General features: G+C 49.8%; 3 protein-coding genes across 4 annotated transcripts in view; all 3 read left to right on the top strand.

Annotated features, from left to right (window-relative positions):
* Positions 1-1,527, top strand: part of mblac1 (metallo-beta-lactamase domain containing 1) — a 4,141-nt gene extending 2,614 nt beyond the window's left edge. For both annotated transcript variants that reach the window (XM_038786869.1, XM_038786871.1), the window contains exon 2: positions 91-1,527. In XM_038786869.1, coding sequence (XP_038642797.1) covers positions 152-808 — 657 coding nt within the window. In that variant the 5' untranslated portion in view covers positions 91-151 and the 3' untranslated portion in view covers positions 809-1,527. The remainder of the gene's footprint in view (positions 1-90) is intronic.
* A 10,137-nt stretch (positions 1,528-11,664) lies between these two features.
* Positions 11,665-29,976, top strand: tm4sf21b (transmembrane 4 L six family member 21b). The gene is made up of 5 exons (XM_038786998.1): positions 11,665-11,939; positions 23,236-23,301; positions 24,621-24,778; positions 26,741-26,942; positions 29,696-29,976. The coding sequence occupies exons 1-5, from the start codon at positions 11,760-11,762 to the stop codon at positions 29,705-29,707; spliced, it is 618 nt and encodes a 205-aa protein (XP_038642926.1). The 5' UTR covers positions 11,665-11,759; the 3' UTR covers positions 29,708-29,976.
* Positions 29,977-35,584: 5,608 nt separating this feature from the next.
* LOC119958323 (transmembrane protein 272-like) lies at positions 35,585-59,049 on the top strand. Its single transcript, XM_038786762.1, has 4 exons — positions 35,585-35,703; positions 44,264-44,314; positions 49,221-49,379; positions 58,676-59,049. Exons 1-4 carry the CDS (start codon positions 35,679-35,681, stop codon positions 59,047-59,049), a joined length of 609 nt encoding a protein of 202 aa, XP_038642690.1. The 5' UTR covers positions 35,585-35,678.
* Positions 59,050-71,482: the final 12,433 nt, after the last annotated feature.

The following is a 71,482-nucleotide window of genomic DNA, read 5'->3' as shown; positions in this document are numbered from 1 at the left end:
TATAGAAACGATTAAATTATATTTCAGAGTATGTTCAACTCGGAGCAGCAAATCTATTTGTTTTTGTTTCCTTTGGTCTTTCCAATTAAGAACTGGACGTTGTTTGGAGATTTCTCCCGGTACATTGGCCATCCCAAGCTGCTGATTGGCGATGAACGGCGCTCCCAGAATCCGGACAGAGCCTGTCGGCTCATCCACAATCCTGGGAAAGCAGTACTCGGTCTTTGTGATCAAAGAGGGCTACGCTTACACCGACACAGACGGCAACATGAAGGCGGACGGCACAGTAACGCTGCTGAAGGGGAGACGGGCGGTCCTGGTGGACACGGGCAACCCCTGGGACAAGGGGGCCATCCTGTTGGGACTGGAGGCTCACGGCCTGGCGCCGGCGGACGTCTCGTTTGTGGTGTGCACCCACGGGCACTCGGACCATGTCGGCAACCTGAACCTCTTCCCCCGGGCCACCGTCATCGTGTCGTACGACGTCTGCCGGGGGGACGTCTACCTCAGCCACGACTTCCAGGCTGGCCTCCCCTTCGCGATCGACGATTGCATCGAGGTCTTTGCCACCCCGGGCCACTGCGGGAGCGACGTGAGTGTCCTGGTGAGGGGCACGGACGAGGGCACCGTGGTGGTGGCTGGAGACTTGTTCGAGAGGGAAGACGATGATGGGAGCTGGCAGCTCCTGAGCGAAAACCCCGAACTCCAGGCCAAGAACCGCAATAAAGTGCTGAACCTGGCTGATGTCATTATTCCTGGGCACGGGGCACCCTTCAGAGTAATAAAGGGAAGTGCGTCGGTTTTATGAAGCAATCCACCTTTGTCCCTTTATTCCACTGCCTGTTTTATCGTTTCTCCCAAAGCTGCTGACTCACGCTTGGCTGCTGCTGCCCAGACGATGGTGACCCTCGTTTAGGTGGCCATTTTCTGGTGTAGGTGCCAACCGTCACCCCGTTCCCTCCGACTCAGAAGATGAGAACTAGAAGCGGGAGTAGGCCCACGAGCCTGCTCTGCCATTCAATGAGATCATGGCTGATCTTTCTGTGGGCTCAGCTCCACTTACCCGCCCGCTCACCATAACCCTCGATTCCTTTACAGATCAAAAATCTAGATCTTTGCCTTAAAAAGATTCAATGAGGTAGCCCCGACTGCTTCACTGGGCACTGAATTCCACAGAATCACATCTCTTTGGGAAGTTCCTCCTTAACTCAGTCCTAAATCTGCTCCCCCTTATTTTGAGGTTATGCCCCCTAGTTCTAGTTTCACCTGCCAGTGGAAACAACCTTCCGGCTTCTATCTTTTCTATTCCCTTCATAATTTTTATATGTTTCTCCAAGGTTCCCCCCTCATTCTTCTAAGTTCCAATGAGTACAGTCCCAGTCTACTCGGTCTCTCGTCATAAGCCAGGCCTCTCAACTCCGGAATCAACCTAGTGAATCTCCTCTGCACACCCTCCAGTGACAGTACATCCTTTCTCAAGTAAGGAGACCAAAACTGTACACAGTAGTCCAGGTGTGGCCTCAACAGCACCCTATACAGCTGCAACATGACCTCCCTGTTTTTAAACTCCACCCCTCTCGCACTGAAGGACAAAATTCCATTTTCTTTCAATTACCTGCTGCATCTGCAAACCAACTTTTTTGCGATTCACGCACAAGGACACCCAGGTCCCTCTGCATAGCAGCATGCTGCGATTTTTGTACCAAGATCGTGGGCTCGGGTTCCTCGGCTCAAAAGTCCATGCCGACAGTCCCCAGTGCGGCACTGAGGGCGTGCCGCACTGTTGGAGGTGCCGTCTTTTTCAAATGAGGTGTTAAACCGAGGCCTCTCAGGTGAGCGTAAAAGATCCGATCGCTGCTGTTTCCGTGATGAGTGGGGGGGGGGGGGGCTATCCCTGGCTGTGATCGTGCCAGTGAGGGGACAGAGGAGATTTACAGAGGATGTCCCAGGACCTGGAGAATTGTAGCGATGAGGAAAATTTGGACATGGCAGGGTTGCTTCTTCAGAACAGAGGAGACTGAGGGGAGATTTAATTGTGCTTTATAACATCATGTGGAACCTGTGTGGAGCAAATAAGCAGGGCCTGTTTCCATTAGCAGAGAGGCCATTAAACTATAGTGGTAGATATTTACACTAAGAGCCAGAGGGGAGTTGAAGGGGCACGTTTTCACCCAGAGGGTCTGGAGAAGAATCAGCACAGAAAGAGGCCATTCGGCCCATCGAGTGTGCGCCATCCATCAAGTTCCAATCGATTCTACTCCCGTTTTCCAGCACTTGGGCCGTCGCCTTGTTTGCTGTGGGAGTTTAAATCGCTCATCTAAATGCTTCTTAAATGTTGTTCCCGCCTCTCCCACCCTTTCAGGCAGCGGGTTCCAGATTCCCAGCATCCTCTGGGGGAAAAGGTTTTTCCTCAAATCCCCTCTAAATCTCCTGCCCCTGACCTTAAATCTCTGCCCCCTGGTTATTGACCCTCTACTAAGGGGGAAAGTTCCACCCTATCCATGTCCCTCATAATATTGTCCACCTCGATCAGGTCCCCCCTCGGCCTTCTCTGCTCCAAGGAAAACAACCCCGGCCTAACCAGCCTCTCCCCATAGCTGAGACGCTCCAGCCCAGGCAGCATCCTGGTGAATCTCCTCTGCTCCCTCTCTCATCCAGTTGAAGAGGCAGAAAGCCTCATCGCATTGATGAAAATTTGGATATGAGCTTGAAAGGCCTGCCGGCCAACAGACCAAAATGAGACCTGCCTGGAAATCTCTCCTTCAGTCGGCACATGAACAATGGGCTGAATGGCCTCATTCTGTGCCATACATATCTGTCGACTGTTTATAAAAACAAAATCCCCGGGGATTGATGAATGGAGATGACATTATTTCGTAGCCGTGTGTCAGCTTGCACCGAGCACACACCATTGGGTGGGGGGGAGTGCTGTCAACCTCATTGTGTAATTTGGCCAGGTGAGATCTTTGCAGCAGCAAACTTTAACCTGAATCGGGGAGATTAATGTGTGCACGTCGATACGAGGCCGTCTCTCTCAACAAGTAGGGTTCGGCTGCTGAACATGACGAGTTCTCAGAAGAAACCTCAATGTGCAAATCACGGGCAATTGAATGATCGAGATTCAGTGACCAGAGTGCAATTAGCTGTTACCAGTCCTGGAACACACAGATTTCTGGCTACGACACTTTGATGTATCAACGCTGAGCCTCCCCCATTTGTTTACCCACTGGTTTGTTTTCAACTTCCTCCTGCTGGGAATCGGTGAAAGATCTCGGTGGATTTTGACTGGTCGCGCGGAGCAGTCCTGGGCTGAAGCCTGCTGAGACATCGGAGTCAAAATTCAACTTCAAGTTCCAATTTCATCATTGATCTTTCTTAACCTGCACCTTCACATTGAAAGGGAGGGGATCGGGACCATCTAACTGCACGGTGACTGGACAAGACGCAAATTTCTTTGTTCACCAGTCTACCTCAAGCAGATACAGGGAGGCGAGACCCATACGAGATGGAGTACAAGCTTCTCGATCAACTACAGTGCATCATTCGTATCCTGTTATACAGATAATAGTTTGTTAGCATTTACCGATCACACATTAACATGATTTCAACTTTAATAGTGACTCAATCGATAAACATACGTTGACTGGTTTAGCACAGAGCTAAAGAGCTGGTTTTTAAAGCAGACCAAGGCAGGCCAGCAGCACGGTTCAATTCCCGTACCAGCCTCCCCGAACAGGCGCCGGAATGTGGCGACTAGGGGCTTTTCACAGTAACTTCATTTGAAGCCTACTCGTGACAATAAGCGATTTTCGTTTCATTATACCTTCATGTTCACACTATAATAATCTTCATTGTCACAAGTAGGCTTACATTAACACTCCAATGAAATTACTGTGACACTCCGGTGCCTGTTCAGGGTACACAGAGGGAGAATTCAGAATGTCCAATTCACTTAATAAGCACGTCTTTTGGGACTTGTGGGAGGAAACCGGAGCACCCGGAGGAAACCCACGCAGACACGGAGAGAACGCGCAGACTCCGCACAGTCAGTGACCCAAGCCGGGAATCAAACCTGGGTCCCTGGCGCTGTGATGCAACAGTGCGAACCACTGTGCTACATGCTGTCCCCAACTGGGAAGTAAAATGATTTTTAGAAATACCTAGTCAGCAAAAAGTATAATCAATGTTCTGGAGGATGAGTGAACTGTTGAACTCTTAAGGTCATGTCTGCAGATGTTTCAAAGAATGTCCCCATCTGAACTGTACCTAGAGAAACATCATATGAAATATTTGCATTGAGGAAACATTTAACGGATTGCAACAATCAAGTAACCAAAGCAAGGCTAGTGGCTAGTCATGACGTAAAGACTCAATAACTGTGAAAAAGCATATGAGAAACTGGATTGTGGCAGGGAAATATTAATAAATCTTAAGTGACTAATATCTGAATAACTAATCACCTGTTGAGTGATTGATACCTTTTTGAACAAATCAAGAAGTCTCAGCTGAGAGTTAGAACCAATGAAAATAAACATGGGACTAAACTATAGATAAGGATTTCATTAAGAATGTCAATGCTTATGTAGTTACATTGTATATCTTGTGTTGCCCTATTATGTATTCTCATGTATTTTCTTGAATTTTGTTTAATTCCCTTTTCTTCCATGTACCGAATGATCTGTTGAGCTGCTCGCAGAAAAATACTCTTCACTGTACCTCGGTACACGTGACAATAAACAAATCCAATCCAATCCAATCCAAAGAATAAGATCGTATGGTTAATTTTAGCGCAGAATTCTAGCTTTTTCAGGATTCTTGAAGCATCTGTTAAATTACTATTTTTCAAAGTAATTTTTACATTTTTCTTGTATTTATGCTTCATGACTTTTTAGCTCTGTCTTGACAAGTTTATGTATTATTTTGATTAAATTCCCTCAAATTATCTATATCCCAGGGAACCATCCAAAATATAATTAGCTATCTATATAGTAAATGGTTAGAAGCAATGGTGACCTCCCTTTTACAGCTCCTTAATAACAGCTTTAGTAGACACACTGCCTGTATGTATTGTGAGCCAGGGATTTTAATAACATCACTGCCACAAATATGAAATATAATAGAAACAATTTTGACATTCATAGCAGAATACAGGCAGCAGTGTATAAGGATGAGATTCCGAGTTTGCAGGGAAGGTAGAACATGGGATGCCAGACCGGAAGGTGTTGCAACATTCCAGTCCAGGGGCAACAAAGGTATGGGCGCTTGAACCATTAATTACTGCAGCTTGGCACAGCAGATAAATCAATTGCATCAGCAACGTTGATAATGACTGCAATGTTCTTTTGCAGTTATCAGGTACTTAGCGAGGCATATATAAAATGTATTAATAGCTCACTGTCATTTGGAAAAACATTATTTCATAACCGGCTTATGATGTGTAATTACCTGATATGATGCAGTGACCATGGATGAGAACAAGGAGAAGCCTCAGAATCACAAGCGGTACAGTGCAGAAGAGTCCCTTGGGCCCATCGAATCTGCACCAACACGTGAAAAACACCTGACCTGCCTACCTAATCCCATTGGCCAGCACTTGGCCCATTGCCATGAACGTTATGATGCGCCAAGTGCTCATCCAGGTACTTTCTAAAGGATGTGAGGCAACCCGCCTCTACCACCCTCCCAGTGCATTCCGGACCGTCACCACCCTCTGGGTAAAAAGATGTTTCCTCCAATCACCCCTGAACCTCACCTTGAACTTGTGTCCCCTCATGACTGACCCTTCAACTAAAGGGAACAGCTGCTCCCTATCCACCCTGTCCGTGCCCCTCATAATCTTGTCCACCTCGATCAGGTCGCCCCTCAGTCTCTGCTCCAGAGAAAACAACCCAAGCCTATCCAACCTCTTCATAACTGAAATGTTCCATCCCAGGCAACATCCTGGTGAATCTCCTCTGCACCCCCTCCAGTCCAATCACATCCTTCCTATAATGTGGTGACCAGAACTGCACCCAGTGCTCCAGCTGGGGCCTCACCAAAGTTCTATTCAACTCCAACAGGACCTCCCTGCTTTTGTAATCTGTGCCTCGATTGATAAAGGCAAGTGTCCCGTATGCCTTTTTCGCCACCCTAGACTCAAGCTAGGGATCATAAATATAGGATAGTCACTTGTGGGTCCAGTCAGGAATTCAGGAGAAACATCTTGACCCAGAGAGTGGTGAGAATGTGGAAGCTGGATAAACTCATGAGGAAGAATGAAGCAGAAGGATATGCTGATGGTGTGAGGTGGGAGAAGGCCGGTGAGCATGCATTACTCGGGCCAAATGGTCTGTCTCCATGTTGTAAGTTCTATGTAACTCTGAAGAACAGTTATGAAGGTCTCGGAGGGTGGTGCGCCTGTATTCACTGGAGTTCAGAAGAATGCGAGGGTTGTGAAGAAAGGAGGATTTTCAGAAAATTGGATTATAAATGTATTGGGCAATTGGGAGTGCGATTGACTGCAGTGGTCCTGTTTTTTTTTAAGGATTCTGTTTTGCATGTCCCGGGAGCTTTTATCAGCCAGAAGGTGTTAATTGACAGGGGAATGTGTTTGTCAGTCTGGGCTAATGCACTGTGGTTTGACTGGGGAACAGTCCCCTGGGGAGTTAATGTGCTTTCAGTCCCTGGAAAGTCTATTTGTTTTTCAGCTTGTGGAGATGATGCCAGTGCTGGGTGGATCTAAGGGAGAGAGAGAGAGACAGTTTTTTGAAAAGTGTATTGGGGAGAAGAGTTGAGGTCTAATATGGCAACCCTTGTTTTTTTTTCTTTTGACCACAAGTAAAGGCAGTTTTCTCCCCCGGTAGGATAGTTTAGAAAAGAGTGATAATATTTCAAAGCAGAGCACTCTTGCCTGAAGACGAGGACGAGGCTGGAACAACCCAGTTGAAGCAGCGATTTAAAGATATTCAGCCAGAGTCTGAAAAGGTTCCAATTGAAGCCAAATCTGTTTTATAAAATATTACTCAAAGCCGTCCTGATTTTTAAATGGATTGAGAGCTGTGTGTTGATTTTCTTGTTCTAAGGGGGTATTGAGTAGTAGTATTAAGGGGTAATTGTAAGCTGTTCTTTTTAGCTGTTAAGTTCAAGGGTTTAATATTGTATTCATAATAAAGTTTTAAAATACCAAATCCCTATTTCTTTGTGCGATCACTCCTGGGGCGAAAAAGGACACAGTCCCAGTGGAATTCTTTACCACAGAAGGCCATGGAGACCAAGCCACCGAACGTTTTGTCAGACACAAGTTCAAAGCCACCCCGCAAAGGCCTCCAACACAACTCCTCCGGAAAGGCTCGGGAAGAATGAGGAAACAGTGGAGATATTTTATGAATAAGCAATGTTTTCTCTGATTGGAGCTGGAGGTTAGAGGTTACTGGCATGTCAATAGCCTTGAGGAATGCTACCAAGGGGGGGGTCTCGCAGCCACCTTTTTCAGGGCCTCCAGTTTAATACTGTTATGAAGTATCTGAAGCCAGGTGCCACCAGCATCGACTAAATCTGTAGTTGACACAAAGCCAAGCTTGGAATGTTTACAGCACAGAATGGACCCCCATTCACCCTCTCTCTGTGCAAGCTCTCTGTGAGAATAGATTAGGTGGAACCTATTTGCCCCGTGGCCTTGCATTTGTTTATCCTCCGGCAATCAAACCTCGATTCTGCAAACCTTGATTGGACATGACACCACCACACTCTCAGACGATGCAGTCCCAATCCTAATCCTAAGGCAGCACGATAGCACAAGTGACTAGCACTGTGGCTTCACAGCGTCAGGGTCCCAGGTTCGATTCCCCGCTGGGTCACTTTCCATGCGGAGTCTGCACGATCTCCCCCGTGTCTGCGTAGGTTACCTCCGGGTGCTCCGGTTTCCTCCCACAGTCCAAAGACGTGCAGGTTAGGCTAAATTGCCCTTAGTGTCAAAAAAATTTCAGAGGGGTTATTGGGTTACGGGGAGAGGGTGGAAGTGAGGGCTTAAGTGGGTCGGTGCAGACTCGATGGGCCGAATGGCCTCCTTCTGCACTGTATGTTCTATGTTCTAACCCCTCACCGGGCGAAATAAAGTTTGTCCTCTTGTGTCCTTGGATTCTTTTGGCTAATCGTCTCCACCGCCCCCCACCCCCAGCCCCCACCCTCATGCTTCTCTGTGGGTAAGACTCCCAGAGCTGAGCTGGATAAGCAAGTGAATATGTTTGGGTTCCTTTCTGAGTCACAAACACCGAGGAAATCGTGCCATGTGCAACACTCAGCACTTCTCGTCATCTCGGAACTGAAAGGACAAGTCAGCCACTGAAGCAGAAAGAGATTGAATCAAATGATTGGGGGCAACAGAGGATTCCGAGGAGTGGATTATATGAATCGGGCACCTTCTAACGGGAAAAGAGAAGTTTAAGAGGTGGGTTGAGTGTCGATTTTAGGATTCTGGTAAAACTCGCTCATGTTGACTGTGATAAGCTTAAGAGTTAGGAGCTGGAGTAGTCCTTTCGGTCCATCGAGTTTGCGCTGATCCTCCGAAAGAGCAACCTACCTCGGCCCATTCCCTATAACTCCACCTATTCTGCACATCCCTGGATACTAAGGGGCAATTTAGCGTGGCCAGTCCACCCTAACCTGCACATCTTTGGACTGTGGGAGGAAACCAGAGCACTCTGAGGAAACCCACGCACACACGGGGAGAACGTACAGACTCCGCACAGCCACCCAAGGCCGGAATCGAACCCAGGTCCCTGGAGCTGTGAGGCAGCAGTGCCAACCCACTGTGCCTCTTTGCCACCCACACCCAAGTAGCTTTTAAATGTCATGAGGGTCCCTGCCTCTAGCACCCATTAAGGCAGTGAGTTCTCAGATGCCCGTTTAGCTCAGGCGGCTGGACGACTGGCTCGCGATGCTGAGCGAGGCCAGCTGCGTGGGTTCGATTCCCGTGCCGGCTGAGGTTATTCATGAAGGCCCCGCCTTCTCAACCTTGCCTGAGGCGCGGTGACCCTCAGGTTAAATCACCACCAGTCATGTCTCCACCCTCAAAGGGGAAAGCAGCCTCTGGTCATCTGGGACTAGGACATCTTTACCTAATCTCTCAGGTGCCAACCTACCCTCTTTGTGGAAACATCTTTCCTCGAACTCCCTTCTAATCTTTCCTGCTTCAAATCTTTGTCCCTGCCTCCAGTTATTGATCTGCCCGCAGTGCGAAGTAGATCCTTCCTACCCACTCTGCGTGGGAGCAACAGGCGACCTGTTCCTGGAATTACTGTGCAAACAGACAAAAGTCTGCCTTCGTACATGAAGAGTTGCGGGGAGAGAAATAGAACTCTGTCTCGACCCCTGACAATTTATTCGGAGACATTTTGGTGGGAGGAATATGCATGGCAGATAAACCAAATGGTACAATCTTAAAGAGGGGTGTGGGGCTGAGAGAAGTGGGCAGTGTATGGACAGAAGGCTCTAAAGAGGGCAGGACACATGTCTGTTACAAAGCAGACAGGACCTTGGGCTTTATGAATAGAGGCATGGGAGGGAAGGACAAAGGGAAGGACGTTATGTTTAACCTTCATACAACGCTGGTTAACTGCAGTGTTATGAATTGTACTGGGCGTCACATTCTAGGGGAGAGGTCAAGGGGTTGGAGAGGGTGCGGAGGAGATTCACCAGGAAGGCACCAAGGATGAGGGACTTTGGATACATGGGAGAGAGACTGGGAGAAGGTGGGATTATTCTCCTTCAAGCAGAAAGGGTCGAGGGGAGATTTAATGGAGGCGATCAAAACCATGAGGGGATTTTGATCGAGTACATACGGGGAAACTGTTTCGACTGTCGATAAATAGAGGCACATCTGGAAAAAGAAAGAGGGTGACCTAAGGACTTCATTTATTCATGAGATGTGGGCCTTGTTGGCAGTGCCAGCGTTTAGCGCCCATTTTAAAATGCCCTTCAATTGAGTGGCATTTCAGAGGGCACGTAGGCCAGACCCAGTCAGGATGGCATTGGCGAACAGACGATAACGGTTTCATCGTGAGGCTTTTAATTCCAGACTTTTATTGAATTCAAATGTCACCACCTGCCGTAGTGGGATTCGGACCCGGGTGCCAGAGCATTATCCTGGGTCACTGGTCAATAACACTGCCCAAAGTGAGCTGCTGTGATCTGGAAGAAATTGACTGAAAGAGTGAGGGAAGCAGATTCAATAGGAACTTTCCAAATGCGAAATGGATAAATATTTAAAAGGAAAATTATACCAGGGCTAAGCGGAATGAATAGAGGGGAGTAGGGACTAACTGGATAACTCAAAGAGCCAACGCAGACATAATAGACCGAGTGGCCTCCTCTTGTGCTACACTATTCCCTTGTCTCGGCTGATGTGTGAAGAATGACTATCTGTGGGAGTGTGACAGACAGGAGATAATTGGAGAACGACCTCAAACTTCCAGCCCGCCCTCATGAAAACAGAGGAAATGCTGGGAAAAACTCAACAGGTCTGGCAGTACCTATGGAGAAAGAGCGAGAGATAAACAGGGTCAACGTTTCCAGTCAAGGATGGCTTCTTCAGAACTGACTCACGCAAGACCTCGGGAATCAGTCATCACAACCATTCTGTTGCTGTGAAACGGCCGCACCGTTGACCAGAGCGTCGCGAGGGTCCGTGACAGGCGTGGTCGAGGGCACACCATTTCCTGCCACCAGGAAATCGAGCCCGCGCTCTAGACTATAAACTTAGCAGAGTCAAGGGAGATTGGGGTGGCACAGTGGGTTAGCACTGCTGCCTCACGGGGCCAAGGACCCGGACTCGATTCCGGCCTCGGGTGACTGCGCAGTTTGCACGTTCTCCCTGTGTCTGTGGGTTTCTTCCGGGTGCTCCGGTTTCCTCCCACGGTCCAAAGATGTGCAGGTTAGGGGTGGATTGGCCGTGCTAAAATTGCCCCTTAGTGTCCAAAGATGTGCAGGTTAGGTGGATTGGCCATGCTAAAATTATCCCTTAGTGTCCAAAGATGTGCAGGTTAGGTGGCTTGGCCGTGCTAAAATTGCCCCTTAGTGTCCAAAGATGTGCAGGTTAGGTGGCTTGGCCGTGCTAAAATTGCCCCTTAGTGTCCAAAGATGTGCAGGTTAGGTGGCTTGGCCGTGCTAAAATTGCCCCTTAGTGTCCAAAGATGTGCAGGTTAGGGATGGATTGGTCGTGCTAAATTTACCCCTTAGTGTCCAAAGATTACATGGGGTTACGGGGATAGGGCGGGGTAGTGGGCCTAGGTAGGGTGCTCTTTCCGAGGGCCGGTGCAGACTCGATGGGCTGAATGGCCTCCTTCTGCACTGCAGGGATTCTGTGACTCACTGCGTGGGGATCTCCCAAAACTGGGTCATTGCTCCCTTGCTGTTCCATGAGCTCATTCTATTAGATTGTTAATCATTTTGCACATGAATAATCTATCGCTGGGCTCCGCAGTTCAAGGCTTCAGCGTCTGGCCTTTGCTCTCGAATACTTCCTTGTTCCCTTTCGACTATTTTCCCCTTGACTGGCGGACATGTGAAGCAAGACAAACAGAGATAGAGAGAGAGAGGGTAAAAAAAAAATCAGGTCCTCTGTACGTTCATTGGGCGAACCGTCCTCTTTATTGACAGGGAGTGTAGCAATCGACCTTATCAGAAGCTCCTCTCCGAACAACTCTATAAAACCTGACGATTTCCATTCAGGGCCACCGTTTCAATCTGTCCACACCTCTCCCCACACATCCCGCCAGAGCAGGATGTGCACAGGAAAATGTGCCAAGTGTATCGGGACCTGCCTGTACCCCCTTGCTGGCTTCTGTATTGTGGCCAACATCCTCCTCTTCTTCCCCAACTTTGAAGTGGAATATGTGCAGGACACGGCCAAGCTGACACCGGAGATCTTGTACCTCGGTGGGATTTTCGGTGGCGGAATCATGGTGAGCGATTATTTTAGCTTCCGTAAGGGGTGGGGGCGGGTAGGGAGGGGGGGGAGGGGGTCAACCCTGCCCCCCCCCCCCCCCATTCAAATTTAAAATCATTACGTTGACGGATATGTTCTGTTCTTCTAAAGTAACCTCCTGGACAGGCAGTAAATGCGATGTTGCCCGTTGAATCGTTGCCCATTCGAAGCAACATCATGCCAGCGAGCAGGAGAGATTGGGTGAACTGCCTTTGCCAGGGGGTTCGGCGTAGAGGTTGCCAACCCTCCAGGGTTTCCCTGGAGCCCTACGGATCCATCTCCAGCCTACTGCTGCAAGTAAGCCTAGGAGCACAGCAAAGGGGATTTAGAAAAGTTGTTTCTTTCTTTCATTTACAATTGGCAATTGCATTTATTGCCTATGTGCTTATCCTACATCAAGGCTATTCGACCCAGTGCAGCGTTCGGAGGAGAACATGCGTAACCCCGCCCTGTTACATCAGGGTTGCAACCCGAGTTTGAGGTAGTCAGGAGTTAGCGGTGGAGTGCAGGCGGGGGAGTGGCTGGAGGAATAATTGTACTTTCGAGGTGCACAGAATATTCTCCCACCAGCACAAGATGTGCTTGAAGGGATGGACAGCCGAGCGTTGTTGCGAAGTTGGAAAGAGGATATGGAGTTGATAATAATAATAATCTTTATTATTGTCACAAGTAGGCTTACATTAACACTGCAATATTACTGTGAAAAGCCCCTAGTCGCCACATTCCGGCGCCTGTTCGGGTAACACAGAGGGAGAATTCAGAATGTCCATTTCACCTAACAAGCACGTCTTTCGGGACTTCATGCGCTCGCTGACCTGTACTGATAGAATTCCGGCAACCCCGCCATTTTAAAACTGATATTCTTTGTTCCCAGACCCCCGCCAATGGCTTCCACCCCTCCCTGTCTCTGGAACCTCCCTCAGCGCCCACAGCCCTTCGAGATCTCCGGGCTCCTCTATTTTGGGCCTCCGGCACATTCCCGATTTGAATCGCTCCACCATTGGTGGCCCTGCCTTCAGCTAGCTGGGCCGAAATTCCCTCCCTACACCTCCTTTTCTCTCCCTCACCTTCCTCCCGTTACCGCTCCCCTTTAATCCAACCGCTTTGACCGAACCTTGATCATCTCACCCTGTCTCCTTATATGGTTCGATCATCTCACTCTGTCTCCTTATATGGTTCGCTGTCATTTTCTTTCTTGTTTCTAATGCGCCTGGGAAGTCTTTTCAACCATCAGGGTGTCTATTTAATTTGACTGGTGTCTGTCTTGGGCCATCTTCCCTCTCTGGGGAATGATAGAATAATTCCAGGTGACTACATTAGAGAAAGCAACTGAGAGTGATTTAGCCACAAGTAGACACAGAATGATGGAATAGATGCATTGCAGTGCAGAAAGAGGCCATTCGGCCCATCGAACCTGCACTGACCCTCTGAAACAGTGGCCTAATTAGGCCCACTCCCCCGCCCGATTCCCTCAACCCAGTAACCCCATCTAACCTTTTGGACACAAAGGGACAATTTAGCATGGCCAATCCACCTAACCTGCACGTCTTTGGACTGTGGGAGGAAACCGGAGCACCCGGAGGAAACCCACGCACACACTGGGAGAACGTGCAGACTCCGCACAGACAGTGACCCAGCCGGGAATCGAACCTGGGACCCTGGAGCTGTGAGGTGGCGATGCCAACCACTTTGCCACCGTGCTGCCCACAGAGCATCATATATATGCACATTGGCTCAAATTGGACATTGATGAGTGTGTGTCTGCGGGGGGGTGGGGGGGGGGGGGTGAGGTGAAAGGCTTCAGGGAGCTGAAGAGAATATTCATGAGAGCTTGTTGGGCAGAGAGATTATTTTCCTGCACATGTACACACCCTTCCCCACACGACTCGATGGGCCGAATGGCCTCCTTCTACACTGTAAATTCTATGATATACACCGGTGTATGCTTGCTCATCATTTATTGTAAGGGGAACGGAGGTCTTTTATTGACGTTCATTCTCAGGATACTGGCATTACCCGCTAGGCCAGCATTGTTGCTGCCCATCCCTAACTGCCCTGGGGAGGGTGGTGGTGAGCCGCCATTTTGAACTATTGTAGTCCACGTGGTGTAGGCCCACCCGCAGCGAGCGGGGGTTCCAGGGTATTGACCCAGCGACAATGAAGGGTTTGGAGTCGGGAAGCCTTGTCACAACTTAGCACAAGGAGGCCTTGGTGACAGCTCACCGCGTGTACCGAGCCGAGTTTTTCAAACCTCCTTCTTGAAGGAAGGAGCTCCTTGCCGTTCAGAGAAGGTTGGTTGCTGGGATGAAGGGGGTTTGTCCAAGAGGAAAGGTCGAGCAGAGTGGGCCTACACGCGCTGGTGTTCAGCAGAACGAGAGGCGATCTTATTGAAACAGGATTCTGAGGGGCGGTTTGACAGGGTAGATGCTGAGAAGCTGTTTCCCCTTATGGGGGGAATCTACAACTAGCGCGTGATGGAACCATCAATTCACGAGACACGTGCTTTAAGATAGGAACAGTGGTTTTAATCTACTTACTACAGAGCCGGCCTGTTACCCGTTGAACTCTCGATGAACTGCAGGCTGGCTCTGGACACGGTTATTTATACAGCCGTCTAGGGGGAGGAGTCGTGGGCAGAGCCAAGGGTGGAGCCCTGTACAAACTCCTGAGCATTCCCAGAGCTACTCCCCCTAGTGGTCGGATAACGCTACTGCGCTTACAATGGTATTCGTAAATACAGTGTGAATTACTAAGTTACATTCACCACAGGGGGCACAGTTTCAACGGGGCCTCCCATGAAGACAGGGATCAGGATTTTGACCTCTCGCAGGCCTGTTCTTGTTTGGAGCAGTGGAGGCTGGTCATGTAAAGGCTCAGTTAGATTTTTTTTTACTTCAAGGGGGGGTCAAGGGTTACGGGGAACAGACAGCAAAGCGACATTAAGGCCACAGTCAGTCCCACAGTTGCCAACTCTGGTTTGATGTATTCCTGGAGGTTTCGTTACGTGATCTCTTTTCACCAACCACCCACCCCCACTCCCCCTGCCAAATAGCCTTTCATTCCCCATCTCCGATTAATAAACACGGATCTTTCAAACCTATTCTTGGAAAATCTACACTTGGCCCATGTCTAACACTCTGAGACTTTCGTCCCCGCTGTATCCGGGAGATTCATCTTTACTTCCTGGGGACTCCAGGGCAACCTGGAGGGTTAGGAACCACAAACGGATCAGTCCTGTCTTTATAGTGTTGGAAGGCAGTGCAAGTTCGAAGTGGGGGGGGGAGGGGGGGGGGGGGGGGAGGGATGGCCGATTCCTGCTCCTATTCCTTCGTAATCTTGTCCTCACACTCGACCAGTACTTTGCGCCGTTCTAAACAAGCTCGTGTGGGCAGCGCAGGAGCAAAGAAAACGGACATTGAACTCCAGAGGTTACGCACCAGGATTATACAGACTAGGCCCGAAGATCAATGAGTAACCATTAACCAGTGAACACACAGCCCTTTGGTGGCAATTACTCAAAGTCGAACAAACCCACTCTTTGCTCTCTCCCCTCTGTTGGCTAAGTTACAGCGTCTTGAGAAACCTTAGATTTGTTTACTGTGGGTTAGCACTGCTGCCTCACGGCGCCGAGGTCCCAGGTTCTATCCCGGCTCTGGGTCACTGTCCGTGTGGAGTTTGCATATTCTCCCCGTGTCTGCGTGGGTCTCACCCCCACAACCCAAAAGATGTGCAGGGTAGGTGGATTGGCCGTGCTAAATTACCCCTTAATCAGATAAAATGAATTGGGTACTCTAAAATTTTTTGTTTTTTAATTTGTTTATTGTCATGTGTAACGAGCTGCAGTGAAAAGTATTTTTCTGCGAGCAGCTCAACAGATCATTTCGTACATGAAAAGAAAAAAAGAAAATACATAATAGGACAACACAAGGTACACAATATAAATAACTGGACACCAGTATTGGCTGAAGCATATAGGAGTGTAGTATTAATCAGGTCAGTCCATAAGAGGGTGATTTAGGAGTCTGGTAACAGCGGGGAAGAAGCTGTTTTTGAGTCTGTTCGTGCGAGTTCTCAGACTTTTGGATCTCCTGCCCAATGGAAGAAGTTGGAAGAGTGAGTAAGCCGGGTGGGAGGGGTCTTTGATTATGCTGCCCACTTTCCCCCGGCAGCGGGAGGTGTAGATGGAGTCAATAGATGGGAGGCGGGCTTGTGTGATGGACTGGCCGGTATTCACGACTCTCTGAAGTTTCTTGCGGCCCTGGGCCGAGCAGTTGCCATACCAGGCTGTGATGCAGCCCGATAGGATGCTCTCTATAGTGCATCTGTAGAAGTTGGTAAGTGTTAATGTGGACATGCCGAATTTCCTTAGTTCCCTGAGGAAATATAGGCGCTGTTGTGCTTTCTTGGTGGTACCGTCGACGTGGGTGGACCAGGACAGATTTTCGGTGATGTGCACCCCTAGGAATTTGAAACTGCTAACCATCTCCACCTCGGGCCCGTTGATGCTGACAGGGGTGTGTACAGTGCTTTACTTCCTGAAATCAATGACCAGCTCTTTAGTTTTGCTGGCATTGAGGGAGAGATTGTTGTCGCTACACCACTCCGCTAGGTTCTCTATCTCCCTCCTGTATTCTGACTCGTCGTTATTCGAGATCCGGCCCACTAGTTGCAGAGTGAGGAGCCAAGTCCCAGGTTTTGGAGCTTTGATATGAGCTTGGCTGGGATTATGGTGTTGAAGGCGGAGCTGTAGTCAATAAATACGAGCCTGATGTAGGAGTCCTTGTTTTCGAGATGCTCTAGGGATGAGTGTAGGGCCAGGGAAATGGCGTCTGATGTGGACCGGTTGCGACGGTATGCGAATTGAAGTGGGTCAAGGTGCTCTGGGAGTATGGAGGTGATGCGCTTCATGATCAGCCTCTGAAAGCACTTAATTACGACTGAAGTCAGGGCCACCGGACGGTAGTCATTGAGGCACGTTGCCTGGTTCTGCTTTGGCACCGGTATGATGGTGGTCTTCATGAAGCAGGTGGGGACCTCGGAGTGGAGTAGGGATAGGTTAAAGATGTCTGGCATAACGATTGCTCACGGGCGCCATTACACTTCTGAAACGCGAGTGGACGGGACGGGGGATGTTTGTTTAGATTACGAGGAACAGATAGTGTAGATGTGGGGGGGGGAGGGTGTGAGAACTGCTTCAACTGGGAGCCTACGATTGAGGATTTTCTGTCCGTTTCCACCAACGGGATAGAATAGAGTCCCAGCAGTGTAGAAGGAGGCCATTCTCCCCGTCGGATCTGCGCCCACGCTCGCTGAAAGAGCACCCTACCTGGGCCCCTACCCCCGTAACCCCACCTAATCCTTTGGACACTCAGGGGCAATTTATCATGGCCAATCCCTCTAACCTGCAGATCTTTGGACTGTGGGAGGAAACCGGAGCACCCGGAGGAAACCCACGCACACACGGGGGGAGAACGTGCAGACTCCACACAGACAGTGACCCAAGCCGGAATCGAACCCGGGTCCCTGGCGATGTGAGGCAGCAGTGCTAACCCACTGTGTCAACATGCCGCCCCAAGTCCCATTGACAGAGACCCCCGAAACACTTATCCCACACAAACTGAGGTAGAAGTTTGTAACTTTCTTTCACGATTGCTGCTGGGTCAGTTCTTTTTTTTTATAAATTTAGATTACCCAATTGTTTTTTCCAATTAAGGGGCAATTTAGTGCAGCCAATCCACCTACTCTGCACATTTTTGGGCTGTGGGGGCGAAACCCACGCAGACACGGGGAGAATGTGCAAACTCCACACAGACAGTGACCCAGAGCCGGGATCGAACCTGGGACCTCAGCGCCGTGAGGCAGCTGTGCTAACCACTAGGCCACCGTGCTGCCCTTAGTTCTTAATTTCAGGACTGAGATTGATAAATTGTGTTTTAAGGGAGATGGGGCAGAGGTGGGCTCATGGAGTAAGGTTACAGATCAGCCCTGATCTCTTTAACTCACAAAACAGGTTCAAAGGGCTGAATGGACTGCACCATTCCATGATACCGATCGGGAAAAAGGTTAATCAAACATCGATGCAGAGATTGCTTTTGACAAAGGAGGTTTATGTAGTTCGTCTGTGTTAAAAAAAATCACAATCTTAACACAAAAACAAACTAGTTAGTCATTAACGGCAGGTTTCACCAGAGTGATAAGTAGGCCCATAATAAATAAATGTGCACCTTATCACAGTTTCTTACTGACTCCAGTGGGATTTCCCCCCGGGAAGAGGGAAATATTCTTCTAAGCAGCGACATGCAAGCTTTCCCAGGTCTCAGGGCAGATGTTATCATTGCAAAGATGATGCGAAAGAGAACAGGGCCTGGAGGAGGCCTCAAGCCTGATCCACAATCCAATGTGATCATGGCTGAATTTCTACGTCAACTCTACTTTCCCTCCCCAGCCCTATATTCCCTCAGTGTCCAGAAAAAAAAATCTATCACCCACTCGAATATGGTCAATGATACAGCATCCACACCTGGGTCAAGAATTCCAAAGATTCACAACCCTCCGAGTGATGAAGTGTCACGTCTCAGTCCAAAATGGCCGCCGCCTCATCCCGAGATTGTGAGTTCTAGACTGTTCCATTCACAGGAGTCCCAAGAAAGTTTTAAACAGAGACGTTTATTTACCAAGTAAAGGGAAGGGTGCAAAGCAATGGGGAGTACATCTAGACCCAGCCGGACCATCCGAAGATGACGGTCCCCATCCGGGCCATTGTAATAAACCTCGATCTCACACCTCCGCTCCTCAGCAGGGGAGCTCGTACTCCACCAGCCCCACGGGGAGAACAATTGGGTCGTCCCTGTGGATCTCATGAGGGTTATTGCATCTCGTCCGCCCCCAACCCAAAGTCAACAAGCCCCTCTGTCATAGACGCTGGAGGTGGCGTGCTTCTTCACTTCGCCCGTGCTTGTACTTCCAGTGGTTGAGAGGCTGGGTCGGGGGGGCGTGAAACGCTTTGGGGAGCATCGCTTCCGCGCCAATCGTCTTCGTCTTGGGGGGGGGGGGGGTGCTGTCGGCGAACGCTCCCTGGTCAAGGCTATGGACACTTGTGGCTCCAATTCTAGCCCTGAGTCTTCCACCTCGCGCATCTCTGTGTCCTGACCCCTGGCGGGGGCGGCGGGGGGGGGGGGGGGGGGGGGGGGGGTCACATCCAGACACATCCCGTCTCCGCATGGCTGGAAACTCCTGTCCTGCGACTGCTCACTGTGATACTGTTTCTGGAGATCCTGTCTTCTTTACACTTTCCCGGCAATATCAGGGAATGCCAGGCTCAGGCGGGTCCTGATCCTGCAGCCCATCAGCAGCTCCACCGACACCATGTGGCGTGGTACCAGAGCTGATTAGGAACCAGGCCAACAATCGTTGCTTCATCTTGGCCAACGCCTCTTCTTGTTCGTCCTCTGTGTGGGGAACAGAGAGGAGTGGGTGCATGGAGCTGGTAACTCACCCGGGCCGCCCTGAGGAGGTCGTCCAGCCACTTCCGGCACTACTGCCCGCTCCTCATGGTGAGGCCCACGGCGCTCAATAACTCTGCCACCTTCGCCCAGGCCCGGTTAACGTCGGTGGGTGACAGCGTCCTTCCCACCGCGGGGAACAGGGTGTCCCGCTTCTCCTCCACGGCATCCAACAACGTCTTGAGCTTTGCACGCGCGAATGCCGGGCCGCTCTCCGGTGTGGCATCTTCCCGGCTGGAATGAGAGTGAGTGGGCCGGGGAGGCTTATCCGCGGCTCCAGCTTGTCAGGCTCTCCGCTACCGCTCCCGACTGCAGCCAATCGGCACTGGTTGGCATGAGTTGGAATTGCACTGGTCCACGTGGTCGGATCCCAGCCCATTGGCAGATCCTGAAATACTCTGGGATCGGTGCCGCCGTCAAGATCCTGGATCACCCACCATCCCGTCCTGGAGTCGGCACTTAGCCTCCCTCACGGAGACCCCCCCCTCGACACTTCTGACAATGCAGCACTCCCTCACCACCCCCTCCCCCCCCGACACCTCTGACAATGCAGCACCCCCTCACCACCCCCCACCCCCCCCGACACCTCTGACAATGCAGCACCCCCTGACCATCCCCTCCCCCCCCGACACCTCTGACAATGCAGCACCCCCTCACCACCCCCACCCCCCCCCCCCCTCCCCCAACACATCTGACAATGCAGCACCCCCTCACGGAGACCCCGCTCCCCCCGACACCTCTGACAATGCAGCACCCCCTCACGGAGACCCCACTCCCCCCTGACACCTCTGACAATGCAGCACCCCCTCAGGGAGACCCCACTCCCCCCGACACCTCTGACAATGCAGCACTCCCTCACTACCCCGACACCTTTGACAATGCAGCACCCCCTCAGGGAGACCCCCTCCCCCCCGACACATCTGACAATGCAGCACCCCCTCACGGAGACCCCACTCCACCCCGACACCTCTGACAATGCAGCACCCCCTCAGGGAGACCCCACTCCCCCCGACACCTCTGACAATGCAGCACCCCCTCACGCATGGCGGGGGCGGGGGGAGTGCCGGCCTGGAGTTTGGTGCCCCATTCTCTCTGAGGCGGGGCTTGATTCCAGGACTTTCAGTCTCGGAGGGTAAAGACTGGTCCCAGACGCTGTACTCTTAAGGGGTGTTGTTCGCCTGAATGGGGGCGACCAACTATTCCATATCTAGTGAGCCCTGGCGCTCCTGGACTCCCTTCCACGTGAGAGGGCGATCACCATAGCCCTTGTCAGATCCAAAGATGATTCAGTCAGCAACTTACGTTGAGTCTGCACGTTGTTGATTCCGCAGGCAAGGCGGCCCCTCAGCATTTCCGGAAGGGGTGGCCCACAATCCCAGGGCTCGGTCAGCTTGCTTAGGCGCCAAAGATTCTGTGACCGATTCCCCCGGGATTCTCCAGGCCTTGTTGAACCTGCGCCTTCGGACAGTTCCCAATGGTTTGGGGTCAGAGTGGTCCGCCACGAGTGGCATCAGCTCGTCAAAGGTTTTGGAATGTGGGGCCGCAGGGTAGGCCAGGCTTTTAATGATGCCAAAGTTAGGGGCCGGACAGGAGTATCACCCTCTGGTGGTCCTCACACTTTTGCGAGTGTTGGGATAAAACTCCTTAATAGGAAGGGGAAAGATGTCTGGAGACTGAACACCAGGTGCTGGACTGCGCTATATGGCCATCGTTCACCGTGATTTGTCGTCCCTGGCGTTGTACTGGCATTGGCCGCAATGCCATCTCTCAGTGGGCAGCGCCAACATGCACCAGTTCCCAACCTAACAAAGATTGTGGTTGTCCCCCAATCACATGGTGACAGCTGACAATTTATGGCAATCATCGCACACAGGAATGGAAATGGCCAACGTGACTCACGATCGTGAACTGGTTGTCCATTCAAAGCCTCCCTCATTTTGGGATAAGACGTGAGTAATGCCGGAATCATGGCGGCCTCCGCTGAAACTTGATTTTTCAGAAATAGTGTGGTCGCGAAATAAATAAAACAAGTGTGTATGATTTGTGACATAAGGGCGGCACGGTGGCACGGTGGTTAGCACTGCTGCCTCACGGCGCTGAAGACCTGGGTTCGATCGCAGCCTTGGCTCACTGTCCGTGTGGAGTTTTCACATTCTCCCCGTTGTTATGGGCCAGGGTTTAGAGAATCCCAAAGTGTATCATGGAGTTCACCTGACCCGCAACTTTTACTAGATTGCGGTATGGGGAGCACACGGCCCACTCTACAGGGGTGGTACAGCAGAAATGGAAAAGTATTTTTTCATTTTTAATTTTTTAAGCAGCACGGTAGCATTGTGGATAGCACAATCGCTTCACAGCTCCAGGGTCCTAGGTTCGATTCCGGCTTGGGTCACTGTCTGTGTGGAGTCTGCACATCCTCCCCGTGTGTGTGCGTGGGTTTCCTCCGGGTGCTCCGGTTTCCTCCCACAGCCCAAAGATGTGCAGGTTAGCTGGATTGGCCATGCTAAATTGTCCTTGGTGTCCAAAATTGCCCTTAGTGTTGGGTGGGGTTATTGGGTTATGGGGATAGGGTGGAGGTGTTGACCTTGGGTAGGGTGCTCTTTCCAAGAGCCGGTGTAGACCCGATGGGCCGAATGGCCTCCTTCTGCACTGTAAATTCTATGAAATTCTATGAAAAACAAAACAATGTTTATTCTATGAACTCAAGTTAACCTTTTTAAAACATAGTGAACCTCTTAGCAACCATTAATTCAAATACAACCCCCAAAGAATACAACACTAAGTAATGCTTATGCTGTTCTTTTAACATCCAGAAGACTTACAAAAAACATATCCTTTAACAGAAGCACATCAGGTTAAAGCCACTACTGAAAACATTTATAATTCTGAATTCACCAAATGATCAAGAGATAGTCTTTTCATGGCAGAGAGATCAACAGTACACCTGCTCTGTCTGGCTTCAGCTCCAACACTGAAAACCAAACTAAAACACACCCTGCAGCAAACAGCCTAAAACGAAAGTAAAAAGCTGACAGAGAGCCCAGCTCCACCCACTCTCTGACATCACTGTAGTAATAAACACCCATTTCTTAAAGGTACTCTCACTACAGATATTTATATACACACCCATTTATAAACACCCATTTCTTAAAGGTACTTTCACATGATACCGTGTGTGCGTGGGTTTCACTCCCACAACCCAAAGATGTGCGGGCGAGGTGGATTGGCCATGCTAAATTGTCCCTTAATTGGAAAAAAAAAATTGGGTACTCTAAATTTTAAGAAACTGTTTTGTGACATAGTGCTGGACAATCACTGAAATAATAATAGAGTATGAAATAATGGAAGGAGTGCATAATTGTAAACATTTCAGTGTATATCGATTGGGAGATCCTGTGGCGCAGTGAGTAATGGTCCTGCCTCGGGGCTCTGGGTTTGAGGCCTACCTCAGGACTGGATGACCAGGAGAGTTTTGTTCACAATGTGGCGAAATAGATTATCACACCTGAAAATCCGACCAACGTGTCTCGCTCCTATCTATAGGACACAAGTCCTGTTGATACACAGCACCAAACTCCAATGTGACATTCTGTGACTATACCATTAACAAAGCAGGCCCCAGCTCGACCCTCAATCCTAGCCCACACGTGTGCACCTGCTGGCAGTGAAAGAGGGCCCTTGATTGCGAGAATAACTCCTTCTGCGACATTGTCTCCTCAGGGCCATGAAAGCACATTCTAATTGTCTGTTCTTAACCATCTCTTCCAATAGATTTTGTTCCCGGCGATACACATTCACGCCACTGGCAATCGAGGATGCTGTGCAAACAGGTGTGGGGTGAGTTGATGTGGTTCTGGATTCTGGTTGCTGGAGTTCTGTGCACCGATCTGGCCGCCCGGGTATGAAAAAAGGTCATGGGTGGACTTGAAAAGGTGTGGGGGGGGGGGGGGGGGGGGGGGTGGGGGGGGATAGAGATACAGAGGGATAATGCCAGAACTGACAAGAGATTCTTAAAAAAGAGAAAGTTGGTGGGGGTCACCTAACAGAGACGGGAATTCAGGAGCAACTTGTTCAGCTAGGGAATGATGATAACGCTGTAGGTTTTTCTTCATGTACCTTTCCAAGGGCTTTCAAAATTTGTTCTCAGTCCTGAATTTTAAACCAATCCATAGGCCCGGACAAAATTCTGATTAAATACTGTGAAAAAGGTAACTTGATCAACTAAATCCTTCGATCTTTATGGTTCGAATGAGACTTAGACCCATAATTCAGATTGTGAATTCAAAGTTCATTTAAACAGAAATATAAAGTAGCACAAAGTTCAGTGTGTTAAGGATTACACATCCAATTTAAGTTTACCAGTTGGGCTCACAATAGAGCTCAACCATGCTTGCTGGAAGCCACATATATTCAGAATGCAGGGAACTGTCCTCTGCAGGTAAAAGGAATAGGTCCAGGCATTTGGATGAAGAAAAGCATGGGGGGGGGGGGGGGGGGGACAATAGCTCCATAGCACATTTGCCATGGCAACTGCTTATCAACCAATCAGCACCCCTTTCCTCATGCAGTACAAATCATTGTTCCCTTTGAAATTTGGCATTCTTGCGTCTGTCCTAATGAGTGGAAGACGAGAAACTTCGACAGCCGGCGCAACACGCAGCGGCGGTGAGAGCGGAAGATCACACCGGCGTGAACGTCCTTTTTCAACGGTACCGCAGTTATAAAGCAGAATCGTGAGGTTTAAGACGTTCACACGGACAAGCCTTTTTAACCTAGATTTACTTCAGTAATCACAATCAGTTTAATATTGTCCATACGAATTTGAACAAAATAATCTAAAAGCTTAAGTGTACTTATTACATTCAACTATTTTTTGTACACGAAACAGTCCTTGACTCAGGTGGAGTAGATGATTGAGCATCGAGGCCTTTGCTGACTTCAGGAGGCAAATAGTCAGGTTTGAGGTGCCCTGTTTCCTTTGCAGCTTTGGTCTTTGCTGATTGGCTTATTCCACAATCAGAGGCAGAGGGATATTCCTGCAAAAACAAACTGCTGGCCGAGTTTTTGCGTCTGTGTCTCACGCACTCTGTCAGCTGCAGCGCTAGCTCACACACCCTTGAATGTCCTAATGAAGCTGTATCCCAATAATCTTCCAGATGTTCCTTTCCGTCCTGTTTGCTGCTTTGGGAGTTCTGGGTTCAGCATACTGCGTAATTGCTTCCTCGTTGGGCTTGGCGAATGGGCCACTATGCGATGTTGGAACAGGAAACTGGACAAGACCTTTCTCGACTGACTTGACAGAGCTTAACCTGAAGTAAGACTCACAATGATAGTAATCTTGATTATCGCCACAATTAGGCTTACATTAACACTGCGGTGAAGTTACTGTGCGGGCGGGGAATTCTAGACTCCGGTTTCGACACTCCACCGTCATCGCCTGCGCTTGGCACGGTGTGTGAGGTGGTAACGCTCGGTAACCGCGCAGTCACACAGTTGTAGATTACGGTTCCCACTCTGGGTGGGGGGGCGGGAACGGGATGCGGTGGGTGCGCCGCACTGCCGCAGGTGCCATCTTTCAGATGAGAAGCCCGTCTGCCCTCTCAGGCGGGTACAAAAGGTCCCACAGCCACATTTCGAAGAAGCCCAGGGGGGGTTTCTCTCCCCCAACAGGGTCTCCGAGCCCACAGTTATCCCTCAATCAGCGAAATGTAAAGCCAGATACATTCATTATCACATTTCAGTTTGTGGGAGCTTGCTGTGCATAAATCAGCTGCCACCCTTCCTACATTATCTCAGCAGCGACCACACTCCGTTCATGGATTTTCAGGTGTTTTGGGAGCATTCTGAGGATAGGAAGAGTATGTTTCTTTATATTGATATTTGTGCAGTAGTGTATGTTTGTGGCTATGAACAGGAATATTCAGGAGGTCAGGCAGCCTCTGTGGTCGACAACATCCTGTCAGCAGTTCTCGGAGTCCTTCTGAGGCGTCCCTGAGGAACTGTCGTTAATATAAGACCAATAGATCGAAACTTCAGGACAAAAGGCCCTTATGCAGGTTGAGGCAAGGGCAGAGGCAGAGTAGGGTAGGTTGGGGCAAGTAGGGGGCAGAAACTGAGGATTCTAGAAAGTTGACGGCGCATCAAGAGGCCACTCGGCCCATCGCGTTGGTACCGGCCCCAAAAAGCAGCCTCCTGTTTTCCGAGGAGAACAGCCCCAGCCTATTGAATCCTTAGGAGGAAGGGCTAGCAGGAAGACGAGCGAGAAGGGGTGGAGAGGGATGGATAGATCGGGAGGAAGTCAAGCCTGGGTAATAAGTGGTGCAACTGCATTTGTTAAAGTGTGGCGTAGCTATTCCACTTTGCACATGTGTGAGGTGCTGACTCCGAGTAAACAAATATTCCTTCCCCTATTATGGATGGAACTTAATGTGAACCATATGGAGGTGTTTAAGCGGGAAGCTCGATAAACATTTTTTCAATATCCTTCCACCGGACGTGGGCTTCACTGGCTGGACCCAGCATTTGTTGCCCATCCCTAATTGCCCCTTGAGAAGGTGGTGGGTGAGCCGCTGCAGTCCGTGTGGTGTAGGCACACCCACTGTGCTGTTAGGGAGGGAAGTCCAGGATTTTGACCCAGCGACAGTGAAGGAGCGGCTGATATATTTCCCAGTCGGGGCGGTGAGTGACTGGGAGGGGAACCTCCAGGTGGTGGGGTTCCCAGGTATCTGCTGCTCTTGTCCTTCTAGATGGTAGAGGCCGTGGGTTTGGAAGGTGCTGCCTAAGGAGCCTTGGTGAGTTGCTGCAGTGCATCCTGTAGACGGTACACACGGCTGCCACTGTGCGTCGGTGGTGGAGGGAACAAGAAAGATGTCTATGTTGATGGGGTGAGGTGAAGAGGGAATGGGAGGAACATTCCGTGCAGTATGAGCACCAGCATCGACAAGCTGAGTGAATTATGACGTAACGTAAGGCATAACTCTTGTTTCCTGTCCTCTTTACTTACATAATAATAATATAATAATAATCGCTCATTGTCATGAGTCGGCTTCAATTAAGTTACTGTGAAAAGCCCCTAGTCGCCACATTCCGGCACCTGTTTGGGGAGGCTGGTATGGGGATTGAACCCGCGCTGCTGGCCTTGTTCTGCATTGCAAGGCAGCAGTTTTAGCCCACTGTGCTAAACCAGACCCTGGTTTCAACCCCGGTTACATGTTTCAACTTTTCAATTTCCACCAACCTACGCGGATGCACTCCCTAAGATTAACTCAATGTTTAGTTTCTCCATCAGCGAGGAGAATTATCTCTTTAACTCCGAAATGTGGGACATGTGCAAGGTGCCGAAGGACGTGGTGCTGTTCAATGTGGTCCTCTTCGCCTTGCTGATTGGCTTCGGTGTCATCGAGCTGGTCCTGTGTCTGTTTCAGATGGTCAATGGTCTGTTTGGGTGTATCTGCGGAACGTGTGTGAAAAGGAGAGCGGTAAGTCCGAGACATTAACGTCAACGCTTCAGCACTGACTGGGCAGCCAGTCCCTATCGGACTGTGCCACTCCCGATGAGTATGCAATGCCTGACCGATTCACATCAGCATCCGTCAGCCTTGCCTCCCGAACAGATCTCTGCGCACGTGAGGCTGATCGTGTAATTATAAGTGGATTGTCATCTGTGTTATCATCTGTTATTATCACACTATCAGAGGATGTGGAGGCTTTGGAGAGGATGCAGAGGAGGTTTACCAGGATGTTGCCTGGTCTGGAGGGTGTTAGCTACGCGGAGGGGCTGAATAGACTCGGACTGTTTTTATTAGAAAGACGGAGGTCGAGGGGCGACCTGATGGAGGTCTACAGGATTATGAGGGGTATGGATAGAGTGGATGGGCAGGCACTCTTTCCCAGGGTAGAGGGGTCAGTCACCAGGGGGCATAGGTTTAAGGTCCGTGGGGCAAAGTTTAGAGGAGATGTGTGAGGCAGGTTTTTTTTACACAGAAGGTGGTGAGTGCCTGGAATGCGTTGCCAGGGGAGGTTGTGGAAGCAGATACATTAACGGGGGTTCAAAAGGCATCTTGACAAACACATGGATAGGATGGGTATAGAGGGATACGGCACAAGGAAGATCTGAGGGTTTTGGCCAAGATTGGCATCATGGCCGGTACAGGCTTGGAGGGCCGAAGGGCCTGTTCCTGTGCTGTATTGTTCTTTGTTTGTATGCAAATAATAATATATGTATAACTGTTGTAGTTCCAGCATCCGACCACCAGGTGATGTGAGTATGCAGACACGTGACCCAGACTCACCACGTGTTCTAGGAGAAGGTGTTAGTGAGGAGTTGATAGCAGTCGCATATTAGAGTAGCTCTACAATATCTTTGGAAATTCGTTAGTAATAAATAACTTTGTTTAGGAAAGAAAGTCTAATGTTCTTTGTTCACGCTACAATATCAAGCTTCAATATCAGCCCAATTAAAGAACATTACAGTTGGGAGAATATTTTAGACCTCAACGTTAATGTGTTCAGTTCTGGGCACCACTTAAGAAGGTTATATTGGCCACGGAAGGAGTGCAGTGTAGAGTTCCCAGAATTTACCTGGACTCCAAGTCTTAGATCACAAGAACAGATTACTCAAACCGGCAACTTTTCCAAGGCAATTTAGAAAATTATTTAATCAAAAGTTTTAAGATGGCAAGAGTCCTGATGGAGAAACATCTCTCCTGGTCGGGCAGTCTAGGACTAGGGTTCAGAGTCTAAGGGCGGGTATTACTGGTCTGGTCACGTCCGATTTGATGACACAACGGGGCTCTCTCGAGAGGTTTGAGCTGTCTCGCGAGATTCGACCAAACCTCGTGAGATCCACGATCTGATCTCGCCCTCACTGGGCGTGATCCAGATCAGTATATTTAATCAGCCGTCAGGCTCATTTGATTATGTCTGTGCCATTTTCTCCCCGGGCCCAGGAACTAACGAGGCCTTGACTGGGTAGTACTGGTAACACCACCTGGTGTGGAGGCAGGTCCATCCGGGCCACTGGAGGCCCCCGGATGGTCTGGCTCTGGGAACGTGGTGCCCTGGCACTCTCCCCAGCACCGTGACACTGCCAAGGAGCCCGGGTTGTGCTGCCTGCTTGGCAGGGACACTGCCAGGGTACCAGGCTGGAAGTGTCAATGTGCCTGGGTGTCAGGTTGCCTATGCCAAGGTGTCTGGCCTTGACCTTAAGAGGTGGGGTTCGAGGACCCTGGAAGAGGTAGGTTGGATGCACTGGGAGGGAGGGGGGTGTCTGGAGGCCCCAGTGGGGTCGCTGAGGGGGGTTGGAAAGATCGGGGATGCCTTAAAAAATGGTGCCCCCCATCCCTAGTACGCTTCCTGGTGAGCTTGTAAGTGCAGGAAATGATGTTAGTGCAGCTTCGACAGGGGGACGTTCATCCCCGAGGCCAAAAGAAACCCGGCAAAGTGCCGTCGAAAGAGGGGCGTCTCTCGGCGCCGAAAACAGCCCCTCCTTGCCGCTGAATCGCGCCCAGAGAGTCAGAGCCAGACCTTTCGGGAGCGAATTGAGGAAGCACTTTCGGACACAAAGGGTGGGAGAAGTTTGGCATTCACTCCCTGCAAACTGCAATTGATGCCGGATCCATTGTTCATTTCAAAACTGAAAAGTTTTTTGATATCCAAAGGTCAGAGGGCAAATGTGACTCAGCTGGATAGATCAGGCTCAAGGAGTTGAGGGGCTAGTAATCCTGGAGCAATTAGATGTCCACATTTGGAAATATTATTTGGTCCTCAAATCCAAATCGTTGATATGGATGGTGAACAGATTGCGAGGGGGAGGGGGGGGGGGGGGGGGGGGGGGGGGGTCCTCCTTGGAGAGAAGAAGACCAAGAGGAGATCTGATAGAGATGTTCAAAGCCATGAGGGGTGTGGGAAGAGTACATCGGGAGACGCAGTTCCCATCGGGGAGGGGGAAGGCATTGAGAACCAGGGGGGTTGAGATTTGAGGTGATTGGCGAAGGAAGCAATGAGGAGAAACCTTTTCGCACAGCAAGCGTTTCGGACGGGGAATGCACTGTCAGAGGGTGTGGTGGGGGCAGGTCCAAGCGAGGGAATGGGGTATTAACCTGAAAACGTGGAACAATTGCAGCAGTAGGTGGGGGGGGGGGGGTGTTCGTACTGAGAGCTAGCACAGACACGACGGGCTGAATGGCCTCCTTCTCTGTAATCATTCTACGATTCTCTTCTACCTTTACAGGGCCCAGTGTAACCCGAGCCGGGTCGGAAAAGAAGTGCATTGATCTCCGACTGGATAGAAGTCACTAAGTTAAACCGTACCGACGTCTTGCAATAAAAATTATTTATCTTTGTCTTCAACGTGATTTCCCAAACTGGCGGTTCCAGATCTCTTTCAATTCTTCAGAGCTCCCTCTTTCCCTTTACAGCTCTGTTTCGATGTATCATGATTCATGTCTGTCAATCCTTGTGATGTTGGACCAGTTACCAATAAAGCAGGAATCCTGATGTTTTGCTAAGTTCTTCAACTTTTCAAGCTTGACTTTATTTCACGTTTAGACTGTGGCGAAAGAGATTAATCCTGGCTCAGAATGTGAGCCCCAAGTACTATTGAGTTGGATGACCAGCCAAGAATGAATGGCGGAGCAGGCTCGAAGCGCCTTGTAGCCTCCGCCGGCTCCTATTTTCTATGTTTCTACTCCCGAATCGAGCCCAGTGCGAATTGAGTATGTTAGTCCAGAAAAAAATGTATATAAATTAGCTGCAGTGATTCTGATATTACATCAGTTATTAAACTTCAGATAATTAATGCTTCTTTGGTTGTAACGAGGCGAGGGACAGAAATTTCCCTTTCTCACTCTCAGGCTGGGAATTTCCTGCACTGATCCCAGGGCGAATCTGCCGAGCCATTGAAATCTCCCCTACAGATGCTGCCAGACCTGCTGAGGTTTCCCAGCATTTTCTCTTTGGTCTCCACTTCTGATCACAGAATCAGGGAATTGTTACAGTGCAGAAGGAAGCCATTCGGCCCGTCGGTGTCTGCACCAGCTCGCCAAACGAACTCAGTGCCATTCTCGCGCCTTCTCCCCACAGCCCCGCACCCTCTGTTCCTTCAAATATCACTTTAATTCTCTGCTGGATTCCCCGATTGAATCTGTCTCCTCCGGACTCACTGGGAGTTCATTCCAGACCTTAACCATTCGCTGGATTTTTTAAAATAAACCTTCCGGTCGCTTTTGATTCTTTTGTAAATTACGATAAATCTGTGCCCTCTTTCACAAGCGGGATCAGATTCCCCCTGTCTACTGTTGGCACGGTGGTTAGTATGGTGATATGCATCACTGTAGATACACAAGGGCTTAATGCAAATACACTAAGACTAAATAAACACTAGAGGGAGCACCAGAGATATTGTGACACGCAGACATTCAACCAATAGGTCAGTAAGATAGGACACAAATGGTCTCCTTCTGCTCTGCAGCGACTCTATGAACTTCTACAAACTCTGTCCAGAGTCCTCATGCTTTCGAAAGCCTTTATCAAAACCCCTCTCGTCGTTCCCTTTTCCAAGTCCCAACATTTCCAATTGATCCTCATACTCGATGCCCCTCACCTCTGGAAGTATTGCCGTGAATTATTTCTACACCCTCTCACAACCTTCCTCACGTACGACGTCCAGAACTGGGCCTAATACTCAAAAACTCCTTTGTAGAATCATGGAAGGTCAGAAGGAGGCCATTCGGACCATCAAGGTAATGTCAGCTCTCGGCAAGTCAGCCAGTCCCGCGCCCAGCCCTGCCCCCCCCCCCCCCCCCCCCCCCCCACACCCCTGCAATTCTTTTTCCCTCAGGTATTCCTCCAACTCCGCTTTGAAAGCCTCTATTGAACCGGTGTCCCTCCGCCACACTCGCGTGCAGCGCATTCCCGATCCTAACCACTCGTTGTGCAAAATGGTTTTCCCTCAGGACACCTTAGTTCCTGTTCACCACTCTCTTTAAATGGGTCCTTGGCCTCCCTGCCAAGCGAAACGGTTACTGTTTCAGAAGTCCGTCCCCCTGTGTGAATAGTGACTCAGTGTTGAAAGATTAAATATGACAACTTAATCAATACTCTGCAAGTTTGCGGTATATCAATCGTCATGAAGTACAATCAATAGCTGTACAGTTTTATTAATTTTTTACCTCTTCATAAGTAACTAATTTTGCTATCAATATTGAAAAAAAGCTTATCTGTTGTTTAGTGATCTGCTTTGCACAGATTTTGTATTGTTTAGTTCAAATGAATGCTCCAGAGAAAGGCTGGTGCCAGTTTCAAGCTTCGATATTGATTCGAAAGCTGTGCTCTGCAACGATGAAATATTAAGGCGTGATCTAATGGCCTTGCTGTGCCCGACTCAATAATGCGACGAGGGCGTTAATCTCGAGAGAGGTCCCTCACAGGATGAAATGAAATGAAATAAAAATTGCTTATTGTCACAAGTAGGCTTCAAATGAAGTTACTGTGAAAAGCCCCTAGTCACCACATTCCGGCGCCTGTTCGGGGAGGCTTTGCGATGCTCGGAACATAGATCGTCAACATCTTTTCCCAAAGGTAGGAGGGTCTAAAACTAGAGGGAATAGGTTGAAGATGAGGGAGGGGGGGAAGGGATACAAAAGGGTCCAGAGGGGCAATTATTTCACAGAGGGTGGTGATGTGTTTGGAACGGGTAGATGCGGGTACAATTTTGTCTTTTAAAAAGCATTTAGACAGTTAGAACATAGAACAGTACAGCACAGAACAGGCCCTTTGGCCCTCGATGTTGTGCCGAGCAATGATCACCCTACTTAAACCCACGTAACCCGTATACCCGTAACCCAACAATCCCCCCCATTAACCTTACACTACGGGCAATTTAGCATGGCCAATCCACCTAACCCGCACATCTTTGGACTGTGGGAGGAAACCGGAGCACCCGGAGGAAACCCACGCACACACAGGGAGGACGTGCAGACTCCACACAGACAGTGACCCAGCCGGGAATCGAACCTGGGACCCTGGAGCTGTGAAGCATTGATGCTAACCACCATGCTACCGTGAGGCCCCAAAGTTATATGGGAAAGATGGGTGTGGAGGGATATGAGCCAAATGCCAGTAAACGGGTGCGGCCGGATGGAGAATCTCGCACTGTATGTTTCCAAAGAGTTAGATAAAGCACTTGGGGTGAAGGGGACCAAAGGCTTTGGCGGGAAGGCGGGAACGGGCTCTTGAGTTGGATGATCAACCATGATCATAATCAATTTGGAGAAGGGTCGAAGGGCTGAATGGCCTCCTCCTGCTCCTATATTCTGTGTTTCTACGAAACCACTGCAGTACTTTGTCAGGCACATCATGGGCCAACCGAATGGGAATCAATAGTCCCCTAAACACTCTTAGGGCCTCGGACTTGAAGAACTTTATTGCAGACGAGCAATAGATGCCAAAACAGGTTGTAAATGTTTTTAAAGTTAATTATCATGTGAAATAAGTAGAAACTACTGGAGAAATTAATGGGATTAAGCGGTGATCAATCCCCTGGACCCGATAATCTGCAATCAAAGGTTTCTGAAAGAAATAGGTGTGTTAGAGAGAGTGGGCGCTCTGCTTTCAATCTTCCAGAACTCCGTAGATTCTACAACAATTCCCAAAGATTGGAAGGAAGCAAGGAAAACTTTCTTTATTGCAAAAGTATACTTAGTTCCTAAAATACCTGAGGGGACATTGAGAAGCATTTCAAAATGGCCGACACACAAAGTGTGATGGTCTTTCAAATCTTCTATAAAATCACGAGGCATTCCGAGGCGCCTCAATACACTCAAAAGAACATTGCAGACATTTCAGAAAGGTCGTTGCAACAAGTACAGTGGTATTCAAACAAGCAAAATACTGCAGGATCCTGCTACCCAAAACGAACAGAGAATTCTATAAAATCTGGGCAGGTCTGGCAACACCCCTCAGGAGAGAGAGAGACAGAGACAGAGAGATAACGTGTCAAGGATGATTGGCATCTCATCGGAACAGGGAGAGAAGGAAAACCTATTCTCCACTGTAGTTGGAAAGATTCCATAAAAGTGTTCTGAAGAGAAAGACAGATGACCAGGTTCGGGGGGGGGGGGGGGGGGGGGGGGGGCAGAGGAGGGGGAAGGAGGGTTTTTGCATTCCGACAAAATTACATGGGATATGAAGGCGAAAGATGGAGCAGAACTCGCAGTCCAAAGTTCGTGGACCAGCATCCGATTAGGGACGTTACAGCCCTGAGGGAGCACAAGTTCAACAGATTTCCACAAATAAACTGGATAACTTTATAGACACAACAAACTATAGAGCTTTAGCATCACTCCAAACTGCATAACTTCACACTAAACTGGATAACTTTATCCCCACACTAAACTGGATAACTTTATCCCCACACTAAACTGGATAACTCTATCCCCCACACTAAACTGGATAACTTTAACCCCGCACTAAACTGGATAACTTTAACCCCACACTAAACTGGATAACTTTAACCCCACACTAAACTGGATAACTTTAACCCCACACTAAACTGGATAACTTTATCCCCACACTAAACTGGATAACTTTAACCCCACACTAAACTGGATAACTTTATCCCCACACTAAACTGGATAACTTTATCCCCACACTAAAATGGATAACTTTAACCCCACACTAAACTGGTAACTTTAACCCCACACTAAACTGGATAACTTTATCCCCACACTAAACTGGATAACTTTATCCCCACACTAAACTGGATAACTTTATCCCCACACTAAACTGGATAACTTTATCCCCACACTAAACTGGAGAACTTTAACCCCACACTAAACTGGTAACTTTAACCCCACACTAAACTGGATAACTTTAACCCCACACTAAACTGGATAACTTTAACCCCACACTAAACTGGATAACTTTATCCCCACACTAAACTGGATAACTTTATCCCCACACTAAACTGGATAACTTTATCCCCACACTAAACTGGATAACTTTAACCCCACACTAAACTGGATAACTTTATCCCCACACTAAACTGGATAACTTTAACCCCACACTAAACTGGATAACTTTATCCCCACACTAAACTGGATAACTTTAACCCCGCACTAAACTGGATAACTTTATCCCCACACTAAACTGGATAACTTTAACCCCACACTAAACTGGTAACTTTAACCCCACACTAAACTGGATAACTTTATCCCCACACTAAACTGGATAACTTTAACCCCACACTAAACTGGTAACTTTAACCCCACACTAAACTGGATAACTTTATCCCCACACTAAACTGGGTAACTTTATCCCCACACTGAACTGGATAACTTTATCCCCACACTAAACTGGGTAACTTTATCCCCACACTGAACTGGATAACTTTATCCCCACACTAAACTGGGTAACTTTATCCCCACACTAAACTGGATAACTTTAACCCCACACTAAACTGGGTAACTTTATCCCCACACTGAACTGGGTAACTTTATCCCCACACTGAACTGGATAACTTTATCCCCACACTAAACTGGATAACTTTATCCCCACACTAAACTGGATAACTTTATCCCCACACTAAACTGGATAACTTTATCCCCACACTAAACTGGATAACTCTATCCCCACACTAAACTGGGTAACTTTATCCCCACACTAAACTGGATAACTTTAACCCCACACTAAACTGGATAACTTTATCCCCACACTAAACTGGATAACTCTATCCCCACACTAAACTGGATAACTTTAACCCCACACTAAACTGGATAACTTTATCCCCACACTAAACTGGATAATTATAACCCCGCACTAAACTGGATAACTTTAACCTCACACTAAACTGGATAACTTTATCCCCACACTAAACTGGATAACTTTAACCTCACACTAAACTGGATAACTTTAACCTCACACTAAACTGGATAACTTTAACCCCACACTAAACTGGATAACTTTATCCCCACACTAAACTGGATAACTTTATCCCCACACTAAACTGGATAACTTTAACCCTTTGCTGAATCTCGGGAAATGTTCCATTGGGTTCTTTGCTCCGATCAATCATGGTGAATTACGCCGCTGACCTGACCAATCAGGAACAATAGGAGTGCAGTTGCCGGGGTGATCAGTTTCAGGAAATGTTACATTAAAATCTCAATGGACAAGAGTGAGTTTCCTGGAGGGGCAGGGATGAGCAATGATTACTTATGACTGCGGCGAAACGTCTGGAAAGTGAGTAATAATCAAGTTAACTGCGTTGTGGGAAACAGCCAGAGTGAAACCCGGCTCAGGTGATCTTTCCCAAACCCCACCCCCCCCCCCTCTGTCCCAGACCTCCACAAGCTGAAACATACAACCCCTCAGGCATTCAGTGTAACTCTTTCCTAAGCTTGCACAAGTCTTTTATTATATATAAAACCCAAGTCAGAGCTCAGGGTGGCCTGTGTCACAGAATGAATGGGAAGCTTCAATGCTGTCCACATCAGTAAAGATGTGGAGATGCCGGCGTTGGACTGGGGTGAGCACAGTAAGAAGTCTTACAACACCATGCTAAAGTCCAACAGGTTTGTTTCAAACACGAGCTTTCGGAGCGCAGCTCCTTCCTCATTCACCTGAGGAAGAAGCAGTGCTCCGAAAGCTCGTGTTTGAAACAAACCTGTTGGACTTTAACCTGGTGATGTAAGACTTCTTACACATCAGTAAAGATATAGGGACAAGGGCAGCACGGTAGCCTAGTGGTTAGCACAACCGCCTCACGGCGCTGAGGTCCCAGGTTCGATCCCGGCTCTGGGTCACTGTCCGTGTGGAGTTTGCATATTCTCCCCGTGTCTGCGTGGGTTTCGCCCCCATAACCCAAAAATGTGCAGAGTAGGTGGATTGGCCATGCTAAATTGCCCCTTAATTAGAAAAAATAATTGGGTAATCTAAATTTATTTAAAAAAAGATATAGGGACAAGAGGAAGCCATCCAGCCCCTCTAGTCTGTCCCACCATCCGATTGTGTCCGCACCTTAACTCCGCCCATCCCCTGCCTGACCAAAAAGAAATTCCAAAAGTTCTTCCAAACCTCATTTAGGCAGAGTTCTCCGCATTTTCACAGTCCTGAGAGTAAAGACGTGATTCCTGACATAGAATCTACGACACAGAGACAGGCCCTTCGGCCCACACTGGTCCATGCCAACCAAAAGGCCCATCGAAGCTCACCCCAATTGTCTGCATTTGGCCCATATCCCTCTCAACCTTTCCTGTCCATGGATCTGTCCAAATGCCTTTTCAATGCTGTCGATGTCCCTGCCTCAACCACTTCCTGCGGCAGCTCATTCCACATACCTACCAGCCTCTGTGTAAAAAAAAAAGTAGCTCCTCAGGTTTCCATTGATTCTTTCCCCCTCTTCAATTAAACCTATGCCCTCGAGTTTTCGATTTGCCAACCGTGGGGAAAACCCTATCCATGCCTCTCATGCTCTTATAGAGGTGTATGAGACCACCCCGCAGGCTCCTCAGTCTCTGCCCTCCACAGAAAAAGGTCTTAGCCTGTCCTACCTTTCCCGATAACTCAGTCCCTTGAGTCCTGACAACATCCTTGTAAATCTCTTCTGCACTGTCTCCAGTTTAATAATATCTTTCCGATAGCAAGGCTACCAAATCTGAACACAATACTCCAGGTGTGGAATATTCGATTATGAGTGGCACTTGCTTCCAATCCTGGATGAAACGGGAGCATTCTCCCTGAAGCTGGTCCTACCAGAATCCAAGCCCCGCTCCTGTGGCTCTGACTCCGATGGATGGACATTGTGCCTGTAAACCACCTCTCTCGGCAGGCTCCCTTCTTCCAGCTCTCCGTTGGCCCAAAGCTCCGGGGATGCCAAGGGAAGAGGTATAAGGATACGCTTAAGGCTGCCCTAACGCATGGACGCATTGCCACCATTGACTGTGTGGAGACGGCTGCGGCCTGCCCAGCACGGATCCACCTGCTCCATCAGGACACAAGCCCGCTCTGAGGCTCAGTGACTTGATAGCGAGGCAGAGGAAGGCGAGGGAAGCCATCCCAGACAACAACATGCCCCCCAGTGTGGAAGAGCTTGTAGCTCCAGAATCGGGTTCCTCAGTCATCTGAAGACTCGTCAAGCCTGATGGACATCATCCTCAATTACGAGGGAGCGCCAGCAAGCTTTAGTAGTAAGGCGGTGCCCCCTTTGCATGGACAGCCGGTTCCCATTCATCAGAGGAAATAGTTCCTTCCTAACCCCCTAATTTCCTGTTCAAATCCTTTAATCACCACAAACGCTCCAACTAGACGCAGCGCAGACTATGGCCCTCGACAACGTCCCGGCAGCAATGCTGAAGACTGGTCCTCCAGAACTGGCCGTGTCTCTCGCCAACCTGCATCTACCCAACAATACGGAAAACTGCCCTGGTATGCCATGTCGACATAAAGTGGGACAAATCCAATCCGGCTAATTCCTACCCTGCCAGTCTACTCTCACCTCCCATCACTTAGCTGAAGATTATTATCGATACTGCCATCAAGTACTTCGCAACGATCTGTTTGAGTTCTGCATGGGTCACTCAACTCCAAACCTCATGACATGGACCAAAGAGAGTGACTACCTTTTGACAGCAAGGCAGCATTTGACTGAGTGTAGCCCGGGCAAAGCTGGAGTCAATAAGAATCCGGGGAAACCTCTCTCCCGAGAGTAATATTGAGGACAAAGGAAGATGGCGGTTATTAGAGATCAATCATCGTCGCCCCAGAATGTCACTGCGGGAGTTCCTCAGGGTAGTGTCCTCGGCCCAACTATCGTCAGCTGCTTCATCAATGACCTTCCTTCCAACAAAGGGTCAGAAGTGGGGATGTTTGCGGATGACTGCACAATGTTCAGCACCATCCACAACTCCTCAGATAATGAAGCAGACCGTGCCCACATGCAGAACATCCATTTGTCATTTAAACTTGCGCTGATATTAGAACATAGAACAGTACAGCACAGAACAGGCCCTTCGGCCCTCGATGTTGTGCCGAGCCATGATCACCCTACTCAAACCCACGTATCCACCCTATACCTGTAACCCAATAACCCCCCCCCCCCCCAACCTTACTTTTTAGGACACTATGGGCAATTTAGCATGGCCAATCCACCTAACCCGCACATCTTTGGACTGTGGGAGGAAACCGGAGCACCCGGAGGAAACCCACGCACACAGGGGGAGGATGTGCAGACTCCGCACAGACAGTGACCCAGCCGGGAATCGAACCTGGGACCCTGGAGCTGTGAAGCATTTATGCTAACCACCATGCTACCGTGCTGCCCTTGCAGGTAATGCTCGCTGTGCAAGTATCAGGCAATGACCACCTCCAACTAGAGAGAATGTAACCACCTCCCCTTGACATTCAATGATATTCCATTGCAGAATCCCCCGCTATCAATATCCTGGGGGTTACCATTAATCAGAAACTGAACTGGACCCAGCCACGTTAATACTGTGGCTACAAACTCAGGTCAGAGGCTGGGAATCCTGCGGAGAGTAACTCACCACCTAACCCCCCCCCCCCCCCCCCCCCCCCCCCCCCCCCCCCAAGGCCCTTCCACCATCTACAAGGCACAAGTCAGGAGTGTGAGGGAATACTCTCCACTTGTCTGGATGAGCGCAGCTCCAACAATACTCAAGAAATTCAGAATTTGTAGGTGGCACACAATTTGGAAGCATTGTGAGTTGTGAGGAGGATGGTGATAGACTTTGAAAGGATGTAGACAGGCTGGTGGAATGGGCTTGGCCTTGGCAGATGAAAGTGAACACAGGGAAGTATGTAGCGATACATTTTGGTGGGAGGAATGCAGAGGGATAATACAAAATAACGGGTAGAATTCTAAAGGAGGTCCAGGATGAGGCCTGGAGTGACGTGTGCACAAATCAGTCAAGGCGCCGTGTCCGATTGAGAAACCGTTAATAATGTCTTTGGAAGGAATCTGGGGCTCCACAAATAGATGTATGAATTTAGAAGCGAGGAGGTTATGGTGAACTTTTATAAAACACTACTTCAACCTCAACTGGAGCATCCTGTCTACTTCTGGATCCCACACTTTGGGAAGGATGTGAAGCAGTGGAGAGGATACAGAAACGATTCTGAAGAATGGTTCTGGGGATGAGGAGATATGGGAAATTGGTTTTCCTTGGGGAAGAGAAGGCTGGGCGGAGATTTGACCCAGGTGTTCAAAATCATGAGTGGTCGGAACGGAGTAGATAGAGAGAAACGGCCCCCATTGGTGGAAGGGTCAAGAAGCAGGGGGGTAACAGCTTTAAGGTGAAAAATAACAGGGCTAGCAGCCACATGACGAGTCTCTATCACCTTCCTAAACAGTGTGTACTACCTCGAAGTGTGGCGGAGACAGATTCAGTCGTGGCTTCGAATAGGGAATTGGGTAAACATCTACAGGGAAAGTAACTTGCATGGATGCAGGGAAAGAGTTGGCAAAAGGAAATTGTTGATTTTCTCCTTGGGGAATTGGGCCCACTGGCCATCTTCTGTGCTGTAACCCTCCAGGGCCAAGCAGTGCACTTGATTGGCACCCCATCTACCACTATAAGCATTCCCTCCCTCCACCACCAACGCAGTGGCAGCAGTGAGCACCATCTACGAGACGCGGCAATAAACCCTCAAGGCTCCTTTGACAGCACCTTCCAAACCCAAGACCTCGACCATGTAGCAGGACGATGAGAACTGGGCAGCAGTAGCTGAAGCTTCCCCTCCCAAGTCACCACCGTCTTGACTGGGAACATGTGGCCATTCCTTCACCTTCGCTGGGTCAAAATCTAGGAACCGCCCCCCCCTCCCCAACAGCTCATTGCGAGGGCATTTAGGCATGGGCAATCAATGATGGCCTTACCAGTGATGCTCAGATAGTATGAAGGAATTTAAAATAAAGTACATCACCCCATAATCTTCGATACAGAAGACCCGACAAATGGATGCTGATATCAGTGCAGAGACTGGGTCATTTAGGTTAACGGGGTCCTGGTCACCGGTAAAGAACCGCACAGCTACAGATAATAGATGGTTGCCAAGGTTAATGACATTCTATGTTGTTCCATTCAGTCAAATCCTCACCAAGTAAAGCCACACATTGTTGAATCGGTCGCCAAAATATAGTTGCAATTAATCTCTTTGAGAGGTGATGTTTCTCAGCTCACTTGCTTGCCAGTATTTCTTGTCTCTGACCCTGGGTTTCAACCTCATTTTTGACTTAATCCACCCTCAGTCCCTCTAGTCCCTCCTGGCGTTCATTGCGGTCAGCTTTGGCGGCACAGGAAGATCCCGCTAGTGGGAAGGGCTGGATTATCCCACCCTTGGTATTTTAACAGCTCGACCAAATCTCCCCTCAGCCTTTCTTGGTGAAGAATAACTCCACTAACCCCCGTCAGTCCAGGTAACTGTCAGGCCTCATCCCTGGAAGCGTTCTGAAAAATCTCCTTCCAAACCCTCTTTCCTAAAGGTGGTGCCCACGTGGGGCATGAGCTGGTGTTTTGTGCAGGTTTACTGTAGGAAACGAAGATGATTTCAATTGTTTGTTTATCTGAGGTTTGTTTGTGGCTCCTACTTTCTTCCTGTCTTCGATGGTAGGGTACGAACACCCTTTCCTGGTGCGATTGGGGGGGGGGGGGGGGGGGGGGGGCGAGGGTGCAGGAGCTGTCCTCGGCCAGCTCAGGAGGAAATTAAACAGTAACATTCGGGGAAAAGACCAACACTGTTCAAACTGCTCTTGTATTCCTTAAAGTAGAATTCAAGTTCAGACCAGCGCCAGCTATTTCCCAAGTCTTTTTCCTGCTCTGAGCCTAAACTAGCTCTCCCGTTGGTTGGGAGCATTATGGGGAGGCAGTCGGGCAGCACGGTGGCGCAGTGGGTTAGCACTGCGGCCTCACGGCGCTGAGGTCCCAAGTTCGATCCCGGCTCTGGGTCACTGTCCGCGTGGAGTTTGCACATTCTCCCTGTGTTTGCGTGGGTTTCGCCCCCACAACCCAAAAATGTGCAAGCTAGGTGGATTGGCCACTCTAAATTGCCCCTTAATTGGAAAAAATGAATTGGGTACTCTAAATTTATTTTTTTAAAAAAATAAATAAATAAAAAAAAAAAAAAAAAGAAAATGGGGAGGCAGTCACTTGACTGATCCAGAGACCCAGGGCGATGCTCTGGGGACCCAGCCTCGAATCCCACCGTGGCAGACGGTGACATTTGAATACAACAAAAACCTGGGTGATCATGAAACCATTGTCATTTGTCGTAAAAACCCATCTGGTTCATTAATGTCCCTTTAGGGAAGGAAATCTGCTGTCCTTACCCGGTCTGGCCTACATGTGACTCCAGATCCACAGCAAGGCAGTTGACTCTTAAACGGCCCGAATGAGACACTCAGTTGATGGCCCAATCAGTGATGGGCATTGAATGCCCAGCCAGCGACTCCCACACCTCATGAATAAAGGAACAAAGAACAAAGAAAAGTACAGCACAGGAACAGGCCCTTCGGCCCCTCCAAGCCTGCGCCGACCATGCTGCCCGTCTAAACTAAAACCGTCTCCACTTCCAGGGTCTGTATCTCTCTATTCCCATCCTATTCATGTATTTGTCAAGATGCCCCTTAAACATCACTATCGTCCCTGCTTCCACCACCTCCTCCAGCAGCGAGTTCCAGGCACTCACCACCCTGTGTAAAAAAACCTACCTTGCACATCACCTCTAAACTTTCCCCTTCACACCTTAAACCTATGCCCCCTAGTAATTGACCCCTCTACCCTGGGAAAAAGCCTCTGACTATCCACTCTGTCCATGCCACTCATACTTTTGTAGACCTCTATCAGGCCGCCCCTCAACCTCCGTCGTTCCAGTGAGAACAAACCGAGTTTATCCAACCTCTCCTCCATAGCTAATGCCCTCCATACCAGGCAACATCCTGGTGAACCGCTTCTGCACCCTCTCTAAAGCCTCCACATCCTTCTGGTAGTGTGGCGACCAGAATTGTACACAATATTCCAAATGAGGCCGAACTAAGATTCTATACAGCTGCAGCATGACTTGCCAATTCTTATACTCAGTCTCCTGGCCGATGAAGGCAAACATGCCGTATGCCTTCTTGACTACCTTCTCCACCTGCGTTGCCACTTTCAGTGACATGTGGACCTGTACACCCAGATCCCTCGGCCCGTCACTATTCTTAAGGGTTCTGCCATTTACTGTAAATTTCCCACCTGTATTAGATGAAATTAAATATTAGCATGAATGAAATGAAAACAAATTCTTGCCCCAACACATTTACTCATCTTCCAAACTTGAGTAGAAGCCTCAACTGTCTTTATTGCCGAGGGTTTCCCCACAGCCAGTTCTGCCACAGCCTTGAGGATTAATGGACTCGTTATCGACCCAAAGTTGACCTGGCTTCTGGAGCCTAGTTCAGCAGTTAAGCGTGTTAAAGAGCATGTCCTCCGTGCTGGACTGGCACCTTGCTGTTAATACCTGACCACGTGCAGCCTAAAATGATCAGAAAGCAAAAAATATATATATTTAAAATAAAAAATAATTAAAGTTAAGGATTAAGATCATCCGATTTGAAGTTACAACCCAGACAAATTAATTGCTGACGTACAGATGGAGGAGGTAAATGGTAGCGTGATTGTAGCCAAGCCTAAAACAGCAAGGAGAGCTAGCATGGATTCAATAGGCTGAGTGGTCTCCTTCTGTGCTGTAATAAAATACAGTAAGAAGTCTAACAAAGCCAGGTTAAAGTCCAACAGGTTTGTTTCAAACATGAGCTTTCGGAGCACTGCTCCTTCCTCAGGTGCACATCTTTGGACTGTGGGAGGAAACCGGAGCACCCGGAGGAAACCCACGCACACACGGGGAGGATGTGCAGACTCCGCACAGACAGTGACCCAAGCCGGAATCGAACCTGGGACCCTGGAGCTGTGAAGCAATTGTGCTATCCACAATGCTACCGTGCTGCCCTTAAGAACAAATTAATCTACACTCCATTATTCTACCATAATCCATGTACCTATCCAATAGCCGCTTGAAGGTCCCTAATATTTCCGACTCAACTACTTCCACAGGCTAAACAGGATATGGGAAACAGGTCGGGAGGTGGATTTGAGACCAGCTATGATCTGATTGAATAGTGGAGCAGGCTCGAAGGGCTGGATTGCCCACTTCTGCTCCGAATTCCTAGTTTCTACGTTCGTATTGTGCATCTTAACTGAATATAAAAGTTTTGAACATTGCGGGAAAAAAAGACAATTACTGTCAAAGCTTTGTGCCTTGTGCTCATCAGGAATTGGCAAGAGTATAATGTAAAGGAAATAAACAAATTTATACTGCATGAGAATACAGTGCTGATTGGTTGGCAAATTGATTGGTAGAGGCGGCGCCATCGAAAATGCACCAGTTGATGGTGGCTGTCAGATAACTGCAAAGCATTGTTTAAAATTTAAACCAGCCAGCTTGACTATGATTGGTCAAGTCATTACCCTGAGGAATGAACCAGAGCATGGATATGAGAAATTTTGTTTAGCTGAAACAGGCGCAATGTGTGTACATGTGCCTTCTGTCTGCAAAGAACAGGGTAAACGTTTGGGTGATGCTAGCCTCTTGCTACACACTATGCATCTCATTAATCTGTCTCTGCCCTGTCACTTGCTGCAGGATATGTCTTATCCTCTATTATGCCTATATTATGACGCTAATATGAAAAATAAACTTCAAGACACTTCTTTTGATATATTTGTTAATCACTCGCTTATTTTCACAGACACTTTCTTTGTTCTTTTAATGTTGGTGGATTTTGGATATATCGGGATTGGTAAGTTCAAAACAAAAGTTGGAACTGTATAGTGACTAGATTTAAAATAAAATTATTTCCTGGGATGTGGGCCTTATTGGCAAGGGCATCTTTTACCCATTCCTAATTGCCCTTGAACTGAGTGGCTAGCTTGGCCATTTCAGAGTCAACCACATGGAGTCAAATGTAGGCCAGATGGCGTAAGGATGGCAGGTTTCCTTAGAACATACAGTGCAAATGGAGGCCATTCGGCCCATCGAGTCTGCACCGACCCACTTAAGCCCTCACTTCCACCCTATCCCTGTAACCCAATAACCCCTCCTAACCTTTTTTGGACACTAAGGGCAATTTATCGTGGCCAATCCACCCTAACCTGCACGTCTTTGGACTGTGGGAGGAAATCGGAGCACCCGGAGGAAACCCAACCAGACACGGGGAGAACGTTCAGACTCCGTGCAGACAGTGACCCAGCGGGGAATCGAACCTGGGACCCTGGCGCTGTGAAGCCACAGTGCTATCCACTGTGCTACCAAAGGGGCATCAGTGAACGAGATGGGTTTTTACGGCAATTCATGAGAGTTTTATGGTCACCATTACTGAGACTAGCTTTCAATCCGAGATCTATTGATTGTGTTTAAATTCCCACCAGCTGCCTCGATGGGATTTGAACCCGTATCCCACCAAAGTGCGAGATTTGAATTACTGATGAAGTGACATTGCTCCAAGGCACCATCTCCCCTTATTGATTGGAGTGATATTTCGTGACCTGTGTTCTAGGCGTGACCCCAAATTTAGGTTCCCAGCCTTCCAACGTGATCCAAGACCCTGAAAAGACAATTCTGCCATTGGATTAACTTCTTGGTTTAACACAATTGCAGTCGAGTAAACAAGTTAACCTTTATCCAAGTTTGCACAGCTGTAATAAGGCACAGTGGTGTCGGAAGAATTCAGGACTCATTGTTTCCTTCATAATTTAACCATTTATTTTAAGGATGTTAGGAGATCAAAGGTAGTTTTTAAGGGATTTATATTTGTATTGGCAAACATTAGAAATATGGTATAGCTTTAAGAGGGTTTAGTTTAATATTTCTGTGTCTGGAAGGGTTAGATTCATGCTGGACAAGGGTGTTTGTATGAGTGGGTTTGGTTTCAATTCCAACTTTGATTATGTTGTGCTTGGAGAAGGCTACGGCGTGCAGGGTAAATAAACTAGTGGTTACTTGGCAACCGGGGCCTTGTATGTAGAGAAATATTTAAGTTGTAGTTTAGCTAATTTGATTGCAGTTGGAGGTAAGTAGTGAGAGAGAAGGCAACTCTCACAGCTCTGCTAGAAGCAGTTGGTTCTAGAAGGCTAAACGAGGGGGACATCTCTCTTGACCTTGCCAGAGGAATAGCCATACTATGGAGTGATGGTTAAGAAAACAGGTGCCGGAAACCTATTTTCCAGCTAGTGAAGGAAACAAGAGAAATGAAGAGACGTTTCTAAGATATCAGGGGTTAGCGGAATAGATGAAATTGGGAACGGGAATAGATTACTGTTCACTAAAGTGACAGAGAGGTGAACAGGCATTGGATCATGAGAGGCCAGAAAGATATCTTAAAATCTGTGCTAAAGGGAGAGTCAAGGAATATATTATCACAATCCAATTTTTTCATGTTTAGTAAATGTCATTCTTTCTTCAGTGGGAATTAACCAATTCCACACCCCCGTTGATTAATGGGAATATCCGTTTCAATGTTTTTCTTATTTGTTCATGTGATGTAGCCGACACTGGCTGAGCCAGCTATTACTCATCCCTAATTCCCCTTCAACCGAGTGGTCACGCTTGGCCGTTTCAGAGGGTCATTTAGGAATCAACCACATTGCTGTGGGGTCTGGAGTCACATGTAGGCCAGACCGGGTAAGGACGGCAGATTTCCCTTCCCGAAAGGGAGATTAGTGAATCAGATTGGGTTAATTAAAAAAATATATATTTTTATTGATTTTGCATTTAACTTATATTGCTAAAAGTGTTTTTTAAAATATACCAGAAAGGTGAACAAACAGTCCAAAGAAAACACACAGTATAAAACATGAGGAAAATGGGGAAACAAAGTGAACTGGTCGAGGTACATGGGTAAGGTGTATAGAGATTTGAGGCCTGTAGGCCTCAGGCCCATAGTAGTTGGTTATCCCAGCCACTTTATTCCGCTGTTTACATGTGGCCCCTGATGTTGGAACATATCAGGGGCTCGTTCAGGGTCACCTAGGTGCGCCCTCTTGTTGTTGCTGTGGCCACTCCTCTTGCGTCGCCCACCCTTTGATGCCCTTTGGCCCCTCTGCCCCTGTGGTCTAGGTGTTCTTTCCCCCCCCCCCCCCCCTCCCTTCTCTGCTATCCACTTCTCTGCTCCCCCTCTCCCTTCTCTTCATCCTTTGTCTGATTTGGTGACCCCCCCCCTCGACCCCCTAGTATACCTCGATCAGGTCGCCCCTCAGTCTTCTCTACTCTAGCGAAAACAACCCCAGCCCATCCAACCTCTCTTCATAACTTAACTGTTCCATCCCAGGCAACATCCTGGTGAACCCCTCTGCACCCCCTCCACTCCAATCACATCCTTCCTATATTGTGGTGACCAGAACTGCACCCAGTACTCCAGCTGTGGCCTCACCAAAGTTCTGTACAACTCCCAACATGACCTCCCTGCTTTTGTAATCTGTGCCTCGACTGATAAAGGGAAGTGTCCCCATATGCCTTTTCCACCACCCTATTAACCTGCCCATCCGCCTTCAGAGATCTATGGACAAATGTGCCAAGGTCCCTTTGTTCCTCAGAACGTCCCAGTGTCTGGGATTCCCTACAGCATTGCCCTGGGTCTCTGAGTTACAGATCCCGTGACAGTACCACCGTGCCACCGCCTCGCCCCCTTGTATAATTCCCTTCTGTAAACTCCGCCGATCTCCCTGATAAATTGCACACCCTAACTGGGCCAATGTGAATTTTCCCATCTCCTTTCCCAACGCCAGGAACTCTTGATGCTGGGTGAAAATGAATGAAATGAAAATGGCTTATTGCCACAAGTAGGCGTCAAATGAAGTTACTGTGAAAAGCCCCTAGTCGCCACATTCCGGCGCCTGTTCGGGGAGGCTGTTACGGGTGAGATTGCTAATTCACTGCCAAACTGCAGGATTTGTGTTGAGCAAGGGAGTGACTTCTGGGTGAACAGAGATTCATCCCGCAGCCAACAATTCAGAGGATCGACCAGTGGTCACATTGCTGCCTGGGATCTTGCTGTGCCCCGGCCTTTACCACATTACAGCAGTAAATGTCAGCTATGAAGCACTTTGGGACACTCTGAGGTGCTTGAAAAGTCATATAACTGCAGCTAAAGTCCTTTTCTGAGCCCCCCTATCCATTGCATGCCAGAATAAGGGATTCCAAATGTACTTCATGTACCTCTTGTACAGCCAACCGAGACAGGTGACCCAGGCCAAAGATTCTGGGCAGGATTCCCAGCACAAGAAGGTAACTTGGCAGGGTGCCCAGCCCTGCACCTTTCTTTGCAATCATTTATCTGTTTTTTGTTTCAGAAGTCATTGACTTGTCGACCTTTATCTAAATGGGGGATCATCAAGGATTTGGCTGGAACGTCGCACTTTGTGCGTCCTGTCAGAACCATTTCCTTCAAGCGCCCTTCCAATTTCCTTCTGGAATCACTCACCGTCTCCACCCAGCCTCGCGAGCAGCAGGTTCCAGCTCATTACCGCTTGCTGTGTCAAAAGTCTTGCCTTCTCCTCAGTTCCAAAGGCCTTAAATCCGTGTCCCGTCCGTGAATGGGAACAGCTTTCCTTTGTCTCCCTTCTCCTGACATAATCCAGCGCACCTCTATTCAATCTCCCCCATCGAGACTGTTTCCCAACACTTTTTCTACTGATCCGCACAGGACGATAATGTTTAGAATAATATACTGTCTCTGTAGCCACCTGCAAACATTTGAAGATGGACCACAATGGGGGCTGCCTGCTTGGATGCCCACTCCATTTTCCAATCCTGTCTGCAGGGCAGGAAATAATCCATCATCAGACCAACATATACAGGCTAGGAGAATTTGGTCAGATTTATTTGACTGATTAAATGCTATACAAAAGCCACAAATTGTATCAAGAGACTGAACAAGAACGGTGTAAGCATCCTAAGGTGCTTCACAAATGTGTTACAACGCAAAAGTTAGATGCCAAGCCTCGCATAAGAACAGATGGCCATAGATTTGGTCAATGAGGGGTAAGTTTGAAGGGATGCCTTCAAGGAAGATACAGAGGTTATGAGGGGCTAAGAGGTTTAGAGAGGGGATTCCAGGGCTCAGGGAGCTGAAGGCACGGCCGCCAATGGTGGAGCGATGGGAATCGAGGGATGCGCAAGAGGCCGCTATTGGAGGAGGGCAAATACCTTCCAGGGCGGCATGGCGGTTAGCACTGATTCAATTCCGGTCTTAGGTGACTGTGCGGAGTTTGCACTTTCTTCCTGTATCTGCGTGGGTTTCCTCCGGGTGCTCTGGTTTCCTCCCACAGTCCAAAGATGGGCAGGTTAGGTGGATTGGCCGTGATAAATTGCCCTTTAGTGCCGAAAGTGTTCGGTATGGTTATGGGGATAGGGCAGGAGAGTGGGCCTAGGATGGTTGTTCTTCCCAAGGCCTGGTGCAGACGTGATGGGCCTCCTTCTCCACTGTAGAGATCCTATCATTGTGGGGTTGGAAGAGAAAGAGAACTCGCAACGGAATATTACTGGAAAAGACAATGAAATTAGAGCAGCCACAAGTTAAAGGTGTATTTCTAAAAAGCTACAAAATTCCGACCATTGTAAGTTTTGGCGGAGCATAAACTAGGTTAACAAAATAAACTTTACCACTGTGTTATTCTGATTGTAACGCATATCTTTCTTTTGTCTTTCAGCTGTGTACTTTCTGGATTCTTGTCCAAAAGGTCAAATGCTTCCTCTGTATAATATTGTTTCTGCGGTCTATAATATTGTAGCAATGTATTTTGGAGATAAATGGTCCAAATGTTTCTCCATTCTCTCCAAGATCCTTGAGGGGGCTTTGCTTGCTGCAGGTAATTTGAAGCGAATTGTGAGCGAGACGCAGGCAGTAGTTACGGCAACGTCTGCGGAGGGAGCATGACAAATCTTTCCACCTTTTGGCAAAGCTAAAGGGACTTTTAAGTTTTTATTCATTTGTGGTTTTGCCGTAGCTGGCTGCAGCCCTAATTGCCCTTGAAGTGAGAGGCCATTTCGGAGAGTCCAACCACGTGGGTCTGGAGTCACAATGTAGGCCAGACCCGGTAAGGATGACAGATTTCCTTTCGGATGTTAGCGAACCTGATGGGTTTTTACAGCAATCGAGTTAGGTTAGGCGGTAGATTAGCCATAAAGGACTTCCTCTTATTCCGAGATCACCTTGTTCTGGACTCCCCCAGCTCAGAAACCGTTCTCTCTGGCCATCCTATTAAGTTCTTTAATTTTCTTAAATAATTTGATCTTCTCCACTCGTCAGTATCAGCATCTCTGCAAACCGTCCTCATCCTGTTAACCCCACGTATCATTTTGGGAAATCTCCTTTGCACCCCCTTCAAGGCCAGGATGCGGGGCCCAGACATGAATGCGATTGCCCCAGACGATGTTAAGAAGCAGAAGGAGGCCACTCGGCCCGTCGTCTCTGTCCCGGCTCTCCAAACAGGCATCGTGACTCAGTGCCGCTCCCCTGTCTTTCCTCCCTAACCCCCTGCGCCTCGTTTCTGTTTAAATAACCATCTATTTCCCTCTTGAACACCTCGATCGAACCTGACCCCAACCACTCGCTGGGGGAAAAGGTTTTTCTCAAATCGCATTTGCTTCTTTTGCAAATCACTTTAAATCTGTGTCTCTCGCTCGCGATCCTGTTACAAGGGGGGGACAGTTTCACCCGATCTACTCTGTCCAGCCCCCCTCATGATTTTGACCATCTCTATCAAAACTCCTCAACCTTCTCTCCGAGAGGAACAGTCCCGACGTCTCCCAATCTATCGTCATCACTGAAGTTTCTCATCCCTGGAACTATTCTTGTGACACTCTTCTGCTCTCTCTCCAATGTGTTCCCATCCTTCCTATAGTGTGGCCCAGAACGGTGCACAATATCCCAGCTGAGGGCTAACTAGTGTCTGGTATACGTTCAGTGTAACCTCCTGGCTCTTGTACTCTACGCCCCTATTAATAAATCCCAGAATACTCTCTGCTTTATTCACTGCTCCTCCACCTGACCTGTCCCCTTCAATGATCTCTGCACCTGTACACCCAGGTCCCTCTGCACCTGTACACCCAGATCCCTCTGCACCTGTACACCCAGATCACTCTGCACCTGTACACCCAGATCCCTCTGCACCTGTACACCCAGATCCCTCTGCACCTGTACACCCAGATCCCTCTGCACCTGTACACCATAATCCCTCTGCACCTGTACACCCAGGTCCCTCTGCACCTGTACACCCAGGTCCCTCTGCATCTGTACATCTAGGTCCCTCTGCATCTGTACACCCAGGTCCCTCTGCATCTGTACACCCAGGTTCCTCTGCACCTGTACACCCAGATCCCTCTGCACCTGTACACCCAGATCCCTCTGCACCTATACACCCAGATCCCTCTGCACCTGTACACCCAGATCCCTCTGCACCTTTACACCCAGATCCCTCTGCACCTGTACATCCAGGTCCCTCTGCATCTGTACACCCAGGTCCCTCTGCATCTGTACACCCAGGTCCCTCTGCACCTGTACACCCAGGTCCCTCTGCACCTGTACACCCAGATCCCTCTGCACCTGTACACCCAGGTCCCTCTGCACCTGTACACCCAGGTCCCTCTGCACCTGTACACCCAGGTCCCTCTGCACCTGTACATCCAGGTCCCTCTGCGCCTATGCACCCAGGTCCCTCTGCACCTGTACACCCCTCTGCACCTGTACATCCAGGTTCCTCGGCACCTGTACACCCAGGTCCCTCTGCACCTGTACACACAGGTCCCTCTGCACCTGTACACCCAGGTCCCTCTGCACCTGTACATCCAGATCCCTCTGCACCTGTACATCCAGATCCCTCTGCACCTGTACACCCAGATCCCTCTGCACCTGTACACCCAGGTCCCTCAGCACCTGTACACCCAGATCCTTCTGCACCTGTACACCCAGATCCCTGTACACCCAGGTCCCTCTGCACCTCTACACCCAGGGCCCTCTGCACCTGTGCACCGAGATCCCTGTACACCCAGGTCCCTCTGCACCTGTACACCCAGGGCCCTCTGCACCTGTACACCCAGGTCCCTCTGCACCTGTACACCCAGGTCCCTCTGCACCTCTACACCCAGGGCCCTCTGCACCTGTGCACCGAGATCCCTGTACACCCAGGTCCCTCTGCACCTGTACACCCAGGGCCCTCTGCACCTGTACACCCAGGGCCCTCTGCACCTGTACACCCAGGTCCCTCTGCACCTGTACACCCAGATCCCTCTGCACCTGTACACCCTGGTCCCTCTGCACCTGTACACCCAGATCCCTGTACACCCAGATCCCTCTGCGCCTGTACACCCAGGTCTCTCTGCACCTGTACACCCAGGTCCCTCTGCACCTGTACACCCAGGTCCCTCTGCACCTGTACACCCAGGTCCCTCTGCACCTGTACTCCCAGGTCCCTCTGCATCTGTACACCCAGGTCCCTCTGCATCTGTACACCCAGGTCCCTCTGCACCTGTACACCCAGGTCCCTCTGCACCTGTACACCCTGGTCCCTCTGCACCTGTACACGCAGATCCCTCTGCACCTGTACACCCAGATCCCTCTGCACCTGTACACCCAGGTCCCTCAGCACCTGTACACCCAGATCCCTCTGCACCTGTACACGCAGATCCCTCTGCACATGTACACCCAGGTCCCTCTGCACCTGTACACCCAGGTCCCTCTGCACCTGTGCACCCAGGTCCCTCTGCACCTGTACTCCCAGGTCCCTCTGCACCTGTACACCCAGGTCCCTCTGCACCTGTACACCCAGGTCCCTCTGCATCTGTACACCCAGGTCCCTCTGCACCTGTATATCCAGGTCCCTCGGCACCTGTACACCCAGATCCCTCTGCACCTGTACACCCAGGTCCCTCTGCACCTGTACACCCAGGTCCCTCTGCACCTGTACACCCAGGTCCCTCTGCGCCTGTGCACCCAGGTCCCTCTGCACCCGTACACCCCTCTGCACCTGTACACCCAGGTCCCTCTGCACCTGTACACCCAGATCCCTCTGCACCTGTACATCCAGATCCCTCTGCACATGTACACCCAGATCCCTCTGCACCTGTACACCCAGGTCCCTCAGCACCTGTACACCCAGATCCCTCTGCACCTGTACACCCAGATCCCTGAAAACCCAGGTCCCTCTGCACCTGTACACCCAGGTCCCTCTGCACCTGTACACCCAGGTCCCTCTGCACCTGTGCACCCAGGTCCCTCTGCACCTGTACTCCCAGGTCCCTCTGCATCTGTACACCCAGGTCCCTCTGCATCTGTACACCCAGGTCCCTCTGCACCTGTACACCCAGGTCCCTCTGCACCTGTACACCCTGGTCCCTCTGCACCTGTACACCCAGATCCCTCTGCACCTGTACACCCAGATCCCTCTGCACCTGTACACCCAGGTCCCTCAGCACCTGTACACCCAGATCCCTCTGCACCTGTACACCCAGGTCCCTCTGCACCTGTACACCCAGGTCCCTCTGCACCTGTACACCCAGGTCCCTCTGCACCTGTGCACCCAGGTCCCTCTGCACCTGTACTCCCAGGTCCCTCTGCACCTGTACACCCAGGTCCCTCTGCACCTGTACACCCAGGTCCCTCTGCATCTGTACACCCAGGTCCCTCTGCACCTGTACATCCAGGTCCCTCGGCACCTGTACACCCAGATCCCTCTGCACCTGTACACCCAGGTCCCTCTGCACCTGTACACCCAGGTCCCTCTGCACCTGTACACCCAGGTCCCTCTGCTCCTGTCCACCCAGGTCCCTCTGCACCCGTGCACCCAGGTCCCTCTGCACCTGTACACCCCTCTGCACCTGTACATCCAGGTTCCTCTGCACCTGTACACCCAGGTCCCTCTGCACCTGTACACCCAGATCCTACTGCACCTGTACATCCAGATCCCTCTGCACCTGTACACCCAGATCCCTCTGCACCTGTACACCCAGGTCCCTCAGCACCTGTACACCCAGATCCCTCTGCACCTGTACACCCAGATCCCTGTACACCCAGGTCCCTCTGCACCTCTACACCCAGGTCCCTCTGCACCTGTACACCCTGGTCCCTCTGCACCTGTACACCCAGATCCCTCTGCACCTGTACACCCAGGTCCCTCAGCACCTGTACACCCAGATCCCTCTGCACCTGTACACCCAGATCCCTGTACACCCAGATCCCTCTGCGCCTGTACACCCAGGTCTCTCTGCACCTGTACACCCAGGTCCCTCTGCACCTGTACACCCAGGTCCCTCTGCACCTGTGCACCCAGGTCCCTCTGCACCTGTACTCCCAGGTCCTTCTGCATCTGTACACCCAGGTCCCTCTGCATCTGTACACCCAGGTCCCTCTGCACCTGTACACCCAGGTCCCTCTGCACCTGTACACCCTGGTCCCTCTGCACCTGTACACCCAGATCCCTCTGCACCTGTACACCCAGGTCCCTCTGCACCTGTACACCCAGGTCCCTCTGCATCTGTACACCCAGGTCCCTCTGCACCTGTACACCCAGGTCCCTCTGCACCCGTGCACCCAGATCCCTCTGCACCTGTACACCCAGGTCCCTCTGCACCCGTGCATCCAGATCCCTCTGCACCTGTACACCCAGATCCCTCTGCACTTGTACACCCAGGTCCCTTTGCACCCGTGCACCCAGATCCCTCTGCACCTGTACACCCAGATCCCTCTGCACCTGTACACCCAGATCCCTCTGCACTTGTACACCCAGGTCCCTTTGCACCCGTGCACCCAGATCCCTCTGCACTTGTACACCCAGGTCCCTCTGCACCTGTACACCCAGGTCCCTCTGCACCTGTACACCCAGGTCCCTCTGCACCTCTACACCCAGGGCCCTCTGCACCTGTGCACCGAGATCCCTGTACACCCAGGTCCCTCTGCACCTGTACACCCAGGTCCCTCTGCTCCTGTCCACCCAGGTCCCTCTGCACCCGTGCACCCAGGTCCCTCTGCACCTGTACACCCCTCTGCACCTGTACATCCAGGTTCCTCTGCACCTGTACACCCAGGTCCCTCTGCACCTGTACACCCAGATCCTACTGCACCTGTACATCCAGATCCCTCTGCACCTGTACACCCAGATCCCTCTGCACCTGTACACCCAGGTCCCTCAGCACCTGTACACCCAGATCCCTCTGCACCTGTACACCCAGATCCCTGTACACCCAGGTCCCTCTGCACCTCTACACCCAGGTCCCTCTGCACCTGTACACCCTGGTCCCTCTGCACCTGTACACCCAGATCCCTCTGCACCTGTACACCCAGGTCCCTCAGCACCTGTACACCCAGATCCCTCTGCACCTGTACACCCAGATCCCTGTACACCCAGATCCCTCTGCGCCTGTACACCCAGGTCTCTCTGCACCTGTACACCCAGGTCCCTCTGCACCTGTACACCCAGGTCCCTCTGCACCTGTGCACCCAGGTCCCTCTGCACCTGTACTCCCAGGTCCTTCTGCATCTGTACACCCAGGTCCCTCTGCATCTGTACACCCAGGTCCCTCTGCACCTGTACACCCAGGTCCCTCTGCACCTGTACACCCTGGTCCCTCTGCACCTGTACACCCAGATCCCTCTGCACCTGTACACCCAGGTCCCTCTGCACCTGTACACCCAGGTCCCTCTGCATCTGTACACCCAGGTCCCTCTGCACCTGTACACCCAGGTCCCTCTGCACCCGTGCACCCAGATCCCTCTGCACCTGTACACCCAGGTCCCTCTGCACCCGTGCATCCAGATCCCTCTGCACCTGTACACCCAGATCCCTCTGCACTTGTACACCCAGGTCCCTTTGCACCCGTGCACCCAGATCCCTCTGCACCTGTACACCCAGATCCCTCTGCACCTGTACACCCAGATCCCTCTGCACTTGTACACCCAGGTCCCTTTGCACCCGTGCACCCAGATCCCTCTGCACTTGTACACCCAGGTCCCTCTGCACCTGTACCCCATTAGGCATTTTACCCCTTATTTTATATTTTCTCCCAAATGGGGGAAAAGTAAGATCCAACACATTCCCAGGGGGTGGGGGGCTGAGCTTGAAGCAGCTCCGAATGCAACAGCATGTTGGCCGTCTCATTTAGACAGAGTCCAGGAGGTGGTTAGCGTCTGCTGGGAGGAGCGGAGCGCTGTCAGGTTGTGCTTCGGAATTGAGAAAAGTCCACAGCGCAGGGAGCCATTCAGTCTACCGTGCTGAACCTCTGCTACCTTACAACTGGGAGCCAATCAAACCAGTCCCGTTTCCCTGTCCTCATTGCCTCTCATCGCAACACCGCAGGCCACTCGTGTTAAGGCTGGTTACGGGGATTGCATCTCCTCCTGTAAAGGGAATTGTCTCCGCTCCCCAACCAGAGAATCTCCGTTACCAGTGCTGACAACTCTCACGTAAAGTTATGTTTCCAATGGACAAAAGTTTTAAAAGTTTGTTCTCAAGGGTAAGATACTTTTTGAGACCCCAGGGCCACCGTGGGATCTTTCACTGGATTCAAACCAGTCGGTGAAGTCAAATCAGAGGGAACTCTTTCCCCTCTGAGAGGGCCTATTGATTTGTTCATCTCCACCCTGTGTCCCAGCTGGCCCCTATTTATACGTATTCAAATACCCGTCAGCAATGTAAATCACATCAACAAACTTTTAATAATGTATTTGATACGATATTTACATCACCATAGAAAGCATCCTATCGGGCTGCATCACAGCCTGGTATGGCAACTGCTCGGCCCAGGACCGCAAGAAACTTCAGAGAGTCGTGAACACCGCCCAGTCCATCACACGAACCTGCCTCCCCATCCATTGACTCCATCTACGCCTCCCACTGCCTGGGGAAAGCGGGCAGCATCATCAAAGACCCCCTCCCACCCGGCTTACTCACTCTTCCAACTTCTTCCATCGGGCAGGAGATACAGAAGTCTGAGAACATGCATGAACAAACTCAGAAACAGCTTCTTCCCCGCTGTTACGACTCCTAAATGACCCTCTTGAAATGAAATGAAATGAAAATCGCTTATTGTCACAAGTGGGCTTCAAATGAAGTTATTGTGAAAAGCCCCTAGTCACAATCCGGCACCTGTTCGGGGAGGCTGGTATGGGAATTGAACCGTGCTGCTGGCCTGCCTGGGTCTGCTTTCAAAGTCAGCGATTTAGCCCAGTGTGCTAAACCAGCCCCTGGTCTTATGGACCAGTCTTATTGACTGACCTGATTAACACTACACCCTGTATGCTTCACCCGATGCCGGTGCTTATGTAGTTACATTGTATACCTTGTGTTGCCCTATTATGCATTTTCTTTTATTCCCTTTACTTCCCAAGTACTTAACGATCTGTTGAGCTGCTTGCAGAAAAATACTTTTCACTGAACCTCGGTACACGTGACAATAAACAAATCCAAATCCAAATCTAAGACATCGAACCTTGCCTCACTGAGATAGAATCATCGATCTACGGCACGGAGACAGGCCCTTCAGCCCACACTGGTCCATGCCAACCAAAAGGCCCATCGAAGCTCACCCCAATTGTCTGCATTTGGCCCATATCCCTCTCAACCTTTCCTGTCCATGGATCTGTCCAAATGGCTTTTCAATGCTGTCGATGTCCCTGCCTCAACCACTTCCTGCGGCAGCTCATTCCACATACCTACCAGCCTCTGTGTAAAAGAAAAAAGTAGCTCCTCAGGTTCCCATTGATTCTTTCCCCTCTGGGAGGGCCTATTGATTCGTTCACCTCCACCCTGTGTCCCAGCTGGCCCCTATTTATACGTGTTCAAATACCCGCCTGCAATGTAAATCACATCAACAAACTTTTAACAATGTATTTGATAAGATATTCACATCGAGGAATTGGATGGGTTAACAACCCCACCACCCCTGGGCACTGCTGTACGTCAACACAATATTGAGTAACTACAACGATATTTACATGAGTTCTTTAACTTTGATACTAGTGATAAGGTTACCAAGATATAACTACGATAACTATACGTAACTCCACTAGCCATCTGAACTACTCTGCTATTGCCCTAGTCACAGTGCACCCAAGAAAGAGAGAGAGACCCAATGTGGTTGCCTTTTATACCCCTGTTGGTCCGGCCCTCTAGTGGTCATGTGGTGCTACTGATTACGCATTAACCCCTTGTGTACATGCACATATAGGGATCACTACAGAACATACAAAGAACATAAAGATTTAAGAGCAGGAGTAAACAGGCCTTCAATAAGATCATGGCAGATCTGATCATGAGTCTCAACCCCGCTTTCCCGCCTCTCCCCCGGTAACCCATGACTCCCCTTGTGGGCCAAAAACCCGCCGAACTCAACGGGCTGGATTGCCCCCCAGCCACGTGTTCCTCGACGGAGCGCCATTCGCTGGTGGTAGGGATCCTCTCTTCCCGCCACATGTCAATGGGATTTCCCATTCCCTCGGGGCATTTCACCTTCTCAGAAGACTTCCGCGTTCTATTTCGGAAATATATCGGAGACGGGATGTGAGGATAAGGGAAGTGGTTGTTTGGTTGTGAGGCCAGAACAATCCACATGATTAGGACACGCACATCTGTCTTCGAATTAGCATGGGGAGGTGGTGTCCCATGGACGGGGTGGCAATAGCTGGAGGGGGGGGTGTGATGGGGAGGGAAAGGGGGGGGGGTGTTTACGACAGTTAAGAGAGGGAGAGTCAGGTGATGAAACATCCAATCACAGTTTTTTTTATTGAATTTAGAGTACCAAATTATTTTTTTTCCCATTAAGGGGCAATTTAGCGTGGCCAATCCACCTACCCTGCACATCTTTGGGTTGTGGGGATGAAACCCACGCAGACACGGGGAGAATGTGCAAACTCCACACGGACAGTGAGCCAGGGCCGGGATTTGAACCTGGGTCCTCAGCGCCGCAGTCCCAGTGCAAACCACTGCGCCACATGCCGCCCCAATCACAGTTGGCAACACCAGACATGCGTAGGTATGCTGAACCATCCACCGTGTGGCCTTGAGTCCTCCAGTGAGAAACTCGTATGAAATATCGCCGCCATTTTGGATTTTGCAAATTGTTTATCTAAAGCCCAGTCTGTGGGGTGTATTTTACTGCTTTCTCCTCCACGCAGGTTCCTACTGGACGTACGAAATCTATCTGCCAGACTTTGTCAGCGAAACGTCAGCCGACTACTGTCACCAAACTTTTTATGCCTTTTGCCTTTTTACTATCCCGATTTCCAGCTTTATTTTTGTCACCTCACTGCTTTTTGAGCTGTGCATAAAGCGTTGCAGCGCGCGGCAGGCAGCGCGGAGGAAGCCTGCTCCCCCGGAGCCGGAGGAGGCACCTCCGGTACCCCATTCGACCTTGCCGCCCCCGCTCCGCATATTCACCACGTCCTTTGTTGACGATGAGGACGCCGCCATGTTCGCACCGCCGACTCCAAAACCGAGCACTCAGAAGCTGAAGCAGAGGAAGCCAGAGTCCAAGAAGAAACGTCCTTGACCGTGCCACCCACGCTCCCCACTGCCCCTCTTGAATGCGTGGATTTTGAGAAGGTGGCCCATCGCCCAGATCACCCACTTCACTGAGCATATTGATAACGAAATATAAATTGTATGCTGCTCAATATTTCCTGTTGCTATCATATTCATTCTTCCCAGGTGGAAAGCACCATCACAGCACTACTATACATGGAAATATAGCAAATAGGAACCTGAGAAGGCCATTCGGCCCTTTGAGCTCCACCATTCATTATCATCATGGCTGATCATCCAACTCCATAGCCTGATCCTGCCCCCCCCCCCCCCCCACCCATATCCTTTGATCCCCTTCGTCCCAAGTGCTTCTTGAAAACTTACAACGTTTTGCCTCAACTACTTCCTGTGGTAATGAATTCCACGGCCGGCCAATATCTGGGTGAAGAAATGTCTCTCATCTCTGCCCTAAATGGTCTACCCCGTATCCTCAGACTGTGACCCCTGGTTTTGGACACCCCCCCCATCGGGAACATCCTTCCTGCACCTACCCTGTCCAGTCACTGTAAATACACAAGGGGTTAATGTAAATACACTACAACTAAGTAACCACTAGAGGGAGCACCAGAGACATCATGACATGCAGACATACAGCTAATGAGCACATAGACCATGATGTGTTATGTACTCTGGGATAACACATGCTGCAACTCGATGCAGCTTTGACCAAAAGATACTCCAGACTTTGAAGTAAGTTCAATGTGATTTATTGAACCATTAGCACAGTTCTCTATGACTTCGACTCTCCTGCTAATCTTCCTATAGTAACTCAGTCTAACTAACCAGTCTGCTCTAAGCCACGTGGTGGGTGTGATGCTTCTGATCTGCCCCTGTCCTTCTCTCTAAGTGTTGCCTGTGGAAAGAGACAGAGCATGTGTGCCCTGTCCTTATATATGGGTTGTGTAAATGCCCCCTTGTGGTAGTGTCACCTCTGGGTGTCTTGACTGCCCATTGGTCGTGCCCTATTCTAAGTGTTCATTAGCAGTATGTCTCCATGTCATGACATCTCCGGTGCTCCCTCTAGTATTGACTTAGTTGTAGTGTATTTACATTAACCCCTTGTGTATTTACAGTGATGCAGATCACCACGAACTCCAGTGAATACAACCCTAACCAATTCAACCTCTCCTCGTACGTCAGTCCCGCCAGCTCAGGAATCGCTGCACTCCCTCCATAGCAAGAACATCCTTCCTCAGAGAAGGAGACCAAAACTGCGCACAATACTCCACCTCACCAAGGCCCTGTATAATTGCAGCAAGACATCCCTACTCGAATCCTCGGGCTATGAAGGCCAACATACCATTTGCCTTCCTTACTGCCAGCTGTACCTACGCGCTTACCTTACAAAAAAGGCTCAAGGTATCCCCCAAAATTTCCTTCACTCTGCTAAATGGAAGGCTGCCCTACGCACACTGCGCTTTGAATAGAATCACAGCATGCTTACGCCACAGGAGGAGGTAATTCACTCTGTAGTGTCCATGCTGGCTAACTGCAGGAGCACCTCAGCTAATACCCACCCTGCTGCTTTTATCTCATTGGCCTGTAAATTGTTTCTATTCAGATAATTAAATGGTTTATGGGTTTTATGACCGCAATGGGTGTTAAGTGCTGAGGGAACAAAATTTCAGAGGGAAACGTAGCTTTTTTTTTGGTATCCCGAAAATTAGAAGAAAATTTCAGCAGCAAGACTTCCAGTAACATTTTGGGGTTTAAAAAAAATAAAATTAAAAGGAGTATTAACAAGAAGAAAAGAAAACTTAAGCACACAAGATTACAGTTACACAGTTAAAATTAGTCTTACAAAACATTCCCTACAAAGTACTCCCTACTTGTCAGACCCACAAATGAATACACTCCAGGAAACACTCCCTTATAGAGGCTTTGCTATGAAAATTCAGTAATTAGAGCTGAGGGAAAGCAGCTACTGCTTTAACAAGGAATACCACATGATCCCTCAAACTGACTTCCGCTCTGTTGTGGAAATCCAAGAAAGGGTGGCACAGTGGTGAGCACAGCCACCTCGCAGCGCCAGGGACTCGGGTGTCTGTGCGGAGTCTGCACGTTTTGCCCGTGTCTGCGTGGGTTTCCTCCGGATGCTCCGGTTTCCTCCCACAGTCCAAAGATGTGCAGGTTAGGGTGGATTGGTCATGCTAAATTGCCACTTCATGACCAAAGGATTATGTGGGGTTACTGGGTTACAGGGATAGGGTGGAGGCCTGGGCTTAAGTAGGGTGTTCTTTCCAAGGGCTGGTGCAGACTCGATGGGCTGAATGGGATTCTATTCCATAAAACATTCAGAAAAATACTGCTCTTTGCAGCCTGAGGCTTGGCTGGCTGGCTTATTCAAACTGCACCTTCTCCCAGCCCAGAATTGTTTACAGGAGATCTTTCATACAGTCAACAACTAAGCTCTCCACAGTAACTCTAATATACTGCCCTCCCATTTTATCTCAGGTTCTTATTTTCTCACACCCCTTTGAAATTCAAATCCTTCCAAAATATTCCCAGTTTTTATTTTGTCTCTGCTTCAGAGCCAATAAAATGTAATATACCCACTTCCTTTGACCCATGGAACTAACATGTAAAGTACACAATGTTTCTTGATAAGTCTGACATCCTTTTTATATTCAAATTAACTCTCAACTTATCCAAAAATGCAAATGTTAGATCCAACCTATATTCTTGTACTTCAAACCCACCGTAATACCTCATTACAGATGCATAAACTTAACACCTGTATGTATTCTTTCATGCCTAAAACCTCCCGGACAACTTGTCCCTGATGGCCTTTCCCACACAGACCAACAGCCTTCTCTACAGATAACACAACATTCCCCATAAATAAGTACAAAAAAACATCCATTCTCACAATGAGCTTGCCTTAAAACAGAGGCTTTGAGCGACAGAGGCTACATCACCGTTTTTTATATATATATTTTTTTTATTCATTCTTGGGATTTTGGTGTCCCTGACTGGACCAGCATTTATTACCCATCTCGAATTGCCCTTGAACTTCTGATTGGCTTGTTAGGCTGTTTCAGAGAGCATTTCAGAGTCAACCACATGGCTTTGCGTCTGGATTCACATGCAGACCAGACCGGGTAAGGACGGCAGATTTCCTTCCCTGAAGGACATTAGTGAACCAGGTGGGTTTCCCCAACAATCGATAATGGTTTCCCGGTCATCATTAGACTTTGAATGGGGCAGCACGGTGGTGCAGTGGGTTAGCCCTGCTGCCTCACGGTGCCGAGGTCCCAGGTTCGATCCCGGCTCTGGGTCACTGTCCATGTGGAGTTTGCACATTCTCCCCGTGTTTGCGTGGGTTTCGCCCCCCACAACCCAAAGATGTGCAGGCTAGGTGGATTGAACACTCTAAATTGCCCCTTAATTGGAAAAAAATGAATTGGTTTCACTGAATTTATTAAATAAAAGAAAAGTCTTTGAATTACAGATTTTTAATTGAATTCCAATTATGTTATTTTTCTATAAATTTACAGTATCCAATTCATTTTTTCTAATGAAGGGGCAATTTAGCGTGGCCAATCCACCTAACCTGCACATCTTTGGGTTGTGGGGGCGAAACCCACGCGGACACGGGGAGAATGTGCAAACTCCACACGGACAGTGACCCAGGGCCAGGATTGAACCCGGGTCCTCGGCGCCGTGAGGCTGCAATGCTAACCACTGCGCCACCGTGCTGCCCTGAATTCCAATCTGCCCTGGTGGGATTGGAACCTGGGTTCCCAGGGCATTACTCTGGATCTCTGGCTTACTAGTCCATCGACAATATCACTGCAACACCCTCTGCCCCCTTTAACATTCTCAAATGCTTATTGAAAGGTTTGAGGGAATAAGGCCTTGTTCCCCGCAAACAGATGCCAAAAAAGTTGCTCATTGTGAGAAACTAAACTGTATTTAATAGTGGCCTCTCAGAACGTCCAAAGGCACTTGACTTAGAATAAACTGTGTTGAGCTGGCGTCATGTAGGGAAGGACAGCACAAGGTGACAGTCATGTTTCAGCTACACAACCCCACAGCTGGAGCACTGTGACCAGGTCCTGGGCACTACATACATCTTCAGAAAGATATATTTGCCTTGGATGGTACTGCGGGTGTACATATACCAGCTGGACTCTAGGGGTTACAGTATGTGGAAAGATTACACCATAAGACACAGGAGCAGAATTAGGCCACTCGGCTCATCGAGTCTGCTCCGCCATTCAATCATGGCTGATATTTTTCTCATCCCCATTCTCCTGCCTTCTCCCCGTAACCCTTGATCCCCTTTACACAAACTAACAGACCTGGAATTTAGAAGGTTACAGGGGTGACTTGATAAAGTTGAAGCAAGAGGTTAAGGGGCAGAGCCCCAATTTTCAAATCCATATGTGGCCTGGGCCTTCTCTCCCTCTGTAATGACACCCCCCCCCCCTTCCCCCCCCCCCCCCCCCCCCCACTCCCCCCCCCCCCCCCCCCACCGTAACCCCGGCCAGCACCACAGCCCCTAGCACCCTCCCATATCTCTGCGCTCCTCCAAATTTGACTCCCCTCATTTCCTTCAGCCAGGTTTTGGGGCCGAATCTGACCGTGCAATGCTCCCTATGGCTGTGCTGCCAGCCGAGAGCCTGGGCTCAATTCTCTGCAATGTGTCTTGAACCGCCAAAGGCTGGATTTCACCAGGATGGCTTGGTGCCCAGTTGAAGGGTCTGTGGTGAGCTCGCCCAGAGTGGCGACCGTCACTCCAGAACCTGACGCTGGAGGCCGCGTCGATTGCTTTGAGGCGAGTCCTCCAGTCCGCTCCCGGGAGGATGTTCTGCCTTCGAGATTGTCCGAGAGCTCTGAAGGTCCATTTGCAGCAGACGGGGAGCGATGGCCACTTCTGCCACCTCAGACTGCCCTGACGAAAAGGAGTCCAGACTTAAAGTTAGTCCTGGCTATAGGGGTCTGGGAGTGGGGGGAGTGTTGGATGGTGGTTGGTGGAGGTGTGAAAGGCCGTCTTTGAGAGTCGTGAGGGGAGAGATAAAGAGGGTGTGAGGTGGAGGATGGTTGGGGGTGTGCGTCCGATGGACGCGTAGGGCCTGCAAAGGAAGACCTCAATCCCATCACCCCCATTTACCCAACAACAAACCACACTGCTAAACCTTCCGGGCTTCCCACATGCCAAGGCCTTCCCATACTGCAGGTCAATTAGCGATGGGGGGGGTGGGGGGGGGGGGTGGCAGATTGAGGCCCAAAATTAAATGGCTATTGGCATTTGAGGCCTCAATAGGCCCAAGAGCAGGTGAGATTCTAAAGTTTGCTGCATGTGATGCCACAGGGAATCCGTAAGTATCTGGGTGACAAAACTTGAATACTGCTTAAAAAAAAGAGCGACGTCACTGAAATGTTTAATCTTGCACGCAGCATATAGTTCTGCCAATCAGAGTCGAATTGACATCCAATCAGCACCCCCTTTTCCCCTGTAGTTGCAATTGTTTGAAATTTGGTATTCTTGTAATTGTCCTGATCCGTGTGAGACGAAATGCTTCAGCAACATGACTCTATTTTCAGTGTGATGACGTTCATGACGGAACATTTTGAACGTACGTCACACTTTCTCGGTCGACAGTGTGATGCCAGGTGCCTGAACTGTTGGCTGCACCAGATTGATTGGGGGCCCACGTTCCCACAGCAGCAAGCCATGAGGAATGGGGAGGAGGCCATCCGGCCCCTCGAGCCCCCACCCAGAGAGCACCTCAGCTCCAAGAGTCGCTCGAACAGATGCCAAGGCCCTGAGACTGTACAGACAGCAGTGACACGCCCAGATATTTGACCATTCAGGTCCCCCCTGACATCACAATCTCAATTGTGTGCAAACTTCTGATTGGTCTGATTTGCAAGTGAATTGAATAGTGACCAGGCGGGGTGGGGGATGGGGAGGGGGGACGCGGGGTGGTCGAGGGGGGAGGACGGCGGTGGGACGGCGTAAACCTTTCCCTTCCATGGGCCGCGAGTGACAATCAGGCAAAAAGGAAGTGACGGAGGTGCGGATGGAGCCTGCGCGCAGATACAGTGAGTGGAACCTGACCAGGTTCGGCGAAGGGGAGTGGGACATCTCTGTGAGAAGGCCAAGTCCTGTTTCACACTTGAGCAAGCAACACGATTGTCCACTCCCCCACCCCCTCCTCCGTGACGGGGCGCGTTGCCTGCCATTGAATGTCACGAACATCATTTTAAAACGTTATCGGCCGATTATAAGGCCTCTACGTCTGAATTATACCTCCACCCTCCGTGTAAGACAGGCCATTCACAAAGGCATGAGGGCAGATCAGCCTGGATCCAGACTGGTCTCCCAAGGCGGGCACCTGGCCAGCAAACTTTAATGAGGACCCCCACACCCGATCGTTAACAAATCTGTTGGTGTCTCTCCACTGAGGTGATTGTTTTTGACCAGCAGACGCGATGGGCCGAAGGGCCTGTTCTGTGCTGCCGACCTCTATGATTCTCTGACTCTCCTCTGATCACATTGACTGACAGCCAACGTGACCCTGACGTCATTTAAAGAGAACGATTGGCATCGCCCAGCTCCCTTCACAACCGCAGGACATCCCAAAGCATCTCGCGTCCGGTGAAGCACTTCCTCAAGTGTGGCCACTGCTGCTACTGTCGGAAAGCCGGCTGCCCACTGGCACACAGCAAGATCCCACAAACAGCAATGCGACGATCGCCCAGATGATCGGATTGTTCCGGTGTCGAGCGAGGGATAAATATTGGTCCAGTTCCCCTGGGGGGGGGGGGGGGGGGGGAGAGCTCCTCTGGCTCTTCTTCTAAATAGTGCCCATGGGATCTTCTGAATCCACAACAGCGCAGCACTGCCTCAGTCCTGCCCCTGGGGGAAGCCAGAGAAACGCGTCTTGATTGTTTTTAGGCCGTCTACGATCTGTTTGACCATTGGTGGCCGTCCCCTCAGCTGTCTGGGCCCTTAGGCACTGGAATTCCCTCCCTAAACCTCTCCACCTCTCTGACTTCCTGTCAGACTCTCCTCAATATCGACTGCTCAGGCACGTTTTTGGTCACCTCCTTCTGGGTTCGATGTCAAAATGTGCTCTGCATGTCTGGGCTTGCCTAGAGCTGGGACAATTGCAGTAGAGACGGGAAGAGGCCCTTCGGTATTCATTAATTGGCCGCTTAAAGGACTCAAGTGGAGGCGGGAATAGGAGGCCGATCATAGGGGCCCATCAGCCTGGAACTTACTTACGACGCGTATGAGCCCCGACCCGAACCCGTAAATTCTCAGGCCCATCCGTATCCTTCTTCATCCCCTGTGGGGGCAGAAGATTCTGGTCAATACATAAATATGACTTGAACCTTGCTGAAAAGAGATACATCTTATTGAAGCTTCTTGTCTTGCACTCGACATGACAAACACCAGAATGCCAAATTTCAAACGATCACAATTTAGATCACAGTGGAAGAGGTTGCTGATTGATTGGAGGCTTGGGGAGCCCACAGTTCCCCATTGCTATCTTCATGGCAACACCTCAGCTGATCAGGGTCAGCCAATCGGCACCCTTTTGTCCTGGAGCGTAAATTGCTGTGATCGTTTGAAGTTTGGTATTCTTGTGCTTGTCCTGGTGAGTGCAAGGCGAGAAACTTCCGCAGCATGTCTCTCTTTTCGTCAATATCACGTTCTGTGCCACCAAAGGGATTTTTTAGAAAAATAGAAGTTGTTGTTGTATGTAACTCCCCGCACCCCTCCAAATGAAGACTTTTCGCCACCCTTTCCAATCCGCTAATTGACCACGCCCTCAAAACCCCCTCCTGTTCATCAGGATTTAATGCAGGTTTGAATAGGGGCTGTGAGAAAATACCTTTACCACTTTGCCACTCCCGCCTGCCCTAGAGCCTACTCGTGACTTCATTTTAATAGTGCCATCAATTATGACAAAGACGAGTCGTGGAACGAAACTGTGGCTTTAATAAGCTAAACGAGAACCTGCTGGCAACTGATCCCGAACTGGGGCAGGGCCAGAGGTCAGCCACCATTATACAGAGCCTGAGGGGAGGAGCCACAGGCGGACCCAGCAGAGACAACAAACAATATATACAATACAGTAACAGGTGGTTTCCCACAATATATACAATACAGTAACAGGTGGTTTCCCACAATATATATAATACAGTAACAGTGGTTTACCACAATATATATAATACAGTAACAGTGGTTTACCACATGGTTCTAGGGCCTCCTGCCCACTGGGTCTCTGTAACCTGGAACTCTCTCCCTCTCTCCTCTACTTGAACTCCTTCAATGGGTGTGACACCCTTTTCCAATCCGACATCCCCAGCCGCTATTCACATGCCGTGTCTCACCCGTTACCACTTCGTGTCGGGTCTATGAAGCAACACACGACATTACACGTGGGCGCAAGTTGTCGCCAATTTACGTTGCATCGGTTCATTCAAGGCAGACACCAGGGGCGAACATCTGACGTGGGTTAAAAATTTGATTTCCGCAGAATTGCTGACAGTCCTTACCTCGCTGGTGGACGTCGCCTATATCATCACTGGTGAGTAGAGAAGAAAGAGCCTCAGGGAAGGGCCGGAGACGGGGGGTTGGATTTGGTGGCAGGGGTTGCACGTATTCTGATCGGGTTACTCCACGCAGAAGCTCAGGTTACCTCAGGATGAAACTCAGGGTGAGGTTGTTGGTGAGGGATGGGCAAGGGGGGGGGGGGGGGGGGGGGAGGGAAGGTAGCTGGACGAAACAGGTGTGCAAGACATGGGTCAGGGTGAGGTGCTTGGAGGAGGGAACCTCAGAGGAGTGAGATTTGTGTGCAGGGGAGGGGCTTTGGGTGTGGCGGAGGAAGATATGATTTGATCATAACCGGGCCGCCAGCCTAACGGATGGTGCAGGCCAGACAGGCAGACCGGGGCAAGGGACAGGGTGTTGCCCTCGTGAGTCAACGCACGCCCCAAAATGGATGTCACCGACCAGAAAGGGCAAGTTCGGGAAGGGGCAGACATTTTGAAATGGGCAATCATTGCTGGCGGAATTGGAGGCCAAGGGAACAGAAAGGAGACTGGTAGAAAGGTGAGTTGGAGGAGAGGGTAATGAGCCAGGCTGGGTCCCGCCCGACGTGGAGGCAATTTAGTTTCAGATGTTCACGCCAACAATTTCCCCTGTCGGAGAATATCGAGGTCGAACATCTTTGACTCTGCCCAAGGCTTTGAGACTTGTACGAGGACACAGGGCAGGTACCCACTGGGTCACAAGGGCCTCCACTACATGGTTACCGTCTTGAAATGAAATGAAAATGGCCTATTGTCACGAGTAGGCTTCAAATTGAAGTTACTGTGAAAAGCCCCTAGTCGCCACATTCCGGCACCTGTTCGGGGAGGCTGGTACGGGGATTGAACCGTGCTGCTAGCCTGTCTTGGTCTGCTTTCAAAGCCAGAGATTTAGCCCAGTGTGCTAAACCAGCCCTGGAGTCTCTCGAAGATCCTAGAGGGTAGCTGTTGGAATCCAGTCTACTCAGGCCCAAAGCCTGAACGGGAGGGGGTTGGGGGGGAGGGTCCTTACGGGTTGGGAATAAAGTCAGCAAAGATATACATCAGATTGCGGGAGTTTTCCAATCAGTCGGTATGAAGTACGTTGCATCACTCTCGTTCTCTCTTACAGGTATCACCTATCCTGGCTCTTGCACCAAGGCGAGGTCCCTTCCTTTCTACCTGGTCACCTGTGGAACCTGTGATCTCGTCTTTACAATGATTTCGCTTATTCCGCAGACTCCAGACGGTTGGGACAGGTCGGGAGGGTGGCGTTCAGTCAGCCTGTCTCACTCGTTTCATGAACGGTGGGAATACGTCCCAGAGCCTGCCAACTTTCTCCTGTTTGCTGCAGGTACCTCAACGCACATTGCCTCTTCTCGATTGTAAAGCGTGAATCCACAATAAATACACAATGTAAACACATGGACACAGGGGGCGGGGTTCTCAAACCCCCCCCACCGTGTCGGAGAATCCCCGGGGGGGGGGGCAGCTGAATCCTGCTCCGCCGCTCTGACGTCGGCTGCCGTATTGTCCGCCGCCGGTTTTCAGGCGGGTCGGGATTCCCGTCACGCCGGTCGAGGGCCGTTGGCAGCGGTCCCCCCCGGCAATTCACCGGGCCCCGATGGGCCGAGCGGCCGTCTTGTTTTCGGGCAGTCCCGCCGACGTGAAATGGACATGGTACCGCAAGGCGGGTCCTGGCTGGTAGGCCGGCGGGTGAGGTCCTCAGGGGGGTGCGGGGGGGGGATCCGGTCCCGGAGGGGGGCACCCACGGTGGCCTGGCCTGCGATCGGGGCCCACCGATCTGCGGGCGGGCCTGTGCCGTGGGGGCACTCCTTCTTTCCGTGCCAGCCTCTGTAAGGCTCCGCCATGGCCGGCGCGGAGAAGAAACCCACTGCGCATGCGCAAGAACACGCCGGCTGTTCTGCACATGCGCCAGAATATTGCTCCTATCAGCATCTAATCAACTTCTCTAGTTTATTCAGATGGAACAGTTTGTGTTGTTAACGGCTGTTAACTCCAGTTATAAGTAAACATTATGTGCTGGCAAGCAACCAGACCTGGACAACAGTTCACGCTTAAGCTGTTGGGTGGAAAGTAACATTTGTGTTACATATCGACAAGGAATGGTGTCGCCAACTAGTGAGAGCCTACTAATCATCTTGAATTGAATTGTATTGAGGAAGCAAGGGGGATGCAGAAGGATGTGGACAGGCTAGGAGAGTGGGCAATGAAGTGGCAGATGGAATACAATGTGGAAAAGTGTGAGGTTATGCACTTTGGAAGGAGGAATGGAGGCACAGACTATCTTCTAAATGGGGAAATGCTTCGGAAAGCAGAAGCTCAAAGTCCTTGGGAGTCCTTGTTCACGATTCTCTTAAGGTTAATGTGCAGGTTCAGTCGGCAGTTAGGAAGGCAAATGCAATGTTAGCATTCATGTCGAGAGGGCTAGAATACAAGAGCAGGGTTGTACTTCTGAGGCTGTATAAGGCTCTGGTCAGACCCCATTTGGAGTATTGTGAGCAGTTTTGGGCTCTGTACCTAAGGAAGGATGTGCTGGCCTTGGAAAGGGTTCAGAGGAGGTTCACAAGAATGATCCCGGGAATGAAGAACTTGTCGTATGAGGAACGGTTGAGGATTCTTGGTCTGTACTCGTTGGAGTTTAGATCGATGAGGGGGGGATCTTTTGAAACTTATAGGATACTGCGAGGCCTGGATAGAGTGGACGTGGAGAGGATATTTCTACTTGCAGCAAAAACTAGAACCAGAGGACACCATCTCAGACTAAAAGGATGATCCTTTAAAATAGAGATGAGGAGGAATTTTGTCAGCCAGAGGGTGGGGAATCTGTGGAACTCTTTGCCGCAGAAGGCTGTGGAGGCCAAATCACTGAGTGTCTTTGAGACAGAGATAGATAGGCTCTTGATTAATAAGGGGATCAGGGGTTATGGGGAGAAGGCAGGAGAATGGGGATGAGAAAAATATCAGCCATGATGGAATGGTGGAGCAGACTCGATGGGCTGAATGGCCTAATTCTGTTCCTTTGTCTTATGGTCTTATGGACATTCAGCGATATGATCAGCGGCACCAACCACATCTCGTTTGGCCAATCACCTTAAATTGGTTCTCAGCCCTTCCCCACCAGTGGGGACAATCCTCCTTATTTCCTCATGATTCTGAGCCTTTTCCCGTCTTTGACTTCTCCGAGGAATACAACTCCAACTTCTGCAATCCAGCGCCGGAACTGAAATTCACCATCCCTGGGCCCATTGTCGTGAAGCTTTCTGCCTTCCCTCAAATGCCCTCCTGCCTTTGCAAAGCGCCTTTGCAAAGCTGGACACAGTTATCCAGTTCAAGGCCATCCAGTGTTTATTGTGCAGGTTTATCAATAGATCTGTGGGGTTGCTCTCTACCTGGAGCCTCTCTGCCACCTGCAAGGTACAAGTCAAGAGTTGTATGGAACACTCGCTGCCGGAAACTTGACGGCACCATGAACAAAGCCTTCATTTTTATCGGCGCCCCATCCACGATGGTTTTCGAAATATCATTAGACTTTCAATTCCAGGTTTCTGTTGAATTCAAAAATCACGAGATCTGTCGTGACGTCAGCAACGGGTCTGCGTGGGCTATTAGGGAGTTCACTCACTGAGGGACAATGTGCCAAGTCATCCTCAAGTATTCAAGCTAAATGTCTTCTCAGCACAAGGGGGTCAGCAAGGCTTCATTTCCCCCAAATTTGATGGGAACGCTATCGAGCTGCAAGTGGATACCGGCGCTGCAATATAATAATAATAATAATAATCACTTATTGTCAGAAGTAGGCTTCAATGGAGTTACTGTGAAAAGCCCCTCGTCGCCACATTCCGGCACGC

This window comes from Scyliorhinus canicula, chromosome 29 (genome assembly GCF_902713615.1).
Source record: "Scyliorhinus canicula chromosome 29, sScyCan1.1, whole genome shotgun sequence".
In the NCBI taxonomy this organism is placed as follows: domain Eukaryota; kingdom Metazoa; phylum Chordata; class Chondrichthyes; order Carcharhiniformes; family Scyliorhinidae; genus Scyliorhinus; species Scyliorhinus canicula.
This window is presented reverse-complemented; position numbering and strand designations above follow the sequence as displayed.

What these genes read in the sequence shown, in the direction of transcription:
- tm4sf21b (XM_038786998.1), top strand. Translation starts at nt 11,760, where the DNA reads ATGTGCACAGGAAAATGTGCCAAGTGTATCGGGACCTGCCTGTACCCC. An exon ending in TTTTCGGTGGCGGAATCATG is followed by an intron (nt 11,940 to 23,235) that starts GTGAGCGATTAT and finishes CTCTTCCAATAG; the next exon opens with ATTTTGTTCCCGGCGATACA. An exon ending in TTGACAGAGCTTAACCTGAA is followed by an intron (nt 24,779 to 26,740) that starts GTAAGACTCACA and finishes CTCAATGTTTAG; the next exon opens with TTTCTCCATCAGCGAGGAGA.
- LOC119958323 (XM_038786762.1), top strand. Translation starts at nt 35,679, where the DNA reads ATGACTGCGGCGAAACGTCTGGAAA. An exon ending in TTTTGGATATATCGGGATTG is followed by an intron (nt 44,315 to 49,220) that starts GTAAGTTCAAAA and finishes TTTGTCTTTCAG; the next exon opens with CTGTGTACTTTCTGGATTCT. An exon ending in GGGGGCTTTGCTTGCTGCAG is followed by an intron (nt 49,380 to 58,675) that starts GTAATTTGAAGC and finishes TCCTCCACGCAG; the next exon opens with GTTCCTACTGGACGTACGAA.